Below are 64,781 nucleotides of genomic sequence, written 5' to 3' on the forward strand. Positions count from 1 at the left end.
CAGAGGACCCAGGTTCGGTTCCCAGCACCCACATGGGCTCACAACCACCTGTGACTCCAGTTCTGGGGACCCGACGCCCTCACGTAGACATGAATGCAGGTAAAACATCAGTGTGCATAAAATAAAGGCAAATTCATTTAAGAAAAGGTGCCGGGTGATGGTGGCGCACACCTTTAATCCCAGCACTCAAGAGGCAGAGGCAGGCAGATCTCTGAACTCGAGGTTATCCTGGTCTATGGAGTGAGTTCCAGGGCAGTCAGGGCCACACAGAGAAACCCTGTGGGGGAGCGGGGGAGGAAAGGGAAGAAAGGGGAGCCATGTATACACACAACAATAAAAGTGAGGGGCTGGAGAGATGGCTCAGTGGTTAAGAGCCCTGGTTGCTCTTCCAGAGGACCTGGGTTCACTTTCCAGCACCCACATGGCAGCTCACAACTATCACTCCAGTTCCAGGTCATCTGACACCCTCACACTACGGCACATAAAGAAAATAAATAAATAAAATTATTGACAGGGTCTGATGGCACATGTCTGTCACTGGGCGTTCAGGATGCCCAGGTTGAGCCTCTGCACCTGTGAACTGCATGGCTTACTTTGACCTCCCTGGGCCACCAGGAGCCCATTGTCTGGACTGTGAACACCTGAGGTGGGGTTGGGCCCGACAGAGAGTTTCGGAGAGTGATCTCCCCACACCCGCAGTCAGCTAGTAAATGGGGACTTTGACCCTCCGGCCCCTTATCTCAAGGCCGAGATCAGTGTCCCTGGCCAGGGACAACCCCACACCCCAGAGAGTACCTGGCTTTTGAGTTCTTGGTGTCTTTTACTAACATGCCAAACACAGTGATTGAGCCCTGACTGTGTCGTCTCTCTGGAAGGAGAAAACACTTCCCAGGTCTGTGAGTTAGTCCCTCCATGCTTAGGGAACTGGCTCCACTCCAGCCAGGCAGCATAGGTTGGTACTTGGTATACTCGGCAGACCTAATGCTTATACCTCACCTGGCAGTTAGCAGGGTGATGCTAATGCCGGGTCGACAGAATGCTCTATAATGTCTGGTACATACAGGCAATGCATCTACATCAGTCCCTAGTAGAAGTAGGTGCTGTGCCAATGTCTGGTATACAGCAGGCACAGCATCCATGCTTCGCATACGTTGGATATTGAAAAACACTCAGCTCATGTACTGTCTTTTTTTGTGTGTTTGTTTGTTTTTTTCGAGGCAGGGTTTCTATGTAGCTTTGGAGCCTGTTCCGGAACTAGCTCTTTTAGACCAGGCTGGCCTCGAACTCACAGAGATCTGTCTGCCTCTGCCTCCCGAGTGCTGGGATTAAAATTGTGCGCCACCACCGCCCAGCCGGGCATGCATTTCTGACCGGCACACAGTAGGCCTGCTTAAGAGTGGGCGGGCGAGCCAGGCCGGCGCATTTCCGCACATCCTCAGGCAGCGATGGCCGCCGCGGGCGCTCAAGCCGGTTTCGAACTTCGATCTCTGTTCCCGGCCCCGCGCTCGGGACAGGAGCCGAGCACGGCCGAGCCGCACCTCCCCGAGCCGAGAGGAGCCGAGCGCAGCCGAGCGGGGCCTTTCTAGAGGATCCTCGTAAAGCCCCTTCCCGAGAGGAACCGAGCTCGGCTGACCAGTCTTCCCCATTCCCACAATCCTCGGCGCTCGCGCCCAGCGGCCGAGCGCTCCTCTCCTTCCTACGTCGGCGCAACAGCACGCGCGCCTGCGCCGCACCGTCCAGACCCCGCCCCCGAGCGGCGAGGCCCCGCCCCCGGCCGGTTCTCCAGCCCCGTCCCTGCGGCGCGCGCGCACGCCCGCGCAGCCGTGCGGCCCCTCCCATTGGCCGCGCCGCCTGCCCGTCGCGGGGCCCGTGGCAGCCCTTCAGGTCGTCGGGCGCCGGCGCTCGGTGGCGGCGGCTGCGGGTGGCGGCGGTGGCGGCTGCGCTGCGCGGCGCGGACGGCGGACGCACCTCTGGGGCCGGGCCGGGCCTTGAGGGACCGGGACGAGGCAGGGCCGGGCCGGCGGCGGCCGGGGGACCGCGACGATGACTCTGGAGTCCATGATGGCGTGTTGCCTGAGCGACGAGGTGAAGGAGTCGAAGCGCATCAACGCGGAGATCGAGAAGCAACTGCGGCGGGACAAACGCGATGCCCGGCGCGAGCTCAAGCTGCTGCTGCTCGGTGAGCCGCGTCCCCGTGCCGTGGGACCTCTGTCACGGGGGCCGGGTGGGCGATCGGGGCATCCGGGCCCTGCCGGGGGTCCCCGCGCGTGCAGGGCGCCCGAGCCCGCCGGGGTCTTAGTCTCGGGCGACCCTGCAGCGCCAGCAGAGCTAGGTGACAGCCCCACGCGACCACCCTCCCCCCTCCCGTCCCCCCCCCCCCGCCGACCCCGGCCCGCTGCTCAAGGCCGGCCGGGCCACCCCGGGTGTCCCCGGAGCAACTGGTCAGCGCTGCCCCGCAGCGGTCAGCCCTTCCGGGATTGCTGCACCCTGCGCTGTGCAGGTGGCCTGGGCCTGCGGTGGCCAGTCTCCGCCGTGCAGTCCCCGGGGCTCAGCCTGTGCGACCCTTTGTGGCCAGCCTGCCTGTTGCTCAGACTTAAGATTCCTTCGGGGTCAGCCTCCTGCCTCTGATATCCCAGGAGGCAGGTTTCTTCATCTCCTGGCCACGTCGGTCCTCAGCACACTTGGGGACTTGCTTTCTCTCTCTCCTGAGAATTTTTGCCAGGAGCTGGCCTCTGGCCCTGCTGCACCGGTCTGCTCTCCCCTCTCCCCACATATCCTCAGGGTGAACGCTGTAGGCTGCCCTGCCCTCATGACACCCCTTGGGCTTCCAGATTCCCCAGGATAGTTCCTACTTGGTTGCACCCTCTTCTCTGCCTCCAAGGACTAGACACCCCAAAAGTCCTGCTTTGCTCTAGGCTGGTTCCTTTCATGGCTACTCCCCTGCCTCCCTCCCTGTTCTGTAGATCTCTGAATTCCTCCACATTGGAGCTGGGTGCAGGAGAGTGGATGGCTCTCCTTTGGGCTTCTGTTCACCTGAACCTCGTCGATTGTCCCAACAGTCAGCCTTGCAGCCTCCCTGCCCGTCCCTCTAGGGTCCAGTCTTGTCCACCCCAGAGAAGCTCAGTGAGTGTCTCCTGCTCACTGGGGTTCTGACTCCTCAAGGCCCACCTGTTGCTGGGAGCCAGGGAGCCCAGGTCCAGCTGTCCCCTTGTTGTTACCCCAAATAAGAGCCCCAAATGAGGGCAAGGTGGCCTGGGCCCTGTTGAGGTTTACAAAACAGACAGACTGGGGAGCCCCACCACCCCTCCCAGCTCCTTGGTGAGCCGAGCCTCAGTCTAGGAACTGAGGCCCAGGGCAAGAGGTCGCCTTGGAGAAGCTGAGGAAGGGACTGCCTTAGACTAGGAGGATGGGAGCAGGGGACTGGCATTCTTACATGGGAGAGGACAGGTAGGGGCACTGTCTTCTGTTGCTGTGGCCTGTGTGCTGTAGAGTAGAGGAGCCTCAGTTACTTCCCCCAGCATGTTGGAATTCCCTCAAAGCTGCCTTCCAGGAAGGGAGGGGTAAGGAGAGGACAAGCCCAGGGCGAACAACAGTGGCCCCATGGTAGCCATTTGGGGTTACAGTGTAGCTCTAGCTAACCTCTGCAGAGGGTCAACTTTCTCTTGGGGACAGTAAGCTGCTTCATAAGGATGACATCAGGTGACCGAGCCCAGTGGTGTGTCATCCCAGCTCTGTCCCTTCCCCAGCGCTGGCCTTGAAGTCCCCTCAGATTCAGGGGTGCTCCCTGGTCCTGCGCTCTGGCCTGGCTGAACTGGCTGGCAGCTGAGGGGCTCCGCGTTGACCTGCACGTGGTACAATCTGTCCATCCTATAAACTTGTTCTTGGTGCCCCCTGTGCCCTCACACTCTTTCCACAGAAGCGTCTGGGGCTGCTTCACAGAGACGGAGTAGAAGAGGGACAGTGTTCTTGAGTAGGACACGCCTGAGCATTTGGCATTGCTCAGTGCCTTGCTGGGAGGGCTTCCCAGAGGAGGTGGCCTTGACCTTGGCTCTGGGAGCTCAGAAAAGTGACCATCCTAACAGCCTTTGGTCCCAGCAATTGGAGGGGTTTCTGTGAGCAGGGCGGGGAGTCTGCCTTGGAACCTGCTCTACTCTCCTGCATGCATCGTGCTCATGACACTGTCTGCAGGGGGACCTGTGGCTCCAGAGCAGGCAGGATCCCCACCCCTGTACTGGATTCTGGCCTTAACCCCCAGGCTTGAAGCCGCCGCCCTCACACTGACCGTGCACCTGTGGGAACAGTCTGGGAATGGGTTTTGTTCACTGGTGTGTCCCGTCACACCCTGCCGGTTCACATGTGGCCTGGGGAGATTGTTCAGCCAGGCAGAGAGGTTCAGCCCAGTGTCCCGTCTTGTTCTTGCGGTGGGCGTCCTGGGCGCTGCAGGGTAGTGAGACGCATCCCTATGCATCACTCAGTGTCCCCAAGCTTAGAACCCCTGCTCAGTCACGCATGGTCGTGTCTGGTGTAAAATAACAACTTGCAAAACTGACTGGTGACCAGAACAAGTTCTCAGAAGTGAAGCCACACAGGGCTGACTGTGCACACCTCCCATTGCGGGGTGCCACACTCCCAGCTTTTCCTGTGACACTCCAGGTGGTTCTTGTGGTGACCAGTGATGCACACGGGACTAACCAGAGAGGCCCTTCTAGCAAGCAAGGTGTCCATTTCCACTCATGTTGCCACTGTTCTGAAGTCCCCATGGTCCTCAGACTCTGCTGAGCCTTGGGGCCTCTGCCTCCCTGTGTGACTCCAGGCTGGGACAGAGCAGTCCTGCCACTGGGGAGCCAGCCACCCAGAGGTCTCACTTGGAAATCCCTGTCCCTGAGGCTGGGCAGGGTTGGGCCCAGCTTTCTAAATAAAGCAGGCGGTTGGCTCCCAGCTTCCTGTCCTGAGCCGCGGGCTGGGCGGCCAAAGGCCGGGGATCCGGCGGGGGTGGCCCAAGGGCTGGGCTGGCCTCCCGCCCTGGGAAGGAGGCCTCAGCTGGCTCCCTACTTGCTGCTCCTGTCCCAAGATCCTGGTGGCTTCAGGCCACTCCTCAGGAGGCCAGGATGTGCCGCCCCTCCCCCTGGGGTCCTTGAACTTATTCCCAGCAAGACACACAAGACACACTCCATCCCCTGCACCACACAGAGCAGATGTTGGGGCACAGGCCTGGGAGGTGAACTCCTAAGAGGAGTTCAAGGTCCTCTTAGGTTACATAGGGAGTTTGAGACTAGCCTGAGCTGCATGAGACCCTGTCTCCAGAAGCGGGGACAGGTTGTATCTCTAAGGTGTCCCCACTTTGTGATGAGACCTATCCTGAGTCAGAGGTGACGGGGCAATGGTGGCCCCCTCAGCCCTGTGCCAACAGTTCCCTAAGACGTCTGCAGCGGCCTGTGCTGTGGCCCGCTGCCTGTGGGAAGCACAGCTTGCCTCTCTACTCGGGCCACCTGCTCCAGCTAGGACCACAGCACTGATGGCCCTTCTGGGGACAGGCTGTGGCCCTGGGAGCATGGTGAATGCAGAGCAAGGTAGCTCAGCCCTTGGACCAGTTGTTCACTCTGTCACCCACTGACTGGTGTCTTCAGAGACTCTTTATGTCCCCAGGAGGAAGCCAGCCAGGGTGTCGTTGTAGCGACAGCAGGCTGGGGGTGTGTGCTGCTCTGCTGGAGACTTCTGGGTTCAGGTGTAGCTGCCCCCCACAATCACCGAGGCTCAGAGCAGAGTTGAGGTGTCTACAGGAGCTGGACTGCAATCTCCCTGGACCCCAGGCAGTGGCCTTTCATGGAAAAGGCCTAGTGTGTGCAGGTGCAGGGTGGGCTTCACTGTTCACTGTGTAGCATGTGTGCAGGTTTGTGCCTCAGTTTCCCTGGGGCTAGGCAGGTTGGGAGCTGGGGGCACCGCATCCAGCCACTGCTGATCACAGCTGTTTGTCATCGTTGGGACTTTTTTCCCTGTTTCCTTGGTTCCTCTATTAGAGACGCTCTCCCCAACTTGGGTGGCAGGGTCCCTGTGCCTGACTGTTCCCTGTGGGGCACCCCAGTCCCTGCAGGACACTGGATAGCGATTCCTGCTTCCACCCATTGTGCCTGGAGCTCCCCAGTGTGACAGCCACCCATGTCCTCAACGTGCTTCTGGGATGGGGTCCAGGAGCAGCACGATGTCCAGGTTACCACTGTTTCCATGCTGTGTCCTCTGCTTCGTACATGACACCCACACCCGTGGGCTTTGCTGTTCCTATGGAGTGGACCCCTTGGTCATTGGAACCACCTACTCAGGGTGCACAGGGGACACCCTGGGCAGTCCCCCCTCTGGTCCTTCAAGCTGCCCCATGTGGGAGTGTGCCTTGGTTGAGACCACTAGTTTTCTTTGGGTATCCTGGCCTCAGTTTCCTCTTCTATCAAGTGGGGAGCATTGTCCCTGCGTGGTAGGAAGTGCTGTGGGATTCAGTATGAGGCAGCGTGGCACTTACTGCAGTGTCCCCTGCACAGTTGTGTGTCGTTAGCGACTGCCTGGGGACCCAGGTACACCCACAGCAGTGTCTCCAGGATCTGCGGTGCTCAGAGTGCCAAGCTGCTAGGTGCAGGTTTTGTCTGCATTCTGCACACCCAGGCTGGTGCACTGCTGGCCCCATACCCACCTCTGTAGGGGACTGAGCACCCCGGCTTCTGGGTCACCACAAGGTCCGAGGGTGGCTGTGTGACAGGATGTGGTCACTCAGGGGAACACCGTGCTGTTGCATCATGGCCATCCTCAGAGGCTCCACACGGTCAGCGGTGGGCCCCTGCCTTGGGCCTGTCCACAGTTGACAGCTCTGAGCACTGGCCGTTCCACCGTCGCTGTGGCTGCTAGGGGCAGGGGCAGGGTCTGGACTTCCTGGTGTGTCCCCTCCCCTCAAGTAACGTTGTCACATAAGGATGTGACAGCTGGTGAACTGGGCAGTCCAACTCTGCCCCTTTGCCAGAGTACTGAAGTTTGAGCCCACAGGGTGTCCTGAAGGGCCATGTGGTGGGCACAGGGTCACTGGCTTGGCCCAGTTTGGAGACAGGAGACTGATGGGCATCATGAGGAATTTGCAGGGAAGCCCTGGAGGGGCTGGGGACCCAGCCCTGCCCGTGCATTCTTTGTGCCTAGCCCACATAAATAGGGTTTGATTTTCTGTCTCAGAGCCCAGGCTCTCCTCACACTCACTATGTAGCTGGTGGTGACCTTGAACTTCTGTTCTTCCCGCGTCCACCTAGGAGGAGCAAATGCTGGTGAGCTTGGTTTGTGGGTGCTGAGGATAGGACCTGGGGCCTCACGTGTGCCCGATAGTTACTCCACCACTCAGCTGTAGCCACAGCCCTGACCATTCTGTAGCCCAGGCTGGTTTCACGCTCCCAGCGCACAGTGCAGGTTTGCTGTTCCATGCATTCCCTCCAGAGGGGTAAAGCTGGGAGGCCATACCTTTAGACTCCTTGGGTGCAAGGCATGCCTTTGATCCCATCACTGAAGAGGCAGAGGCCTGCAGATCTGTGAGTTCTAGGCCAGCCTGGGCTACATAGTGAGACCCTGTCTGAAAAAAGAAAACCAAGTGAGGAAAGCCCTCCAACATGTGGTGAAGACAGCTGCTGTCAGCAAGTGTCCGCTGTGGTCGCCGGACCTGGTACTAGTGCCTGGGGACATGTGGAGGCCCAGGGCAGGGGGTATGCCCAAGAGTGGTGCCTGCAGGTTGTGGGGGTGCTCAGTCTGGGCTGCTGTGCAGTAGAGAACATGAGCCTTCACTATCGGCCACTGGTGTGGCCTATGACCCTCTGAGGCCATCGGTGCCCACACACTGGGGCCCATGGGAGACTTTGCCACCAGCCCAGAGATAAGATCGCAGCAACGAGTTCAGAGACTGGTGCATGTGGTCCGCGACTGTTGGTGGCGGCGTCACCCTTACAGCTGTGATTTTCACTACCCAGGGCACTGTCATGAGACAGGACTGGAACCAAGCCTTAAAGCCACAACATGCAGCTGTGTTCAGGCCTGTCTTGCAGTGACCGTGTGACATCAGGCCACTTAACTGTTCTGTGATTCAGTTCCCTCAAGTAGGTCTCAGTGATAGGTCCCGGCTGAGCCTGTGGGCGGGGCCTGAGCCTGTGGGTGCTGCTGTAGCTTGCATGGGGCTGCACTTCCTCACCTGACTCCAGGTTGACTCACTGGGTTACTGAGAGCCTCCATGGGGAGATGACAAACATGCGGCTCTGCATGTTCCAGCGTCACCCAGGATGTGAGGGGCATTCCTGCCTCCTCTTCCCACCTCAGTCTTTGGCGCCAACACCCAGCTGGCAGCCTCTGTGAGGTGACTCTGATGCTGAGACTGTGAACATATGTGAACACTGTGCCAGGGGATGGGTACCACAGCCAGTGTCTGCATGCTCCAACCCCATTCTCCCACCCTTCCACCCATCCATCCCTTCATCCTTCATCTGTCTGTCTGTCCCTGCCTTACAGCATCTTCTCCCTTCTCCTGCCTCTCTCCCAGGGTGCAGGCTCAGTCCCTCCATCTCTTCTCTTCCCACTGGAGAGGTCTGAGTGGCCTGTTTGAACAGGTCTGGCTGTGGCCAGCCTTTCTGGGCTCTGCTGGGTGCACGCTGTGTGGTCTGCCAGTTGCAGTCTATGTCCTGCTCTGTGGGTACCTTAGTCTTCAGATGGATACAGCAGACCTGGTGTCAGCAGGGGCAGCAGGATGCCTGGGGACCCCCAGTATCAAACCACCCCAGCACGAGCCGGCTGAGGACCACAGGCTGTATGAATTCAGTGGCTTTATCCTGGTGTTTTCTGGATGTGTGTAAAAAGTGCTGTTGTCTGTGGGCTCAGAGGTTGGAAGCAGAGATGAGCGGTGTCAGAACCCTCACTGACACCACATACAGCTTCCCCAGGGAAAGGCCAACCCGGCATTCCTCTGCCCTGGGCAGGAAGGCATGGGGAGCTGACTCTGAGCTAGGGGGAGGGGTACCACCCCCCAGGACTCCTTAATGCCACCCCTGTCCATGACCATGGACACTGGCTGTTGTGTGTGGTCCCAAGTATGACTTGAGTCTGCTGCATGGGGGATCCTGAGCCTGTACCCCGCTCTTGGATGTGGGGTGACAGGACATGACAGTGGTAAAGTTGGCTCCCAGAGACATTGCCACTAGTGAAGCCACACGCCCTGGTACTGGCCCCAGCTACGTCCTTGACCCTGGCACATGCTGTTACTTTGTAGCCAAGTCCACAGGGTGGGCTGAAGCTTGGACCCAGCCAGGCCTAGCTTGCTGTCCAGCAGCCTGAGCTCCTGCTGGACTTGGGTTATTGTGGTGGCCCTCTTTTGTCTGGGCCCATCATTACACCCCTGTGTTTCTGTGCAGAAAAAGTTGTAGTAATTTTTTCCACATGTGTGCAGTACCTATGGTGGACACAAGAGGGAGACAGATCCCAAGAGGTAGAGCTGAGAGTGGTGGGTGTTGGAAACCCAACCCAGGTCCTCCACAAGAACAGCAAGTTGTCTGTTGAGCCTTGGGGGGGTTTTTTTTGCTTTTTTTGGGGGGGGAGGATGGATTTCAAGACAGGGTTTCTCCATGTAGCCCTGGCTATCCTGAAACTCACACTGTAGACCAGGCTGGCCTCGAACTGACAGATCCTCCTGCCTCTGCCTCCCAAGTGCTGGGATTAAAGGCGTGCGCCACCACCCAGCCAGGCCTTGGGTCTTAATGTTTAGAATCGGCAACTCCAGAAGGGACAGAGTCTAAGGGGTTCCATGTAGTGGGAATACTCTGTCTTCCGCATGGTCTCTCGCAGCTTGCCCCCTTGCTTTCCCTCTGTTGAAGACTCTATCACTGGCTCAGTTTGTGGTAGGGACTTCATGCAGCCAGCCTGGGCTGCACTGCAGTTTTCCCTGCCCAAAAGCAGGAGTTCACATATCTGTGTGCGTGTGTGTGTGCGCGCTCGCTTGTGACAGTCTGGGAGTCTCTGCAGGGAATGCATGAACAAGTGGGCGTTCACTGTGTTCCTGGAGAGCTCTGCTGGACCGGTGCCAGCTGAGGCCATGATGCTGTCCAGACTGGCCTGGAACTCAGAGACCTTCTGTCTCTGCCTCCTGACCGCTGGGCTTAAAGGTGTGTGCCACCACCTCCCAAGTCCCTGATATGCTCTTGTGATCCTTTGATTAAGCCCAGTGTACTCGATAGCATCTGTGCCCTGGATGTGAGTGTCTTTCTCCCGCCATGTCCATCATTCGCTGTGGGCGGGGCAGGGCCTTTCTTTTGAGCCATTTGCCCTGCGCTGTTCCTGCCTGGGTGAGAACTCTCACACAGCTGCTGATGTACCAGCCTTCCTGATGCTGTGACCCTTTAAACACAGGTCCTCATGCTGTGAGGACCCCAACCATAAGATTACTTTGTTGCCATTTCATAATTGTAATTTTGCTACTGTCATTGATCGTTTGACCCTTAAAGGGGTCATGGCCCACAGGTTGAGAACCATTGGGCTGTGGGTTTGCAGAAACTCAGGACCTCACACAGGCCCTCTCCAACACCAGCCCCTCACTGGGGATTCTAGGCAGGGCTCCACCATGACCACTCCCCCAGCCCTCACTGGGAGGTTCTATGGGAGCTCTGTCTGCGAGCCACAGCCCTATGCCTATTTTACACCTCTAATTTATTGGCATGAGTGTGTGCTTCACTGCATGTGTGCCCCCACAGGCGCACGTGTGCATATGAATGTGGAGGCCAGAGGGTAGTGCCGAGTGTCTTCCTCATCCCTCCTGTACTTCACCAGAGGGTAGTGCCGAGTGTCTTCCTCCATCCCTCCTGTACTTCACCAGAGGGTAGTGCCGAGTGTCTTCCTCCATCCCTCCTGTACTTCACCAGAGGGTAGTGCCGAGTGTCTTCCTCCATCCCTCCTGTACTTCACCAGAGGGTAGTGCCGAGTGTCTTCCTCATCCCTCCTGTACTTCACCAGAGGGTAGTGCCGAGTGTCTTCCTCCATCCCTCCTGTACTTCACCAGAGGGTAGTGCCGAGTGTCTTCCTCCATCCCTCCTGTACTTCACCAGAGGGTAGTGCCGAGTGTCTTCCTCATCCCTCCTGTACTTCACCAGAGGGTAGTGCCGAGTGTCTTCCTCATCCCTCCTGTACTTCACCAGAGGGTAGTGCTGAGTGTCTTCCTCCATCCCTCCTGTACTTCACCAGAGGGTAGTGCCGAGTGTCTTCCTCCATCCCTCCTGTACTTCACCGAGCCAGCCCCACTTGAGCCCAGCCTAGTTTACCAGGGGCGCCTGCACTCCGAGCACTGAGGTTGTAGGTGGATGGAACACCCTCACCTCCAGGCGTCTTGTGGGTTTGGGCGCCCGGTATTGGTCCTCGTGCTGACACAGCTTCATTGTACCGGCACAGCTCTCTGCCTCCTGTTATCTTTCCCTTTCGCTTCCTTCCCATCCAGGACGTAATGCATGTGTCTGCCGTGACCTTTGCATGCACGCTCATACGTGTGCTGGCGCAGCTGTGCATACAGGTGTGAGTGTGTAAACATACACGTACACCACACATGCCAAAGAGTTGATAATATCCTGTCCTTCACACAGTGCAGCCCTGGCTGGCCTGGAGATGCTGTTGTTGATTTTGGGGGGTTGAGCTCTAGATGAAGCATCTGAGGAGCCATCATGGCTGCAGGCACCCCCACCAGAGGGCTGGGACAGCTGCAGCAGAAGTTCCTAACACTTGGGACCAGCATATGCGGCCTAGAGAGAACAGCTTCAGAGCAGCGGGGCAGGGAGCCACTGCCCACTCTGCAGCTGCACAGCAGCTGTCCCCAGGGCCTCTGCCTGAGGCCAGCAGCCTCCCTGGGGCCAGCCCTGGGCGTTTCCTGCAGGGGCCAAGCGTCCAGCACACCTTCAGGTGTGGGTGGGGTCCATGCTGAGATCAGGGTTGTGGTGACCAAGTGAGCACCCCTGGTGCTGACCATGTGTGAGCCTTGCTCGTTGGCTGCAGGGGGTCAGTGGAGATTAACACTGACCTCGGGGGACCTTCTGTCCTGGGGGCTGGTGGCGAGGCCCCAGGGCTGCTGGGCCATGGAAGGGCCCGGGGACGTGCTCCTGAGGGAGTGGGGAGTGCCTGGTGCTCTCAGGTGGGAGCATGACCCCTAGGGATTGGGAGAACATCTGGGGGGCAAGTGGGCAGGGCTTGGAACTTGCGAGCTTGCGGTGAGGAATGAATGCCATCTGCAGGCACTGGGGAGAGCGGGAAGAGCACCTTCATCAAGCAGATGCGCATCATCCACGGCGCCGGCTACTCGGAGGAGGACAAGCGTGGCTTCACCAAGCTGGTGTACCAGAACATCTTCACCGCCATGCAGGCCATGGTGCGCGCCATGGAGACGCTCAAGATCCTCTACAAGTATGAGCAGAACAAGGTGAGGGGTGGGGGCTGGTCAGGCTGTTATCCTACCTACCTGACTATCTGGAGACCGATGCCCTCTGGACTTCTTTTCCCCCCCAATTCAGGGTTTCTCTGTAGCCCTGGCTGTCCTGGAACTTACTCTGTAGACCAGACTGGCCGCAAACTCAGAGATCCGCCTGTCTCTGCCTCCTGAGCCACTGCCCGGCTTATTTTGTCTTGAAATTGGGTGGAGCCTGTTGGGTCTGAAGTCACACTGAGCCAGGCCCCCAACCCCGGTGCTTTAGAAACAAGGTCTTCCTTAGTAGTCTGGTCGGTCTGCAGCTTGCCATCCCTCTGCCTCTGTCTCTCAAGGGCCAGGTATTGTCGGAAGAACCTCGAGTCAGATCATGGGGACCTGCAGAGCCCCTGGCGTCTAGTTAGGGTCCTGTGGCTCGGGATATGTGGGGGCACCTTGGCTCTCAGCCTGCCCGACCCCAGTGTCTCTACAGCCTCTTGACTATGGTTGTCCAGGCTATCTAGGGCAGGGAGGGCACCGTAGCCCAGTGCTGTGGGTGAGCTCTCCTTTTTGGCTCTTTCCACAAACAGGGCGATGGGGGCAGGTTCTGGAAGCTTCCTACCCTACACAAGGGTCAGGGCAGTCACTGTCATGGTTGGGGTTCTTCCCACTTAAGGACAGGCAGATGGGCAGATGCTCCCCCCCCCCCAGGATTGAGTGAGGCCCAGGCGGCCTGGTAGGTGCTGTGTGAGCAGTGTATGATCCACCCACAGTCAGGCTCCTCTGGCCTGGGGCTGTGGAAGGGACCACCTCTTAGTAGCTCACAGAGGAGCTAGCCCCAGTCTGAAGTCCCCTTTCTGGACCTCCCAGGAGCAGGTGCAGGGTTTGGGCTGGATTCCTGTGGGTAGAGGCTCGTCTGGAGGACATGAAGCCCTGGGTTACATATGCATACACACGCACACACACCAATAACTCAGGTATACTCATCTGCCATTCTAGAGTGCCAGGATGAGTTCAAGGTCAGCCTGGATCACGTGACCTTGTTTCAGAAAACAAAGGCCTGCAGAAAGGGAAATGCAGATTCATCCTCGACTCCCCCAGTCCTTGCCTCCACCCACACAGTGGATCACAGCTTAGTTGGCATGGCCAGGAAACACGGGTGTGAGGCGCTCGCCCCGGTTGCTGCTGGGTTTGCTGGGTCTGTTGCCTCCAGGAGGCCTAAGCCTTGTGAACTCTAGCTGCAGCTCCCCTAACTGCTCTGCCAACTCTGCAGGCTCCCTGCTTGGCCAGGGCCCCCCAGAGTTCATGGCCTGCCCTCCCTCCGTCAGGCCAATGCACTCCTGATCCGGGAGGTGGATGTAGAGAAAGTCACCACCTTCGAGCACCAGTACGTGAACGCCATCAAGACGCTGTGGAGTGACCCTGGGGTCCAGGAGTGTTACGATCGCAGGCGGGAGTTCCAGCTGTCTGACTCGGCTAAGTAGTGAGTGGGGCTGGCATGCATGGCTAACCCAAGGCCCCAGAGGCCATAGGATGGGGGTGGCCTGTCCGTAGCCTCATTGCCCACAGGGTTGGCCAGCTCTGCACCGCCGTCTAGATCTGTGGGAGCACACAGTTGAAGGCTGGCCCAACCCCCTACTGATCCTCCTCACGCTCAGGCCTCTTAGCGGGTCCAGTAGACCACCCTCCTTGCAGCCTCTCCCCATTCCCTATAGCTTCACTGGGAGGAGGCTCGGCCCTGGCTGGCTGAGCATGTTTAGGGGCCGTCACAGCTCAGGAGAGTCACACGGGCTCCCAGGTCAGCAGTGAGTGTCACCAGCGGCTGTCCGACTGGCTTGCCTGTTCTAAGCCCAAAACCACTCTGACCCTGAGTTGAGCTTTATGAGATGTCCCCTGTGCTGTGGGCCCCGTTCCAGCTGTCCTGGGATCATTTTCTGTTTGGGACACTTGTGTCCCTAGGCCCATGGAGGCAGCATACCAGGCTGCTGGCCCCTCCAGTCCCCAGTTTGTGCCACACAGCACCAAGTCCCTGTCTCTTGTGGGTGTGGGATCTGCGCCACTGTCCGCAGCAGCTCCTGAGCACATACTCCTCCACTGCAGCTACTTGACGGACGTGGACCGCATCGCCACCGTGGGCTACTTGCCCACCCAACAGGATGTGCTGCGGGTGCGCGTGCCCACCACGGGCATCATCGAGTACCCGTTTGACCTGGAGAACATCATCTTCAGGTGACAGCCAGGGTTCCGTGAGGCATATGGGCTGGTGGGCATATGGAGAAGGCCCTGAGGCGGCCCCTGCTTGGAGAGCCTGGCAGGACCCCTCCCTGGGACCCCAGTGAGCCTGTGCACTCACAGACTCAGGAGGGCCACCGTCAGCAGGGTTCACAATGAGGCCAGGATGGGTTAGGTGACAGTTGCCCCAGTCATCTCCCTTGACCTACAGGCATGTTGTGCCATCTCTGCCTCTCCTACCTTTTTGTACAACCCCTGACGGTGCCATGACATCAGGGCAGAGATGTGTTCCCGTCTAAGGCCTTCCCAGGGCATGAATGCACCATGTCCTTCCTTCCCTGTGGCGGCCCCTCCTAGGCACATGCCCCCGCAGCCAGGTGTCCGTGTTAGACTGCCCCGGCCACTCCAATGGGGACTGCATGGCCAGCAACCTTGAGTCCTGGCCAGGTGTGGCTAGATAGGCAGCCCTGTGTTTCCCATCCCACCAGCAGGTAAAGTCCATGGGGTAGAGGCTGTCACCCTCCTTGAGTTAGGCCAGAGCCACCAGCACAAACGCAGGGAAAGGATGTCTGCCCCAGCTTGTGCAGGGCTATGTGGTTCTGAGCCATACAGAGGGGATTCAGGTCCGAAAGTTACCCAGGTTCTGGGTAAAAACTGCCCCATCTGTGTAAGGGACTTGAACATCTACAAGGACGCCTGCCTGGTCGTCCTTCAGGAACAGGCGTGGGCTGCAGGCAGCACCCAGGAGCTGAGTTGTCATGTGGTCTCCCTTTAGGATGGTGGACGTGGGCGGGCAGAGGTCAGAACGCAGGAAGTGGATCCATTGCTTCGAGAACGTGACGTCCATCATGTTCTTGGTGGCCCTGAGCGAGTATGACCAGGTCCTGGTGGAATCAGACAACGAGGTGACACTGGGGACACTCATGGGGGCCAGGAGGGGGCCAGGCATGGGTAGCTTGCTCACTGTGTGTGCGGCCCACAGAACCGCATGGAGGAGAGCAAGGCGCTGTTCCGTACCATCATCACTTACCCCTGGTTCCAGAACTCGTCCGTCATCCTCTTCCTCAACAAGAAGGACCTTCTAGAAGACAAGATCCTGCACTCCCACCTGGTCGACTACTTCCCCGAGTTTGACGGTGAGCACTGCCCCATGTCCCCACTGTCACCCCAAGGCCTGGCTGCCACTGACCTCAGCCCTTGCTCATTTCTCTGCAGGGCCGCAACGGGACGCACAAGCCGCACGCGAGTTCATCCTGAAGATGTTTGTGGACCTGAACCCCGACAGCGACAAGATCATCTACTCACACTTCACCTGTGCCACCGACACTGAGAACATCCGCTTCGTGTTTGCCGCTGTGAAGGACACCATCCTGCAGCTGAACCTGAAGGAGTACAACCTGGTGTGACCAGGGTGTGGCCACCACCAGGGCCAGCTCCCTCCGCATCCCGTGACCCAAACCACGGGCCAGGGCGCACTGGGGCTGGGGTCTCTTTTCCCTCTCACTTCCTGTCCCTGTCACCGATCCTCCAGGGCAGGGGTAGCCTCTTTCTGGCCTTGACTCCTTGTGGCTTGAGTTTTTTTTCCTAGGGAAAGAGAGAGAGAAACACATGATGAGTAGCAGTGGGCCCTCCCAAAGAGTCCCCTACGGCCACAAGGTGATCAAAGTCAGGGACACTGCAGCCCAAGCCCATGGTCCCGAGTTCGAGTCCTCCAGGAAGGCTGGAGGTTTGGGGACCACAGAGTCTCCCTTTTCTAAGTTATTGATATCCCATGTATACTCACAACCTGAACCATCTGCTCCCTAGACTCCAAGAAGTGGGGGTGGGCGGCCCTCGTGCCCACCCTGGGAAGTGCCTAACCGTTTTTTGTTTTGTTTTTATTTTTGAAGAAAAGAGAAATACTCTCCTGCACTCTGTCTTGGCAGGGCAGGTGACACACTGCAGGTCCCCTGCTCTGAGTGGCCATCACTTCTGTGTGCCCCGCTGCCTCAGACAGGGCCAGGCCTGCCGCAGAGCCTTCAGGGACATTGAGTCCCTGAGATCTGCTCCCCAATGGCCTGGCCAGCAAAGATCCTGGGGACCCCAAGGGGCTGTGTGTAGCTGGGCAGTGGAGGCGCTGGGCAGCTGGAGGCGCCTCCTGTGTGGCTCCGTGACAGTGGGATGCACAGGGGCCTCTTCCGAATATTCTCAGGTCCGTCCCCACACATGGGCAGTGGCCTTGCCCCACGCCTTGGTCCCCGGCCCCAGTCACTGCACCATGCCCGGTGCTTCCCAAGCCCAAGGGCCAGCATCCAGGAGGTGGTGGCCATGACCATGACACAGGCGGCCCCCTGTTGCTCATATACACTACAATGTCTGTCTGTCCGATTTCTTTACTTTTGCACGTGCATTCTGGGCTTGGATATCTGGCCATGCCTTTGTCCTGCCTGCCATGCTGGACTCCAGGCCCCAGAGTGTCCACGCAGACACACGCCAGTCTGGGCAGTTGTCCACAATTGCTGTTCCAGGCAGAAGGGAACAAGGGACCAGTGGACACGGCAGAGCCCCAGGATATGGACAGGTGGCTGTGACAAGCACCCACATTCCTGACCTCCAGCCCATGGATTCCCCACCTTCTCATGCTGGGCTCCTCTCCTGTCTCCAGCTGAGGGTCCAGTCTTGTGCCATCCCAACCACAACAGGGCTGTGTGGATGGCAGGGTCGTCCTGGCCACACAGCTCTTGGGAGGGCCCGGTCCCCAAAGAGTAGGGCATCTGATGCACAGCGGGACCCGCTGCACAGCGGAAGAGGACTTGGGACTGTACAGGTGTGTGAGGGCTGGGCCTCCCCAAGCAGCAAAGTGTTAGCCCTTCTCAGTGTGCCAAGTATGCCAGGGCCTTGGGGCTGTGCTACACAGGTCAGGATGGGGACCCAGCCTCCCCACATCCAACCTGGCCCTCGCCAAGGGACCCCGACTGCAGGGGACATGTTGACTTCTCTGTGTCTGCCCTGACGCGCTGGGAGTGGCTGCTGCGCCCTTGTATATTACTGCACAGCCCCGATTAGGAGAGCACTCAGAACACTGTTTACCCTCGTCCTTTGCGAAGCATGTTCCTCGTGAGTTAGGGGAGACTCGGGCACCCAACTCTGCACCAGGCTCCTGCAGGCCCTTGACCACCAGGGCTGGATGCCAGGGTGCCAGCAGCGGATCGGGGCCTTGACCCCATAACCCAGAAAGTCTCGCAGAAGTCACCTTTTCATATCTTTCTCTTGGATTCTGTTTTAAAGCGGAATAAATTTTGTTCCTAAACTCTGGCTCCTTCGGGGTTATTGTTAAAGGTAGGGGCTGGGGGTGGAGCAAGCCCATCCAGAAGGCACCTGTGGGTGTCACCCAGTATCTCATGGAGACTGAGCAGGAACAGAGAAAGTACCTGATGAGCCACTGCCAGGACCTCGCCAAGGAGGAAAGTCCACCAGGTCTCTGCTGCAGGGTGCTGGGCAAGCAATTGAGACAGGGTTTCCTGTGTGACAGCCCTGGCTGTCCTGGAACTTGCTGGGTAGACCAAGCTGGCCTTTAACTCGCTGAGATGCCTTTGCCTCCCAAGTGCTGGGATTGAAGGTGTGTACTGTCACCATTTCTTTTTTTTTTTTTTTTTAAAGAATTTATTTATTATGTATACAACATTCTGCCTTCATGTATGCCTGCAGGCCAGAAGAGGGCACCAGATCTCATTTCAGATGGTTGTGAGCCACCATGTGGTTGCTGGGAATTGAACTCAGGACCTCTGGAAGAGCACCCAGTGCTCTTGACCACTGAGCCATCTCTCCAGCCCCCCCTGTCACCATTTCTTAAAAAAGAAAAGAAAATGCCTTTGGGAGATGGCTGAGTGAGTAGGGTGCTTGCCACCCAAACAGGAGGATCCGAGTTCAATCCTGCCATGCTGGACTGGGCGTGGTAGGGTGCGTCTGGGGCAGACAGATCCCCGGAGCTTGCTGGCAGCCAGTCCATGAGCTGCAGTTCAGAGTGTCTGAAAAAGCAAGGTGGAAGCAATCAAGGAAGACAGTGGTGGCCTCTACAGGCACCTGGGAACACAAAGTTAGAGTGTTGAGTGGCATGAAGCTCATCCTTAACCCTGTGCAGCTGTCCCCAGCACCCTCCACAATTTCCCATCTCCCTGCACTAAGTTCTGTCCTCATCAGCACTCACATCCAAGCCCTGGCACCCGCCCTCCCCACTCCTGTCCCCGTGGGTGTCATGTCGTGTGTCTCACCGTCTGTACAGAATGACTTCTGGCTCTTGGCCACTGTGAGTCGGCTAACAGGCACCTTTTGCTGTTTCCCGCTGCAGCGTCTATGCCCTGTCACAGTCCCACCAACTGTGCCAGAAGGTCCCAGGCTCCTCTCCCACTCAGGCGACCTCAGGGTCCTGTGTGCCCCGCAGAGCCATTCCAATGATGACACAGTTTTCACTGGGGTGGTGGTGGATCCGGGAGGAGTGTGAGATGGGTTAGGGGTTAGGGTTACACCAGGCATTCAGAAAAAATTTCCTTTTTACTTATGGAGTGTCTTAGGGTCACAATTGCTGCAATAAAACACCATGACCAAAAAGCTAGCTGGGGAGGAAAGGGTTTATTTGGCTTAAACTTCCACATCACTGTTCATCAAAGGAAACCAGGACAGACACTCAAGCAGGGCAGGAACCTGGAGGCAGGAACTGATGTGGAGGCCAAGGAGGGTGCTGCTCACTGGCTTGCTCCCCATGGCTTCCTCAGTCTGCTTTCTGTAGAACCCAGGACCGCAGCCCAGTGAAAGGAAACACTGACAGTGGGCTGGTCCTCTCTACAGCTGGATCTCACGGAGGCCGTTCCTTCACTGAGGTTCTTTCCTCTTATGACTCCAGCTTGTGTGAAGTTGACGCGAAGTTACCCAGGTCTGTGCCATGGGACACTGGTGGAGGTCAAAGGACAGTGTGCAAGTGGTTCTGGGAACTGAACCAACGTCTTCAGGTTTAGTGGCAATCTCCTTTGTTGGCTGAAATTTTCATTTATTTATTTGTTTTTTGGAGCCTGTCCTGGAACTCACTCTGTAGACCAGGCTGGCCTCGAACTCACAGAGATCCGCCTGCCTCTGCCTCCCGAGTGCTGGGATTAAAGGTGTGTGCCACCACCGCCCTGCTGGACTAAACTCTCTTGCTGGCCCCAGGAAAGATTTTTCTGAGAAGGTGGCTGTAGTGCCTGACTGAGAAATGCCCCTGTGAGCTCAGGTACCTGGCCAGTGCTAGTCCGAGAGACCTTTAGAAGGTACGGCCTGGGAGGTGAGGGGGGCTTGCTCTGTTTTCCTAGTGTGTGATGAATGTGACCAGTCAGCTTCTGGCCCTAGCCACCTGCTGTCCTGTCACCCCCACCATGATGGACTTGAACCTTCTGGAACCATAAGTCAAATGAAATAAACTTTCACCCATAAATTGCTTTTGGTCACACTGTTTATCATAGCCACAGAGAAGTCAGGACGTTGTGGTACATGAGTAGGTCCCCGGAGAAAAGTGGTCCCAGTGAGGATGGGGCCTGTGTAGAGGCCCCGGGGCAGGGGACGCAGCATGCAAAGGCCCTGGGGTGGGAAATGTGACCGTGCAAAGGCCCCGGGGCCGGGGACGCAGCGTGCAAAGGCCCCAGGGCAGGGGACACAGCGTGCAGAGGCCTCAGGGCGGCCGGCGGGGGGGGGCAGAGCGTGCAAAGGCCCCCGGGGTGGGGGATGTGGCCCTGCAAAGGCCCGAAAACAGTGTGGAGTTTAGCATGCTGGAGCATGAATGCCTGTGTGGCTGGAGCAGAGGGAGGAGCACCGGGCCTGCCCGCCTGTGGGACTCCGGGTGACTGCTGCGGGGGGCCATGGGCATAGCTGCCAGGGCCAGGTGGGGACCGGATGGAGGTGAGATTGGATGAGGTGGCCACGGAGGAGAAAGCATGCTTGCTTGTCCACGTCGGCAGGACAGGTGCCTGGAATTCCTCGAGCGTCCAGCAGATGTCGCCAGACGACGTCCGCAACCATGCGGCAGCCAAGGAAGACCTTCCCGAGTTCGAGTGCAGCTGCACGGCCGGACGTAGTTCAGGGACACAGGGAGGGACGTCTGGAGAGGACTTCTGCTCAGCACCAGTCGTGCTGCCGGTCGAGGGTGGAGGGAGCGGCCCTGAGCGCTGACTGCTCTTCCAGAGGACCGGGGTTCAATCCCAGCACCCGTACCTGTGACTCCCATTCCAGGGGACCCAACGCCCTCTTCTGATCTTGCAGCGAAGCGTCCACGCATACCAAAGAGACTTGTGATCAACTTTCTTTCTCCAGACAGGGTTTTGTAGTGTAGCTTCGGAGCCTGTCCTGGAACTTGCTCCGTAGACCAGGCTGGCCTCGAACTCACAGAGATCCCCCTGCCTTTGCCTCCCAAGTGCTGGGATTAAAGACGTGCACCTACCAGGCCCTATTCATTCATTCATTCATTCATTTATTTATTTATTTATGGGAAAATGTCAGACTTCGAGATAGCTCAGAGGGTAAAGGAGTTTGTGGCCTGAGTCTGATCCTGGGAAGGAGAGAAGCTGCTCTCACAAGCTGTCCTGGGACCTCCACACCTGTGTCCTGGCATATAAAATCACACACAGCAAGTAAACAAATGTAATTTTTAAATTTAAGAAAAAAGCCTATTACTTCAGAAAGAAACAAAGAATACACCCACGTTGATATCTACAGTGTTTTCACAGAGGTACCAGGGAACTGACTGACTACAGTTTGTCAGCTGATCCCACAAAAATCTGAGACAGGCTCTTGCTGTGTAGCACAGGCTGGCCCGGAAGTCGCAGGATCCACCTGCAGGAACCTCCACAGAGGGTGACAGTGGGAGCCACAGAAGGTATTGGAGTGTCCTGAGGACCCGGTGTCTAGTCCCCAAAGGGCCAGGCAGGGGACTGTCTCTCTGGTCTCTGCAAGACCAGGCTCTTTCTGACACCCCCCTCACGTTCCTCCACCCCCACCCCCAGAGCAAGTCCCAGCCGTCAGTGGGCAGGACAGCTCCCACTGGCCTCAGTGACCCAGCCCAGCCCTATCAAACTTCCCATCTGCCACAGTTTGACTCAACAGTCAACCGAAAGTCAGCCAGTGTGGGGGCAGGCATGGGGCAGGCGTGGGCCTGTCAACCGCCTGCCGCAGACCTGGGGTGTTCCTGTGTGTTCTGGGGGTGTCACACACCTCTCTGAACCTCACCAATGCTTCAATAGCGGCAACTCAAGGATCTCCGTGGCTGCGGATTGGGTGTGTGTCCGAATCAGAATGGTCTAGAAGTTTTAGTTCCAGGAGTCTGGAGTCTGAGGGACCCAGTCCAGGGACTCAACTCTGTCTGTTAATGTCACCTTCACCGTGACCCTCTCCTGAAACCCTGCTTAAAGCCACCCCCCAGCCCTTCAATCTCTCCACTTCACTTTTGTCCTAGAATTTATCATGTCTGTGACACCCTGAGAGTTTTATTATTTTGTTTGGTTTTGGTTTTAGGTGGAAGGTCAAAGGGCACCCTGCAGAATCCGTTCTCCCCTCCCATGGACTGAGCCCCAGGGGTGACTCAGGTCAGGCTGGGGGTGCAAGCTCCCTCACCCCCTGAAACATCTTGCTGTCACCCCCAAGTTTACAAAAGTGTTCTGTTTTGTCCCATGTGGAGCAAAATGAAAGCCTTTCTGGTAAACAGTAGGTGCTCCATAGATGCGAACATCAGCCCCTCTCTCACTCATTCATCTCCCCAGGACCCAAGGGGCAGGCATGAACTATTCTGTCTCTCCCTCTCTTCCGGGACAAGCCTTGCCTTCATTCGGTGCCTCAGTTTCTTTAACTATAAAAATGGTGTGTGTGTGTGAGCCGCAGCCCAGGCAGACACGGAAACACAAAACTTCCCTCGGCCTCAGGTTCCGAAATCAGCCCTGAGCAATAGCTGTGCCCTCTGGTCGCTTCCTACTGGGGCCCAGAGGAGGGGGCCGGCTGGGGCCAGCAGCGTCAGAGGCCCGGGGCGGAGGGGGGGGGCGAGGCCACCCTCCTTGGGAAGGAGGAAGGAGGCCTGGGCTCTGCGGGCGACGGCCACCCCTCCCTCTGCATCCGCCAGAGCCTCTGCCACCGACCTGTCGGGCGGGAAGGGCCAGGTCTGGGCAGGTTGGAGGGGGCGGGAGCCGGCACCCAGGTCCCCGCCCTGCTCCCTGCACCCAGGCCTCTCGCAGGCCTTGCCGGGGCTCCCACAGGCCCTAGGCAAAGACATCGGGGGTCCCTGGAGTGACTCCCACGTCCACTCCACCCTCTGCGGCTGTGTGGGCCCCGAGGGGCAATGTCACCTGGTGGCTGGTGAGTGGCTCGCCATGGCCCGGTCCCTGACCCGGGGCTGCTGTCCCTGGTGTCTGACTGACGAGGAGAAGACAGCTGCCAGAATCGACCAAGAGATCAACAAGATTTTGTTGGAACAGAAAAAACAGGAACGCGGGGAACTGAAACTCCTGCTGCTGGGTGAGTGAGGGAGGCACAGGGGATGAGGGAGGCTCGGCACCGCGGGCAGGGCTTGCTCGCCAGCTCTCTATCAGACCCGTTTTCTAGATGGAAAGAGCAAGGCGCCAAAGCTGAGCGGCACTGGGCTGTGGGGAGGTGGCCCCGGTAGGCGCTGCTCCCGCGTGTGTCAAAGGAAGGGAATGAAGGTGAGCTGCAGGCAAGCCTGGCCTAGGGAGGGGCCAGCCTCTTTCTCCAGCTGCCTGAGCCAGGGCTCCAAGGTGCCTATCAACAGGTTATGGCCACCGAGGGCTTGGTTCTGGGCTGATGAGTATCGGTGACTGACGGGGTGGTTCATTCATTCATTCACTAACTGTCCAAAAGGCTTTGCTAAGGCAGGAGGATTGTGAATTAGGGGTCAGCCTGGGCCGAGTGCGACACAGTCTCAGAAATCAATAAAAACAGGGAGGGGCGGAGCAGGGCCTGGGGCTCAACTCACAGCTCAGTCCCCGAGCCTTGGGGAGACCCTGGTTTCCATCCCTGGGCCACAGGAGTCAGCTGTGGGACATGCACATCTGCCGCCCAGCTCTCAGGAGGTGGGGGCGAGAGGACCGGGAGAGCGATAGAGGAGTTTGAGGCTAGCCTGGGCTGCATGATACCCTGCTTTGAAAAATAAAAAAGCCAGACATGGTGGTACACAACTGTGATCCTGGCACTTGGTTGGCTGAAACACCAAGACAGCCATGAGTTCAAAGCCACCCTGAGCTAAATAACGAGACACAGTCTAAATAATAATAATATCATCAGCGAAGAACAAGACAATATCCATAGCAGATGAAACAATCTGTTCCCATGAGTGCCGCTGAGTTCCCGTTTCTAAAAGGGAATTCTCCTTCCTTTAAGTAATGCCGGTGGTCACCAAGCACACTACAGCACTTCAGCCCTCAGACAGGAGCCCCTGCAGCTCCCCTCATCAGGTTCCACGCAGGCTTTGCTTCCTGGCTCCACACAGAGAATGACCTTTGGCTCTTGGCTTACACCACTTGGTCATCCTGACACCCTGTCTCATCTTTAAATGTACCGACACTTTGCTAAGGATCCATCTGAGCCCAGAAGGCTCTGAATAAAAAGATGTGGTTTCTTGAGGAAGGTGAGAGGGCTCAGAAGGGAGAGGGGCTTGGTGAAACCTGTGTTCAAAGTCTGGACTACACAGACGGAGGAGAAAAGAGACTCCTCCAAATAGACCCCTGATTTCCACAATCCATGACACAACTCTCCCCATTACGTGCCTGAAACGTCTTAGGAATGTATTCTGTATTGCACTGTTCAGGGGTGGAGCCCCGCCTAGAATCCCCAGTGAGGGGCTGGGGGCGTGGTCAGGGTGGAGCCCCGCCTAGAATTCCCCAATAAGGACTGGGGTGCATTTTTTGGGGGAGCACTTGGATCCTTTCCTCCAGTACTGGAAAGGGAGACGGAGAACATTAAGAACACCACTTTGCCTGATCCGTTCTTCCTGAGTCAGGGTTTGCATTGTTGTTGACTGAATCTGCCTCGTATTAGTCGCTTCTCTTTCTTGGTCTCCCTTGATCCAGCCTGTGGCTTGTCACTTCAGCAGTATTTCTGGGCTGTCTCAGCTTCACTGGTTCCACCGCGGGGCCTTTGCACTAGCTTCATGTGAGCTCTCAGGCTCTGGACCCTGGACAGTGTGTGGCCGGGTTCTCGGCTCCATGAGAGTCTGAACAACAGGCTTCTTAGACAGCCCTGCCACTCTCCTTCGTTCTTTTTTTTTTCATATTCTATCCATCTATTGCTGTGTAAACAAATAACTACAGTAGACATTAAATATTTTTGTAAGTGAAATATTTAAAAATATTCAAAAAGTAATTGTACTCATAGTAAACATATAAAGTTTTTTTTAAAATTTATTTATTAAGGATTTCTGCCTCCTCCCCGCAACCGCCTCCCATTTCCCTCCCCCTCCCCCGATCAAGTCACCCTCCCTCATCTGCTCGAAGAGCAATCAGGGTTCCCTGACCTGTGGGAAGGCCAAGGACCGCCCACCTCTATCCAGGTCTCCTAAGGTGAGCATCCAAACTGCCTAGGCTCCCACAAAGCCAGTACGTGCAGTAGGATCAAAAACCCACTGCGATTGTTCCTGAGTTCTCAGTAGTCCTCATTGTCCTCTATGTTCAGCTAGTCCGAATTTATCCCATGCTTTTTCAGACCCAGGCCAGCTGGCCTTGGTGAGTTCCCGATAGAACATCCCCATTGTCTCAGTGTGTGGGTGCACCCCTCGCGGATATGTATTCAACGTCCTCTACTAGTTTAACTGATTGTGTCTCTAACTACGCGGTAGACAACAAAAGAGTGGGGCCTGAGTCTGTCTTCCTCACTTCTGCGTTCCCAGTGCACATCACAGTGAGTCCACATACAGGTGGAGCTCAGTAAACACACAGCGAAGGATGGGTGGACGGGTGAATGGGTAGGTGGACGGTGGGTGGACAGTGGGTGGACAGGTGGGTGGGCATGTGGGTAGATGAGTCCATTTTCAAGACAGAATCCCCCTAGTCCTCCCCATCCTTTCCCTGACAGTTGGTTTTTTGTTGTTGTTGTTGTTGTTGTTTGGTTTGTTTTATTTTACTTTTTAATTTTTAAAAAAATATTTATTTATTTATATGGATACAGTATTGTGTCTGCCTGCAGGCCAGAAGAGGGCACCAGATCTCATTACAGATGGTTGTGAGCCACCATGTGGTTGCTGGGAACTGAACTCAGGACCTTTGGATGATGCTAAGGTGATGCTCTTAACCACTGAGCCATCTCTCCAGCCCCCCCCCCCTTTTTTTTTTTACTTTTTGAGACAGGGTTTCTCTGTGACTTTGGAGCCTCTCCTGGAACTAGCTCTTATAGACCAGGCTGGCCTCGAACTCACAGAGATCCGCCTGCCTCTGCCTCCCACGTGTTGGGATTAAAGGCGTGCACCAGACTGCCCTGACAGTCTGTTAAGGACACACTGCAACCTGTGTTCATTTCTTTGTATCCCTGGCTTCCTTCTCCCAGTGGTGGGTGAACCTAGAGATTTGTGACATGGTTTCAGAGATCTGTGCTGCAGATCTTCTCCATCCCATCTACTGGGTGGTTGCTTCTCAGTCCTGTTTGAAAACAGGAATTGAAGCCAAAAACATATGATTGCTTTCCTGGAGTGGGCAGGGATTTTGAGGAAGCTGGCTAGGGGTGGAGAGGGGCATGTCTGTGCCAAGAATGAGGCAGCTAGCATGTGACCAAGAACATAAAGTCAGAATTAAGGCAAGAAGTCACCTTTGCTGAGCAAGTTCAGAGAAGTGAAGCAACTTACCTGAAACCACACAGCCTACAGTCTCAGTCTTGTGGACCTCATGAGGTTCTGTCAAGGACTGAAGAACCTCGATTACAATGACGACTAAGGAGACAGGCATGGGGAGGGGTCTGCAGCTTCTCTGAGCCGTACCCCAAGGTGTAGCTGTGTTCCCCAGGAGTCCCATTTCCTAGGGTGTGAGTTGATGCTGGGTCTCCTGCCACCCACATTTGACACGACTACCCCCACATTGCTGTCCCCAGCCCAGTTCCACTTCCTCCTGCCAACTCCAGAAGAGCGCAGATACTTCCTATCTGGGTTGAGTAGTCTGGCCACAGCCACAACCCGCTATGGAGGACTCTGGAAAGAGATGAGCAGCCACAATCGTGCCCCAGAACCGCATCTGCCTCCTCGTGCTCAGAGCTTCAACAGTGACATGTCACCAGCCGCTCCTGAGCCCTGGTGTGGGGGACTCATGGGTGCTTCAGTCCCAGGATTCCCGCCCCCACTTCACCCCCGTCTCTGCCTCCCCAGCATTGGGGCTTCAGTTTTAGATCCTCAAGACTGAACAACAAACGATTCACCGAGAAAAGCACCCGGTCCTACTATTGTGATTATTGTGGCCACTGGGCAGCTCTGGCTGACCTGCAACTTAATCAAATCCCCTATATTTGAATCTAACTCCCAGACTGCTAGGAGTAAGAGTGTGCCCCACAAAGCTGGCCCTGCTCTGTTGTTTTAATTGATTTGTGTTTTTTGTTTTTGTTTTGGTTTTTCAAGACAGGGTTTCTCTGCGTAGCTTTGGAGCCTGTCCTGGAACTCACTCTGTAGCCCAGGCTGGCCTCAAACTCACAGAGATCCTCCTGCCTCATGACAAATAAAAAAAATAAATAGAGCAGATAGGGCAGGGGGCCGGGGAGACGGCTCAGAGGTTAGAGCACTGGCTGCTCCTGCAGAGGACCCAGGTTTGATCCCACCACCCACATGGTGACAACCCCGTCTCTCCAGCTCCAGAATTTCTGACTCCGACTCCTGGCTCCTTCAGGAATTGACCACACATGGTGCAAACAGACATGCAGATAAATACCCAGACATTAGAAACAAAACAACAGCAACACAAAAGTCCTCTTTTGGGAACCTATTTCCCAAACTGTGTTGCCTTGCCCAACCTAAATACAAAGAGAGGATCTTAGTCCCACCTCAGCTGGAACAGGCCTTGCTTTGTTGACACCCAGGGGAGGCCTGCCTCTTTCTGAAGAGAAACCGAGGAGGAGTGGATTGGGGAAGAGGAGAGATGGTGGGGAGGGAACCAGAGGAGACGAGGGAGAGGAGAGGAAACCATGGTCAGGATGTAAAATAAAAGAAAAAAAATAATTTTAAAAAAAGAAAGCAAGGTGGTGGTGCACGCCTTTAATCCCAGCACAAGGGAGGCAGCCTGGTCTACACAGCAAGTTCCAGGACAGGCTCCAAAGCTACAGAGAAACCCTGTCTAAAACACACACACACAAACAAAACCCAAAAAACGCAGGTCACTGAACTACAATACAGTGTGCAGGTATGGCCCATAACTCTTCTCTGCCCTTCAGACAGATGCAGGATATGAGGATTTAGGAGTGCCTAGGAGGTCACAGGTCATGTCTCCTGTCCTGTGCTCTCCCCCCGCCCCCAGCATCCCTGGTGGACGATGACACCATTTGGACTGTTGTGCTAGCGGGTTCAAGGCCCGGATGGAGGCTGTCACCCCTCTGATTCTTTGTATATTCTCGGGAATGGTGTAAACGCTGCTCACCTGTAACGACTGTGCAGACGTGCAGTCTCTCGGCTGGGATCTCAAGGGACTGACTGGGAGCAGAGAGCATGTTGTCATCACTGCTCTAGACGGGCACAGGGATCCAGGCCCATTATAGCACACGCTTGAGCGACGTTTGTGAGTTCTAGGCTAGTGTAGGAATTTAGTGAGACCCTCTGAAAAGTAAATTGGGCGTGAGTAGGAGGAGTAACTTTCACCTAGAACCCCCTCCAGTGTCCAGGCTGTATCCCAGGCAGCTAACACACAACTCCCTCCATCCCTCACAGCACTGCCCGTCTTCCCGCAAATACCATTAACAACAGATTTTCTTGACTCATCTGTCCAATAGACTGAACACCTTGGGAAACTTGAATCTTAGAGAGGAGCCATGTTTCTGCCCGAGTCGTCCACATGACCCTCAGATCTGCAGACAGAGGCACTGGCCACCTCCTCTTCCGCTGAGCCTCCTATCCTTAGCAGGTCTACACAGACCCAGTCACATTCGCCCCTCCCCAGCCACTTTCTTTTTTCTTAGTTGGTGTCTCGTGTAACCCAGGGTGGGCTTAAACTCACTGCATCGCAGAAGGTGGTCCTGAGCTCTCCTAGCCTGCCCCCATCTATGAGTGCTGGAACAATAGGCGTGGCCTCCGTGCCAGGTTTACGTGGTGTTGGGAATGGAACCCAGAGCCACATGCAGGGCAGGTGAGCCCTGGGCCTGCGGTGCCAGCCTTGTTCCTGTTTCTGTTCTTGTAACTTTTCCCACTTCCTCCTGCGTGAGCCCCTGACCCTCATCCTGGGGAGTCTCTTGCAGTTGGTCCCCACTTCCCTTCCTTGGAAAAGCTGTGGACAATGTTCAGGGGATGGACAGGTGACAAGTTGGGGCCAACCTCTTGGTTCCGACTCCCCCAGCGGTTTGGGCCCTTTTGTAGATAAGAAGATGAGCACCTCCTCGGAGGCTCACTGAGACAGCAGGGAGGTGAGATCTGTGTCTAGACACCAAAGGGAAGATTTTAATATAATCGTTATGGACCAATCAGGAGAGCCATGGCTTTACCTGTGACTGCCCTGACCCCGGCCACATGTTTTCTGTTCACTCACTGAAGTTTATCTTCCTTCTGGACATGGTGGTGCATGCCTATCACCCCAGCGCTTGCAGAGCTGAGTGAGGCAGGAGGATTGTGATCACCAGAACTGGCTACCCAGAGTGCACATGCTCTCTCTCTGTCTCACTCTCTGTCTCTGTCTCTGTCTCTCTCTCTCTCTCTCTCTGTCTCTCTCTGTCTCTCTCTCTGTCTCTCTCTTTCACACACACACACACGCACGCATGCACACACACACACACACACACACACACACACACACACACACACACGGTGCTGTAGAGATGACTCAGCAGTTACCAGCACTGACTGCTCTTGCAGAAGACCCAGGTTGAAGTCCCAGCATCCACTTCTCACTTAGTGGCTCACAACTGTCTGCAACTCCAATTCCCGGGGTCCTAATGCCCTCCTGGAATACTGCAGGCATTGCACACACTTGGTGCACAGACACACATGCAGGGAACACACCCATACACATAAAATAAAATAAATAAATCTGAAAGGGGCGCACGCCTTTGATCCCAGCACTCTGGAGGCAGAGGCAGGCAGATCTCTGTGAGTTCAAGGCCAGTCTGGTCTACAGAGCGAGTTTTAGGAGAGTCAGAGCAACACAAAAAAGCCCTGCCATGAAAAACCAAAACTAACTGAACAGAAAAGAATTGTTCTAAAATGTCGCTCTTCCTGAAATGGATGTAGCAAAAGCAGACTCTTATAAACACAGTTGAGTGATTCCACAGCCGCTGGACCTGGCTGAGGTTGGGTAGGGTGGAAGCCTCCCCCTCCCCTCCCCCCCTCCCCCCTCCCCCCTCCCTGCTGGCAGGATGCTTTATGAAGTCTGGTTATCTCTGCCCTTTCAGCACAAATGCGAATCTGTGGGCCGGGTTCTGATAAAACTTTATTGGTAGCCAGGAGTATGCTCACCTGAGTGAGTCACTGTGTTCCATCCAGTGCGGAACTCAGCCCAAACAACGCTGTGAATAGGGAGGTATGACGTGATATGTAGACCAGGCCGGCCTCGAACTCACAGAGGTCCGCCTGTCTCTGCCTCCTGAGTTCGGGATTGAAGGTGTGTGCCACCTCTGCTGGGCCCCAGCTTGCTTTTTGGTCATGGCGTCTATCACAATAGGAACCTGACTAGGACAGCAACACATTCTGCTTCATGCTGATGGTCAGCTTGGCTGGTGCGGAGTCACCTAGGAGACAAGCCAACCCCTAAGTGTAAGGACCGTGCCTGGGGGCGGGATGTTGTGTAGATGAGGGTAAACTGAGGGTGAAGACCCCACAGACTGGGGGTGTCACTGGGTGGGATGTAGGCAGGCACCTCCGCTCCTGCCACCACAGAGGCTTTGCCCGGTGTCTGAAGAGTAACTAAGAATAACTAAGACGCTGGTCCACACTGAGTAGCTTCCGGCGGCATGAGCACCGTGTGGGCGCCGTAGACTCCGTATGGACGCTGCAGGCTCCATGTAGGCACAGTGGACTCCGTGTGAGCTTCACGTGGGCGCGTGTGGGTGCCATGAACTCCATGTGGGCATCGTGTGGGTGCCACGAACTCCATGTGGGCACCGTGTGGGTACCATGGGAAGGCTGGATGCCGTGTGGGTGCCATAGGCGCTGTGGGCTCCGTGGGCCCTTACCTCTGAGCATGCTCGTTGTCCCCAGGACCTGGGGAGAGCGGGAAGAGCACCTTCATCAAGCAGATGCGCATCATCCATGGTGCCGGCTACTCAGAGGACGACCGCAGGGCCTTCCGGCCGCTCGTCTACCAGAACATCTTCGTCTCCATGCAGGCCATGATCGACGCCATGGACCGGCTACAGATCCCCTACAGCAGGCCTGACAGCAAGGTGAGCACAAAGACCCCGGGCTGTGGGACATTTTCAGAGACGGATGAAAAGAATTTCCTGACCTGGCATCCCAGGAACGTCCAAAGAACAGTTTGGTCATGTCAACCTTGATGCCGAAATGAGTTTACTAAGGCAGTTGATTTATTTGTTTTTTTGTTTTGTTTTGTTTTGATTTTTTTTTAGTATCTAGTTTTAATTATGTATCTGTGCATATGAGTGTGGTTCTCGCAGAGGCCAGAAGAGGGCGTTGGCTTTCTGGGCTGGAGTTAGTTATGAACTGCTCAGAGAGGTGCTGGGAACCAACAACACGAAGCTGCAGTTCCACCCCTGAATCTGATCTATTTGTTGGCTGGTGTAGAATGGCTGGGCACTTTGTGGCTTCACAATGTGTCAGCGACATCCCCATTTTTATTGATTTTTTAAAAAATTTTTTGTGCACCTGTGTGTGGGGTGGCCATATGTGTGTGCAGACATTGTGCAAGCCAGAGGGTGACCTCAGTGAGTCCTTCAGTTCCTCTCCACTTTCTTGATTTGGGAGGTAAGGGAGGAGATGTTGAGACCGCTTCTCTTTGTACCCTTGGTAGCTCTGTAGACCAGGCTGGCCTTGAACTCACAGAGCTCCCCCTGCCTCTGCCTCCCGGGTGCTGGGATTAAAGGTGAGCGCCGTTTCCCAGCTCGGTTCCGTTGTTTTTAATGGGTATATGTACAGGCCCTGTTGGAGGTTGGAGGCACTGGGGTCACCAGCACACGCTGCCAGGCCTGGCTTCTTCCACAGATTCTGGGATGGATTTCAGGTCATGTTTGTGCTGGGTCAACTCTCCAGACTCTTAGGCCGTGATGACATCACTTTCAGGGCTCCCTCTCCATGGCATGCTGGGGCTCTGGGGTCCCAGCTTCACCATGTGAATTCTGGGGGTACAGGGTACAGCTCACAGGCAGCTACAACCTTTCTGACAGGCCCTCGGGGAAAGAGCCATTTCTCACCATTCCTGTTCACCACCCAGGGTCGCCCACAAGCTCCCCAGCCCAATGACAGCCTCGTGACCATGACCTAAAATCCCCCCCCACACCGCCAGGTGGCAACATGAACAACTCCCTCCCTGTCCTAAGGTGCCAAGGACAGGGGCACCCAGCGTGAGAGTTCACTTGGGAACAGTTTCCTGGGTCACCTTACAGAGCATACTGAGGAGTTAAAGGGATTGTGGGGGCCCTCCTTCAACAGGCCCAAGAAAGCCTTACCCAGCAGGGATAGGGCCCCTCTCCTAGGTCCTCAGCCCCTAGACTTCAGTCTCTTCTAAACTTGGTCACAACTAAGACAGCGTTGCATACGCCAGGTGCCAGGGAGTGACTGGGGACTCAGGCGAGGGCTTGTGACCCTTTTCCCTCCACGGCGGGAGAAACAGTTCATAGGCCCAGCCCGGATGATCCCCTCACCCTGGAAGGTGGGGACTTGGGCCCTGCAGAGGAGGCACATGGGACTTTCCTTCAGGGCCCCTCTGCCCAACAGGAGAAAAAGGGCCTCGGCCCTTGTTCACACATCACAGACAAGACATCATGTCCACATGCACAGTGCAGGCAAATGCACATATCTGCGTGTGAATCCGTGAGTGTGAACACAGGCTCAAGTGTGCAGTGTGCATTGTGAGGGTGTGAACAAGCCAGTGTCTGGGGGAGCGAACAGAGGCTTCTGGGGCTTGAGAAGGGACAGTAGGGTCCAGCGGAGGGGGCTGGTGGTGCCTGCCTGCCTATCCTGGGGATCCATGCTTTTCTCTGTGCCTCGGCACAATGGCGACAATTGCAGTGTCTCACTTCACGGGGGTCCTGCTGTCCTCTGACTCCCCTGGCCCATCTTGGGTCAGACTAGTCCTTGGAGTAGCCCGGCGTGAGGCAGCAGAGCTCTGGGGTAGGCATTCCTGGAGGAGGGGCACTGGTGTAGGGACACGGAAGAACGGAAAGAACTTCAGTATTGCTGCCTCTCCTTGTGTGGGCCAGTGGACGAAGGGATGCCGGGCGTGAGGCTGCGTCACCGGCACGAAGGTGGAAAAGTGGGAGAGGGGATATGTTTTATGGGTTTGGGGCCTACAGCTGTCACAGGCTGCCCGAACCTCTCACCTGTCCCTCCACAGCAGCACGCCAACCTGGTGATGACCCAGGACCCCTACAAAGTGACTACTTTTGGGAAGCCATACGCAGTGGCCATGCAGTATCTGTGGCGCGATGCAGGCATCCGCACCTGCTACGAGCGCAGGCGTGAATTCCACCTGCTGGACTCTGCAATGTAGTGAGTCTGGGGCCTGTGGGCGGAGGGGTTGTGGGGTCAGAGAACTGGGAGGGGCCGTAGAGGATGTAGCTGCGGGGGAGGGGCCACGGGAGCATGGCGTGGGGTGTGGTCGCGGAAGGGACAGGCCAGGGAGGGAAGGGATCGGCGAGGGAATGCCCGGGCTTGGGGTAGAGTCTCAGGATGTGTAACCAGAGTGGGAAGGGGCCAGGGTGGGTGGGTCCACGGAGGGGAGAGATTAGAGAGGGGGTGAGTGGCAGCTGTCCGACTCCGCTCAGCACTCTGAACTTTCCAAGGAATGGCCAGCGCAGATGTCTGACCCCCAAGTAGGCTCCGTGTCCTCCCGAAGCCTTAGGGAGCATGTGACATCCAAGGTGTTAATGGAGGGAACCCCAGCTGAGGCTTTCAAGGGTCTCCTGCCCCAGCTGCGTCTTAGCGTCAGCTGCCTATGGCAAGGCTCTGTCTCACGGGTCTACCTCCACAGCTACCTGTCACGTCTGGAGCGCATCTCCGAGGACAGCTACATCCCGACCGCGCAGGACGTGCTGCGCAGTCGCATGCCCACCACAGGCATCAATGAGTATTGCTTCTCTGTGCAGAAAACCAAGTTGCGGTGAGCACCCAGCAGAGGCCTGGCTTTGGGGGTGGGGTCGTTGTGTGGGAGGAACAAAGAAGCTGGTGCCTTGAGGGATGAATGGATGGATAGATGGTTGGGTGGATGGTGGATGGATGGATGGATGGATGGATGGATGGGAGGGTGGGTGGATGGAAGTTCTGTGATTGCTGAGGGATGATGCCCAGTTTAGCAACACATGGGAACCAGAGCTAACTTGTGGTCTTTCTTTGAGGGATGATCCAGCTCTCTTAGTCTGGCATAAAAACTCACAAATGATCTGGTGGTTCCCAGTGACCTGGAGTGCAGTTTAGGGAACTGATATCAGAAGTTTGTTGCTATCTGTCTGCATGTCCCCAGTTGTGTGTCTGTCCGTGACTCTGTGTGTGAGAATGCATATGCGCATGTGTATGAGTGTGTGTGTGTTTCTGTGAGAATGTGTGTACGTATGTGTCTGTGTGTGTTTAGAGACAGGTCCTCTCTGTATTTTCAGGCTAGTCTCAAGCTCAGACCTCCTTCTGTTCTGCCTCCTCAGTGCAGGGGTATGCCACTTTTGAGGGACACTACTTATTCCGGAAAGGTGATTGTGGGTCTTTGAGACGTGTGACTGAAATTTCAGATTTGTAGGTGAAGGAACCCTCTCAATTCTAAGTGCTGAGCTGCCTCTGTTTCCCCCTGTGCTCTCCTTTCTCTGAGGACTCCGTTAGTGTCATAGTATGTCTGCCATCTACACTCTGAGTCAGATCCACATCAGTGACCCAGTTTCTGAGAAGCCACAGGAAGGGGTGACGGTCCCCGCTTCTGTTGTGGTTGTATAAGACAGGGTGTGCCCTCCTTGAGCTACCGAAGAGTCACAGCCATTCTGGAATCAGCAGAGGATACGGTGGCCCATTCTCCTACTGCGAAAACCGAGTCTGAGGAGGTGTGACCAGAGCCACAGCCTTCGGCCGGCGCCTGTGCTACAAGCAGAGTCCAGGTTCACAGACAGACAGTGTCATTCCTTGAACCCACAACTCAAGATTCTTCTGTCTCACACATTGCTAGTACCGATTAATCACATTTTTAATTATGTGTGCATCTGGAGGCCAGCAGGAATTCTGCGCATGAGTGCAGAACCCACAGAGGCCAAAAGGGGGCGCCACAGACTCCAGTTGTGAGCTGCCACTGCCCTGCGGGTGATGGGAAACAAACTCAGGTTCTCTGCAGGGACAGCCAGTGTGCTAACCACTGAGCCATCCCTCCTGCCGCCAAGTACCTGGTGTTGATCCTGTGTCATAGAGAACACACAGGTCGATTCCAAGGAAGAACCTTCTGCAATTTCCGTGTGTGTGTGTGTGTGTGTGTGTGTGTGTGTGTGTGTGTGTGCGCGCACATGCATGTGTGAGGCTAGAGGTCAGGGTCAGGTTTCTCCACTCATTCTCACCTTATCTTGGTAGACAGGGCCTCCCATAGAGCCTAAAGCTCAGCTTCTCATCCAGTCCCAGCATCCTCCTCTCTCAGCCTCCCTCCCCATTGGTGATTACAGATGCATGCTGGAAATCCAAAATCACACCCATTGCTTGCCTAACAAGTGTTTTAGCCATGGGGCTGACTCCCTAGGCCTGAGCTTTCTATTCTATCTATCTATATGGGGTGGACCTCATTCTGTAGTTCAGGCTGGCCTTAGACTCACTCTGTAGGCCACCCTCACACTTACAGCAATCCTCCTGCCTCAGCTTCATGAGCATAGAGTGACAGGCATACAGCAGGCCACACTGTCGTCTGTCCTGTGATCTGGTGAGAAGGGACTGGGTCACACGACCTTTTGATAGTGGGGTCTCTTTGTCTCTCTTTAGCATCGTGGATGTTGGTGGCCAGAAGTCAGAGCGTAAGAAATGGATCCACTGTTTTGAGAATGTCATAGCTCTCATCTACCTGGCCTCCTTGAGCGAGTATGACCAGTGCTTGGAGGAGAATGATCAGGAGGTGAGGGGAGCTGTCCTTACAGGCACGGTGTCTTTGGGGGTCAAGCCCCCCATTTGAGCGGGAAGCCCCACAGGAAGCCTGAGCAGGAGTCCCTTAACCCCCCACCTTTTGTGCTGGTGCATTGTGGGTCCTGGTCCCCAAAGCTATCTCAGCACACACAGGTCTCCCAACCTCTGCTGACCCTGCCAGAAGTACCCACTGCCACACCTATGCAAGGATGGGCAGCTGTGGCCAGATGGCATTATACCCTAAGTCACACGAGGCGACATAACCTCTGTGGGTCACTGTGGACCCCAGTCCTGTTGCTGGATGTTCCCTGTGTGGCTTGACATGGAAACCATCTTCTGGGAGAATGGTTCAATGTACCCCATTGTAAGGATGGCTTGATGTACCCCTCCCTCTGCCTTCCCCATCTCTCTCCTCTCTCTCTCTCTCTCTCTCTCTCTCTCTCTCTCTCTCTTTCTCCTCTCTCTCTCTCTCTCTCGCATGCACATACACACACGCACGCAGTCCTCCCGTCTCAGCCCCCTTAATGCTGAATTAATGGGCCTTGGCTTCTACAACAGCCACACAGGATATACCAAGGTCCTGTGGCCACTGTCATCAAGCAGAGCAGCTCAGGTGGCCTAAAATGCAGACATCCGGTTCTTATCTAGTTCTGGGAGAAGGGAGCATGAGATCATGGTGTGGAAAGGGCTGCCACCCTTCCAGACCCAGTTCCTCCCAGTGTCTGGTATCCTTGGCTCAGGAGCTCAGCCTCCTGTGTGCTTCCATTTTCAGACAGAGTTCCCTACGTGAGGACACCTGTCATTGAATTCAGTGGCTCTCTGGTGACATGTGGCTTCTTCCCCTTGGCCAATTGCACCCAAGAAGACCTTCTCGGGTGTTTTCACACGCTAGCGGCCCAATCAGATGTCACTTTGGGAAGGGTGCCCTCAACTCAGAATGTGAGGCAACAGGCTACTTAGGTCCAGCCCATTGCCCGGTGGGTGAGGGCGTCCTACCGGGGCCACCGCCTGCCTCTGTCCCCACAGAACCGCATGAAGGAGAGCCTGGCACTCTTCAGCACTATTCTAGAGCTGCCCTGGTTCAAGAGCACCTCGGTCATCCTCTTCCTCAATAAGACAGACATCTTGGAGGAGAAGATCCACACCTCGCACCTGGCCACATATTTTCCCAGCTTCCAGGGTGAGTTGTCCTAGAAGATGCTACACCCTTCACACACACCCCCAAGCAGCTCTTCGGGGAGACCCAAGGCTGGGCCCTTATCCGGAGTCACAAGAAGTTTCAAAGAGAAAAGGGACACAGGTTCCCAGCTAAGCTGCTTCTGGTAGTTCTTGAGCCTCAGTTTCTCCCTCTGTGGAATGGAGAGTCAGGTGACCCTTAGCAGACAAATGACAGGGGCTCCTTTTGTTTGTTTGTTTTTGTTTTGTTTTTCGAGACAGGGTTTCTCTGTAGCTTTGGAGCCTGTCCTGGAACTAGCTCTTGTAGACCAGGCTGGCCTCGAACTCACAGAGATCTGCCTGCCTCTGCCCCCCCCCCCAGTGCTGGGATTAAAGGTGTGCACCACCACCACCTGGCAAATGAGAGGTTTTATAAAAATCTATTTCTAAGGTGGGCAGTGATGGCACATGCCCTTAATCCCAGCACTCAGGAGGCAGAGGCAGGCGGATCTTTGTGAGTTTGAGGCCAGCCTGGAAAACAAGAAAAAAAAAAAGAACTATTTGTTTTCATGCAGATGGGGACATGGTAGTCAGTGACTTCACCCCCTCACTGGGGATTCTAGGCAAGGGCTGTACTGCTGATCCCCACCTCTGTCCTGTGCTATGGTTTTCATGTGGTCCGTCAACCCTCTTTCAGTAATATCCAATATGTTTCTTATTTGTGTAATTTTTCTTTTTTCTTTTTCTTTTGTTTCCTGAGACAAGGTTTCTCTCTGTAACCCTGGCTCTCCTCGAATTCAGAGATCTCCCTGCCTCTGCCTCTGGAGTGCTGGGACTACAGGCGTGTGCCACCACCGTCTTCATTAGGATGCATATTAATCAGATATACATGACGCACGTAAACAGTATTGGAAACTCACCTTCTACCTAGCAAGGCATGCCCAAAGCAGCGGGGTGGGAACTAGTGCTGACTACCCTCCCTCGGACCGTCCTGGAGGGATGGGTGTTTGGAGAGTAGGGATCTTAGAGCTGGAAGGATCTGCTTTGTTGGGAGAAACTGCCCAAGCGTCTGCCTTACTCAAGATATTCGGGCCAGGAATTTGGCTTTCTTTCTCTCTTTCTTTTTGGAGACAGGGACTCACTGTGTAGCTCTGGCTGGCCTTCGCCTCTATAGACCAGGCTGGTCTGTACCTCTGATGCCCACCTCTGCCTCCTGAGTGTTCACCACCCCACTCAGCCTAATGGTTAGAGATTTGGGAAGAGCTGAGCTAGGTAAATTTGTGTTCACTGCCTCATGGCTGGGATCAGAGAGCCCCCAAGGAGTCTTGGGCTGTGTGCACTGGGGAGTCAGCCTTCCCACCTCCACTCCCCTCCCCCTCACTGCCCACCTGATTCTGGGGTGGCCAGATGTTTGCTCAGGGGGAGGCTGTCTTTCTTGATCAAGCCCCAGGGATATCTATGTCACGTCACAGTTGATTGGCCAAGCCTACGTTCAAGAGAGAAAGCTGCTATACCTAACCCTAACTGTGGAGGGCGGTAGGAGGCAGTTCCTGCTGTCTGGAGTCTCAGGCTCCCTAGCTTCCTGTTCCCAGGGCCCTATACCAACAGAAGTGAGTTCCCTGCCAGCTTAGGAGACACGGGAGCTGAAATTGGCAAGCATGGAACACCCACTCTGAATCGAGTGGGTGCAATGCCGAGCAGATAAGGTTCTGGGGACCCATTACCTCAACCCTCTCTCAGTCATGGTCCAGGGGGCATCCATGCTTGACACCAGGTCAAAGGTCACTCAAATCCAACCTCGGTGAACTGTTGGGCCAGGATTTGACCACTGGCTCTGTCACTCCCGCATGCTGTCATATTCCTCAAGGTTGAGTGGCTGAGTGGGGGACAGACGTGAAATTCTGGTCACTCTCCAGCCCCTCCAGCCCCATCTTAACTGAGAAGTCCCAAGGCCGAGAGAGTCTGGAAGAACGCGGGTGATTTGGAGACTTTTCAGCATAGACCGTCTTAGTCACTGTTCTTTCTCTGTGAAGAGACACAATGACCATGGCAACTCTTATAAAGGAAGCATTGTATGGCTTGTTGACACTTCCGGAGAGTTTGTCCACGATCATGCCGGGAAACAGACAGGCATGATGCTGGAGCGGAAACCGAGAGCTTTACACCCCGATCTATAGGCAGCAGGTACAGAGTGAATGAGACTGAGGGGCTTCTGAACTCTCAAAACCAGTGACACACCTTCTCCAACTTGGTCACGCCTCCTACAAATGGCCACGCCTCCTCCAACGAGGACACGCCTCCTCCAAGGACACACCTCCTCCAAGGAAGACACGCCTCCTCCAACAAGGACACGCCTCCTCCAACAAAGGACAGTCTCATCCTCCTGGAACAGTTCCCCAGCTGGGACCGGTCTCATTCATACACCACACACAGATTCCTGAAACCTATTCACCGCTGGCATTTCTCTGGGCTTTGCTTTCTGTGACAATTTTTTCAGTTATTTGCTTAGACTGAAATAGCCTGAGGATTTAGCTCGATGGCAGGGTGCTTGTCTAGCAAGTGGAAGACCCCAGCAGGGCAGTGGTGGCGCACACCTTTAAACCCGAGGCAGGAGGATCTCTGAGTTCAAGGCCAGCCTGGTCTGCAGAACGAGCTCCAGGATAACCAGGGCTACACAGAGAAACCCTGTTTGTCAGGGGGAAACAGAGCATGGAAAACTGAGCCTGAAGAGACAGTTTCCTGGCTCAGCAGGTTATGGGCAAGCGTGAGGGCCCGAGTTCAAATCCCCAGCAACATAAATAGCTAGGTGCTGCGCAGAGATGGGAGGACCCGGGGGCTCCCGGGGCAGAAGGCCAAGGTCAATAGGTGAGCGCCAAGTTCGGGGAGACCCTGTCTCAGAAAAGAGCTACTGTGGAGGCGGCCTTCTGCCTCCGTCCCCATGGCCACATACACAGAGCTCGACACACAGTCACACTCGGCATCTTACCTGGTTGCTGGGCTTCGACCTCAGGCTCTCACGCTTGGCAGCAAGCAGTCTTCCCCACAGAGCCATCTCCTCTGCCCTGCAAGCCGGATTTGAACCCACGCTGCTTTTACCCGGAGTAGTCCCCCACCCGCACCATGTGACCCCTGAATTTCCCAGAGAAGACTGATTCTCAGGTCTCTGGACACTTGCCCAGCATGAGTGCAGGAGGCCCACCCCACCTTTGCCCTGCCTCAAGTCTCTTACAAATTACTCCTCATTCCCATTGGCTGGGATGGCAATGATGGCGCCTGTCCATCTTTGGCAGAGCTGGTCCTGCTCTCCTCCACCCCCCAGAGGGGTCACAGGTTCATCCCCCCCCCCCCCCAGCAGCGTACAAACCTGGCCTGAGGCTGCTTGCCCATCATCCCAGCACTGGGAAGGTCCCAGCCAAGGCCACTGAGTGACCTAGAGGCCACCCTGAGGCCTCATTGAGGGTTGGGGCCAGCCTGGGCCACATTGGGGGGGGGGGGTTCTAGGCTAGTCTGAGCCACATAGGAGGTTTGGGACCAGCCCGGGCCACATGGGGGTTCGGGGCCAGCCTGGGCCACACACAGGAGATGAACAGACCCCACTCCTCTCCGCAGGTCCCCCGCGTGATGCAGAAGCCGCCAAGCGCTTCATCATGGACATGTACGCGCGCGTGTACGCGGACTGCGCCGAGCCCCACGATGGCGGCAGAAAGGGGTCCCGTGCGCGACGTCTCTTTGCACACTTCACCTGCGCCACGGACACGCAGAGCGTCCGCAGCGTGTTCAAGGACGTGCGGGACTCAGTGCTGGCCCGGTACCTGGACGAGATCAACCTACTGTGACCAGCCCCGGGCCTCAGTTTACCACCCGGGATATCCCGCAGGGCGCGGTCGTGGTGGGGACAGGGCGCCCCCTGGCGGTCGCGAGGGAAACTGCGGGGCGAGGGCTCCCAGTGTCGCTGCTCCCCACGCGGGTCCGGGCCCCAAACGTCTGCAGTTCCTTCCCTCGCCCTCCTTCTAGTTATTAAGGAAGGACAGGAGTCGGGCCGTTAACCCTAGCACTCGGAAAGCGGAGGCAGGAGGATGGTTGCGAGTTCCAGGACCGCCAGGGCTACCTAGTAAAATACCCTGTGTCAAAACCAAACAAGACTAGACAGAACCAGTCTGGGGGCCAGTGACTTCCCAGGGTCCCTGTCCACATCCTCCCGTACGATCCTCGCCCTGGGGTAAGGGAGTGGGCGGGGGAAAAGCGGAAGTTCTGCTTGCTGTCTACCGACTTGTACTGAGGTAGGCGCCAGCCAAAGACCGTTATTCACAGCTGTGAGAAGCCCTCTGTCCCCAAACCCCAGCTCACGACACTACTCAACGCCACCGCACTCCAGGACCTCTGACGAAAGGGGAAACTGGGGTCCGAGATGCCTCAGCTGGAGAAGACGCTTGTGGCCAAGTCTGACAACCGGAGTTCGGTCCCCGACCCCGCTCGATGGACACAGGGGCGGAGGCGCAGAGCTGTCCCCCAGCCCCGCCGGCGTCCATGGTGGGGACACATCCACCCACACAAAGAAATAAATGTAATTAACAACAAAAGAGCGAGAAACGAGGAGTAGAGAAACACTGTCCCCAGCGGCGGCGGTCGGGAGGCTGAGGCAGGAGGACTGCAGCTTTCTTATCCTTGGCATCCCCAAGGTCCCTTCCGTGAGCCAGGCAGGGGACATCGTACCCAGACAACTTCAAATCTGGGCCAGGTAGATGGCTCTGTGGGTAAAGTGCTGAAGTGCGGAGACCACAGTTCAAATCCCCAGAATCCACCTAGGAGCCATGCACCGGGGAGCTGGGGACAGCGGGAGCTGGCAGCTCCGAATTCCGTGAGACACCCCGCCTCACGCAGGGTGGGGACGACCGAGGAAGGAGGAACCCAACCCCGGGTTACATCACCGCGATAGATGGGAATGTAGAACTGAGCCCCCTTCTCTGGCTCCCGACCAGCTTGGCTGTTCTCGGGGGTCCTGGGATTCCGGTCCCACGGAGACACATTACCGACTGAGTTCTCTCTGCAGCTCCCCGGCGCACACCCCGTTACACAGCTGCATTGTACTCCACTCTGGGACACGGCGTGGCTTTACCTGGGCGCAGGGGTGGGACCAGACACTGCTCTGCTTTGTGCACCTCAGAGAATTGCCTTCCACACAGGGGCCCAGAGCGCGGTCTCCAGGGCGAGTCCGGGACAAGAAGATGGCACCTACATAGCATGGACTCATCTTTGCGGGGCACCCCCAGAGCTGCCGTGGGGAACACGGGTTTGCAAGCTTGGGCTGCGTCGTAACATCAGAGGGATTGGTCAGCACTCTGCAGGGTGCTGTGCTCAGTCCTCCCGCGCACAGCACTTCAGGGCTGACTGACTTGAACTCACCGCCAAGAGGCCGGGTCAGAGGCGAGGCTGCCGCTTGGAACCGGGTCTCACCCAGGGCGAGCGTCAGCACGGTGGGGTGTGAGATGAGCCAGGCTCAAGGTCCGTCCTGGGATCAGGGCTGGGAGTTCGTGCGAAGAGGCCAGGCCATCGGGCAGGGTCTGGGCCTCACGTGGGTCACGGGTCAGAGGGAGAGCTGCACTCAGGTGGGATCGGGGCTCGGCGCAGGGAAGGGGCCCAGCCTGGGATCGGGCATAGGATCCTGGTCTGGCTCAGGGTTTGACCGAACCCCTATGATTGACACCCAGGCTAGGTCCCGCCCCTCCGCGGTCTTCCGCCCCGACCCTTTCCAGGGGACCCCGGCTGCGGTGATCCTCCGGGACGTGGGGTGTTGAAAGTGGGGTCTCTGCCCCCTCACCGCCCTTCCCTTCCCGGGACCCCCAGGACACCGGAAAGCCCCCCCACTCCTCCTTCTCCCTCCCGCCCCGTCCCTCCCCGCCCGTTCCCGGACCCTCTCCCCCCGCCCCCCCCCCCGCTTCTCCCTCCAGCCTCAGGCCTGCGGGGCTGAGGGCTAATGACACCCACTGGCCTTGGTCGCGGATCACAGCCACCCCAGTCCCTGCGGGGACCCCGTTTCTCCATCCCTCCCCTGCACCCGATGCGGTCTCCCGATGATTTAAACAACCAGATACAGCACAGCCGCCGCCAGCGGCCTCAGTTTCCCCTCCTAGCTCGGCGCTTCGGGGAGTTACAGGTGTTCGCACGCTGATTAGGCGCCTACTGTGTTTGGATGACATTTAATAAGCACTTGCTGTGTGTGGAAGGGTGACAAACGTTTTCTAAGTGTCCCTGCTACAGGCGACAAAATTTCACCAAGCACCAGGGTGTGGGTGACAATTTTTTTCCCCAATGGGTGACATTATTAAGCATCTGCTCTATATGGGTGGCCCATATTCTTCATTATTATTACTGTTTATTTGTTTGGCTTTTTAAAAAGATTTATTTATTTATTTATTTATTTATTTATTTATACAGTATTCTGTTTGTAAGCCAGAAGCGGGCACCAGACCTCATTACAGATGGTTGTGAGCCACCATGTGGTTGCTGGGAATTGAACTCAGAACCTCTGGCAGAGCAGTCAGTGCTCTTAACTGCTGAGCCATCTCTCCAGCCCTGGTTTTGTTTTTTCAAGACTGGTCTCGCTGTGTAGCCCTGGCTGTGCTGGAACTCACTCTGTAGACCAGGCTGGCCTGGAACTCACAGAGATCCACCTGCCTCTGCCTCCTGAGTGCCGGGATGCACATTTATTAAACACCTTCTGTGTATACACACCCGACACTGATTAGGCACCTGCTAGGTAAGAGGTCACTAAACATTAAGTAAGCGCCAGAAAATGGTTCCGTGGACAAAGGGGCTTTTGGCCAAGCTGCAAGGACCAGAGTTCGGTTCTGGGACCCAGAGGGTGGAAGGAGAGAACCCTCTCCTGTAAACTGCCCTCTGACCTCAGCCACCTCTCCCTGTGATGTGGCACCTGCACATCCTACATACCATAGAAAAAAAACCAAATAAATGTAAGAAAACTTTTTAGAAATTATGAAGCACCCTGTGGTGATAGCGCACACCTTTAATCCCAGCACTGAGGAGGCAGAGGCAGGAGGAGGTCTGTGAGTTCGAGGCCAGCCTGGTCTACAGAGTGAGTTCCAGGACAGGCTCCAAAGCTACAGAGAAACCCTGTCTCGAAAAACAAAACTAAACAACGGTCTGAAGACCCTGCTGGGCACGGTGGCACTTAATGTGTTTTGGTGGCATTTCCCTGGCTGCACACAGTAACAAGGCTCAGGATGGGCCATCTGTGTATGGCTGACATTTATTAAGCCCCTGCTTTATGCAAACATGCTGGGAGCAGCCGGTTCTTGGGACTGGGAAGGTGCCAGGTGGTACCCATTGTCCCACAGTGACGATCTCTCCTGCACAGCCTCCCATCCTTGGGACAGGAGGGGACACTGGGCAGGGGTGGGGGTGCCAGAGGGCTCATCCTAGCCACCCTCAACCGTTGCTCAGGATGCCCCTCCCTGCCCTGGCCTCACCCCCACCCACCCGGGGGCACCTTAAGCATAACAGGAAATTTCAAACAACAGGAAACCCAGGCCAGGCTGCGACTCCACCCTGCCCGGGGCCTCTCTGTCAGTCTGTCCCCCGGGGAGGCCATGAACATCAGCACCTGGTCCTGTCACCGGCTGGCGGCCAGCGGTCACAGCCTCCTCATCGTCCTGCATTACAACCACAGTGGGCGGCTGGCCGGCCGCGGGGGTCCCGAGGACGGTGGCGGGCTGGGGACGCTGCGGGGACCGTCGGTGGCGGCGGGCTGCCTGGTGGTGCTGGAGAACGCGGTGGTGCTGGCCGCCATCGCCACTCGCATGCGGTCTCGCCGCTGGGTGTACTACTGCCTGCTGAACATCACGCTGAGCGACCTGCTCACCGGCCTGGCCTACCTGGTCAACGTGCTGCTGTCGGGGACGCGCACCTTCCAGCTGTCCCCCGCGCACTGGTTCCTGCGGGAGGGCATCCTCTTCATGGCCCTGGCCGCGTCCACCTTCAGCTTGCTCTTCACGGCCGGCGAGCGCTTCGCCACCATGGTGCGTGTAGCCGAGAGCGGGGCCACCAAGACCAGCCGCGTGTACGGCTGCATCGGGCTGTGCTGGCTGCTGGCGGCCACGCTGGGCCTGCTGCCCCTCCTGGGCTGGAACTGCGTGTGTGCCTTCCCGCGCTGCTCCAGCCTGCTGCCCCTCTACTCCAAGGGCTACGTGCTCTTCTGCGTGGTGGTCTTCGCCCTCATCCTGGTGGCCATCCTGGGCCTCTACGGGGCTATCTTTAGGGTGGTCCGGGTCAACGGGAAGAAGTGCCCCCGGGCTCCGGCCCGCCGCAAGGCCCGCAGACTGCTCAACACGGTGCTGATGATCTTGGTGGCCTTCGTGGTGTGCTGGGGTCCCTTGTTCGGCTTGCTCCTGGCCGACATCTTCGGTTCCAACGTCTGGGCTCAGGAGTACCTGCGTGGCATGGATTGGATCCTCGCCCTGGCGGTGCTCAACTCCGCCATCAACCCCCTCATCTACTCCTTCCGCAGCCGCGAGGTGCAGCGCTCGGTGCTGGCCTTCCTCTGTTGTGGCTGTCTCTGGTTGGGCCTGCGGGGTCCTGGTGACTGCCTGACTCGGATCACCGAGGTCCAGTCCGGTGCGTCCACCACTGACAGTTCGCTGAGGACCAGAGACAGTTTTCGGGCTTCCAGGTCACACAGCTTCAGGATGCGCGAGCCGCTGTCTAGCATTTCCAGTGTCCGGAGCGTCTAGAGCATGGACGGGCCAGTTGCCAGGGCGAGCACAGCACAGGCCCTCCCGGGAGAGGTGAGAAGGGACTGGACACGATCCTGGCCTGATGATGACGGGGGAACATGCCAGCAGGTCCTGGGGTCTGTGCACGGAGCTGCCAGTGCTGAATGTTGGGCAGAGCAGAGTGGCTCGAGCCAGATCCAGTGGGTCTGGGCCTCAGTCTGGACTCACATTCACCAGGAGGTGAAGGGGACACACCATGTCCGAGTTCACCAACAGGACAGGTCACTGTGGCTCCTTCTTAGTCACACATGTGCGTGTTGGGGGAGGGTAGGGGTGGAAGGGGGAGGCTGCTGTAACGAGTCTCCTTGTCATTCCTAGTGGTGCTTTGGGGGTGTGCTGAGATGGGGGGCCTGCCCCGTTTGGGGCCCCGGAGACCACCTGTCAATCATCTCTCTCCACAATGACTTCCCCATTGGGATAGGCTCCCGCCCCCATGGTCTCCCACCATCAGGTCAGTTTCTCTGTTGTTGTGGGAAGAACTGACCCGCCCACCCCGGGTCTGGGGCAATATCTTGACCTGGTCCGGTAACCCCGTGGCCTCACCCTTCCGTTTCTGAACTATGGTGATGTGTGTGACAGGGGACCGCGGACCCACTGTTCAAAAGCGCAGCCTCAGCCATGCATGGCTGCCTAAGAGTTATTAAAATGAAGGAAACCTACACATTTGGTTTCTCAGCGTATTGTAACCGAGTCTCACCAGTGGTGACTCTAAGGACGACAGTGATTGTCACTCAGTTCGGGGCACACATCTGTTGACTTTTCTACACTTTTAACTCCAATGGGTTGTGATCTTGGTGCTTAGCATGGGGCTTGGTATACACTTGGCATCCATTTGTTGCAGAGCAATCACACGTTCTTCTAAGGCCAGCGCTTACCAAGTGCCTACTGAAGACCTGATTCAAACTCAGCTCACGCCAGTTCCCACACTGAATTCTTCCCCGTGTCTGCTGGTGGGTGGGTAGCAGTGTTTGGTCATTTGTTTCTTGTTTATTGTATTCCTAGAGGTGTGAGTGACAATTTTATTATTTTTTGACAAATAATTTTAATTCACACCTTAAATTACCCAAACCTTAAATTACCCTACCCTATGGGACTGGTCAAATCCCATAGCCTTATTTAGTACTCCAAAATTAAATTTGAATTTGCAATAGGAAAACCAAAACTTTTAGGTTCAATGTGTCCCAAATATGAATGGGAATAATAAAGACCTCCCCACCATCAGCGGGTTCCATTATTGTCATAGCTATCTCCCCACTGCCACTAAAGCCTGTGCCAATTTCCTGCCTTACCTAACCTTGCCACTTGCTACAAATTTTATTTATCTATTTATTTCTGTTTTGAGACAGGGTTTCTCTGTGTAGCTTTGGAGCCTGTCCTGGAACTTGCTTTGCAGACCAGGCTGGCCTCGAACTCACAGAGATCCATCTGTCCCTGCCTCCGGAGTGCTGGGATTAAAGGCATGCGCCATCAATGCCCGGCACGAATATATATAGAGAGAGACATCTTTTCATTCATTCACTTCAGAATGCAGACACCCACTGGATGTCTTGTGCTCTAGGAACTTACAAGACGAAGATCTGAGCACTCATTAAGTTTCACATCTGCTTTTTTTGCTCATTTTAACTCCATCCCCTTTCACAGAGACAGAGTGACACCAGTTCCCATCATCCCACGGCCCAGAAGAACAAGGCACCAGCCGGGCACTTTCTCATGCCCCCCCCTCCTTCCGGGTCGCAAGGTCACGTCCTGCACTTTCGGTTGATCGTCCTTCTTGTTAACGACTCCAAACACACGGCTTAAGCAAGCTTTACTGAAAATGACTTTTAATAGCTTTTTAAACTCTCGGTGTTTTGCCACTTTGAGCTTATGAGTTCAGAAGTTATGTCCGCCATACCTTCGTCCGGGGCGCGCCACAGCGGGACTACAACTCCCAGAGTGCTCCGCGCTCAATGACTACTACTGCGCCCTAGAAGCCTTAGCGCGAGTCTCAGTGTGCCTACAACTCCCAGGAATCCCCCGCGTGCGGGGGGGGTGGAGTCTATAACGCACATGAAAGACTACATTTCCCGGCAGGCGGTGCGGCACCCAGAGCCGTCCACAGCGCTGCCCAAAGGACCCTTGGACAGCCGCGGGCTGTCTGTGGCTCTGCCCGAAGGACCTCAGCGGCCGCCCATGCCGAGCTGAGTCCGCGAATCCTTGGCCGCTTCCCGTCGCCATCAACCACCGCCGCCGCTGCCTTTGCGGCCTGCCGCCTGCCGGAATGCTGGAGGAAGCGGGCGAGGTGCTGGAGAACGTGCTAAAGGCGTCGTGCCTGCCGCTCGGCTTCATCGTCTTCCTGCCCGCCGTGCTGCTGCTCGTGGCGCCGCCGCTGCCCGCCGCCGACGCCGCGCACGAGTTCACCGTGTACCGCATGCAGCAGTACGACCTGCAGGGCCAGCCGTACGGTGCGCGACCCCTGACCCCGTCCCCTGTCGTCGCCATCCCCCCACTGCCTCACCGCTCCCCCGTCACCGCGATCTCCCCCACTGTCATGCCGGGGATCCCCGACTGTTTCCCCGTCTCCCACTGTCATAGTGATCCCTTCCTGGCAACCCCACTCCTCCCTGTCCCTTCAGGCCCCTGCTGTCATACTGATTCCTGTCACCCGGATTCTCGCCTCTTCTTGATCTCCCGTCACCCTGATCCCTTCTCTGTCACTGGTTACCCCAGGCCTACTGTCCTGGGAGCCCCCGGGGCCTTGGTTCCTACAGCACCGCCCCTTGCCAGGGTTCCCCAGGTTCTCTGTCCTCACGCTGTGTCTTGGGTCTCTCAAAGCCTCCCTTTTGCTGCCTGTGGTATCTGACCTTCTAGAACCTTCTGGTCTTTAGTTCGCCTTCCAGCCTTGATGCTTAGTGTGTCCCTGAGCGTCAAGGCCGGGTCCCCCTTGTGTGTGCCAGCCTGGGTCCATGGCTCTCTATGCAAACCCTATTTCTATTACGTTATTTCTCTTTAAAGGAACGTTGCGTCTTGGGGGGGGTCATGTGGCTGCCCCTACTTGGGGATCCCGGAGTGGGTGGAGGCCAGTGCCTGCCCTGTGTCTTGCAGGGCTGAGAAGAGTAGTGTTCTGAAACAATGACTTGCCTTCCAGGGCACCATGGGGTCAAGGTCAACAGGACCAGAGTAGGTGGTTGGTCAGGTGTCCCAGGTGTTGAAGTTGCTTGTGACCTGACATTTTGTGAAGTGTCACCAGCAAAACTGTCTACAGTAGGGTACCTCTGAATGGCCACATGGAGCCAGTGGCTACCAAGCTGGGCAGCATAGCTCCTTGGCCTCTAGAGTCATTCCAGAGCATTCCAGGGTCCAGAGGGCAGTTCCTAGAGTACTTATGTCCATGCCCGGCTCACACACCCACAGCCTGCATCAGCTCCTTAGCTGAGCTGGAGTGTGAATGAACTTGTGTCCTCAGTGGACCGCACACCTAATGTGGTCGTCTTTCCTTGGCTGAATACGAACTGTGGGGCTCCTGCACCCTGTCTGCACCCCTGGGAGCCCACGATGAGATAACCAGCCAGAGCAGGTCTTGAGAAACCCTGCGTAAGTCCCTTGGGCTCCCCTCAGCCCCAAGCTGCTTTGCAGCCTCACTGACGCTCACCTTACCCAACTTCCCCTGGGGTCTTTGTTGAGAAATAAATGACACTGGCATGAGGGAGTTTCATGGTAGGGCGTGACCAGACCACCATCCCTCCTTCTGTGGACTCTGGCCTCCTTGGGACCTGCCTTCTTGTCAGTGTGGGGTTGGGACAGGACTTCCGTGTCTTGTCTGCCTCCCTAGTGGCTCGGTGACCCTGAGTTACATCTCCACAAGCCTGGAGCCAACTAATGAAGCTTGGCCTCCCCTGCACTTGTGGATAAAGTTTTATTGACACTCGGTCACTGACACCACTGAGCTGACAAGCCAGCCATGGGGAGGAGCCTGCCTTCCTGGCATCCCTGGGCCACCTGATGTCATTAGAGGGCTGAACTGCGGGGATGGGTCACAGGGGCATGGCCGTCCTTCTGTGGGGAGCACGGCGGGTTTTGGGGTCCTGGGGGCTGGTGCATGGGCAGCACTGCCCACTAGGGCTCCATGTCACCAGTGCTGCCCGGCTGCAGCTCCTGGCCTTCTTGGGGACACTGTAGGGACCTCGAGGAACAGCTGGCATCTGAACCACCCACCGACCGGGAGCAGGTTTTAACACCTTTAGAGGGAGAGGTGTTATTTCTCCCTGTAATAGGATCCCCACAGTTGTGCGAGATCCGGGGGGGAGCAGGGTGTCTGGGGTCCCTGGCCGGCTCTGCCCTCTCCCCGCCCCCATACTGTGCATTCCTGGACAGGGAGAGCAGGGCCCAGCTGGGCCAGGGCCTGTAGGTCCCACAGGGTGTCAACTTGTGACTGCAAGTCCCCATCACCCCATGTTTCGGGTCAGTCACACGTGAACTGTCCTTGACCCGGCCAGTGCATCCCTTTGACACTTGGGCCTTGGTGTAATGTGGGTGTCGGCGTCCAGGTGACCGCCCTAGATGCCCCACCAGGATCAAGTACCCTCTTCACTGAGCTGTGACCCATGACCTGTGTAGTCATTCACTGCCCCCTTCTGGCCATGTGCGTCCAGGGTGCCGCCTGCCGTCACCCTGGTGGGTAGCAGTTGAGCGTTTATGAAGCATCTGATTTGTATTACTCCACCCAGTCGGGATGTAAGTGGGTCCCAGGACCTAGGGGGCTCTGGTTCCTGACCTGAGGTCCATGGCCATTCGCCTCTGGCCTATGCAGTACAGACCCCTAAGGGCCCAGCTGGCCCTTCCCTGACTGTGGCAGGTGTCCCATGCCTGTCTCCTAAGAGCCACACCCCACAGCCTGTGTGCTGGTTGTGGAGGCCCCACATGGTGTCCATGCACTGGGAGGCCTGCAGCTGTGACCCCGTGTCCCCTACAGGTACACGGAATGCAGTGCTCAACACGGAGGCACGCACAGTGGACGCAGACGTGCTGAGCCGCCGCTGTGTGCTTATGCGGCTTCTGGACTTTTCCTATGAGCACTACCAGAAGGCCTTGCGACAATCAGCGGGCGCTGTGGTCATCATCCTCCCCCGGGCCATGGCCGCTGTGCCCCAGGATGTTGTCCGGGTGAGCCTGTACCACTATCCCACGCTTGCTCCTCAGGTTGCATCTGGAGTGTGTCTTTGGGCCGCTTGCTTTGCCCTTCTGCATCTGAAGGTTTCTTGTCCCTGAGGACACTCGGCTGTGTACTCTGCCATTAAGAACGGGCTGAGGTGGGGGAGCCACTCCAGGGGTGGCAAGGTCTCCTGAGTGCATGTACTCCAGGGGTAGCCCTGTCTCCTGAGTGCATACACTCCAGGGGTGGCCCTGTCTCCTGAGTGCATACACTCCAGGGGTGGCCAGGTCTCCTGAGTGCATACACTCCAGGGGTGGCCCTGTCTCCTGAGTGCATACACTCCAGGGGTGGCCCTGTCTCCTGAGTGCATACACTCCAGGGGTGGCCCTGTCTCCTGAGTGCATACACTCCAGGGGTGGCCCTGTCTCCTGAGTGCATATACTCCAGGGGTGGCCCTGTCTCCTGAGTGCATGTCCTCCCCACAGCAATTCATGGAGATTGAGCCCGAGATGCTGGCCATGGAGACCGTGGTCCCTGTGTATTTTGCCGTGGAGGATGAGGCCCTGCTGTCCATCTATGAGCAGACCCAGGCTGCCTCTGCCTCTCAGGGCTCTGCCTCTGCCGCTGAAGGTGAGCCAGGCTACCAGAGGGTGTGATGTGTTTCCGTGGCGGCTGGGACTGTCTTGGGCCTCTGTGTTCGCAGTATCCACCCCAGCTGTGGGCCCAAGTGACTCGTCCCTTCTGTCCCCAGTGCTGCTGCACACGGCCACGGCCAACGGTTTCCAGATGGTGACCAGCGGAGCCCAGAGCCAGGCGGTGAGCGACTGGCTGATCACCAGCGTAGAGGTGAGTGCCCTGACTCTCAGGTCCAGGCATGCCTCTGCCTCTCCGGCACGCCAGGGGTGGTGGAGACCCAGGAACTCGCCCAGCACCACAGAAATCAGGCCTGGTAGCACCACCTGGGAGACTGAGGCATCCACGGCTGCATAGTGAGTTTGATGCTGGCCTGGTATACAGGAGACCCCTCTTTAATAAAAGAACCCCCCTATTTAGAATTCTGGGTTGGGGGCACAGAACTTGGGACGGTGGTGGGTCGGGCTGCAGGACAGACTGCGGGAGCACCTGCAACGTCCCCACTGCTGCTGTCATGGGATGAGCAGGCTGTGAAGGCCTCAAGATTTGGGCAGGGACAGCCTCGCGGTACGCCCCCATCCTGGGCCAAATGGTTTGTGCTCTTGTCCATTAGTGAGCCAGCATGGCCTGTGCCTGCCCTGAGGGAAAAGGCTCACAGCATACCAGGGTGACCCTTGGGAAGCACCCGGAACCATCGCTCCATCGTCTCTCCACAGGGACGGCTGACAGGGCTGGGAGGTGAGGACCTCCCCACCATTGTCATTGTGGCTCACTACGACGCCTTTGGCGTGGCCCCGGTAAGTACCTGGTGTGCAGTCCAAGAAGGGACAGAGACACCTCAGGCAAGCAAGGCAGGGGCTGCCAGCTGTTCCAGGCACCAACATGTTGGGTGATGCAGTGTGGGACTCTGAATGTCTGACCCATGGTGACCTCAGCAGCCGCATTTAATTGGGGCTCGCATACAGTCGTCCATCATGGTGGCCAGCAGGTGTGTCGCTGGAAGAGTAACTGAGCCTGGGCTGGGCTTTCCACACCTCACAGCCCACCCTCAGTGACACACTTCCTTCCCCAAGGACCACTCCTTGTTCCTCTCAAGTAGTGCCAAAGACATATGACCCTCTGGGGGCCGTTCTTATGCAAGCCACCACACTGGGCTCCAGTGCCACCAGGTCCCCAGCCTCCAAGGGCAGACCGGCCCAAGCGCCCCTGACTTCCCTTTGTTGGTCATGGGCTCTCTGAGAGCTCTGGCTGTCCTGAACTGAGAGATCCCCCTTCCCCAGCCTCCTGGGCTGCGGTTAAAGGGGTGGCCACCACATTCCTCCCCTTGGGTGTTCACGTCTCCCTTCTACCTGGTTGTGCCCCACGTCAGGCTTGGCACCTCATGGACGGGCCTGGCCTGCAGGAGGCGTAACCAACAGGTCCTCTGCCCACAGTGGCTGTCGCTGGGCGCCGATTCAAACGGCAGTGGCATCTCCGTGCTGCTGGAGCTGGCTCGTCTCTTCTCACGCCTCTACACATACAAGCGCACACATGCAGCGTGAGTGCCAGCCATGGGGGCGGTCCTCAGGTGACCCCACTATACATCCCACACCAGATGCTGCCATTCCCAGAAGGGCTGGACCTGTCCAGGAATGACTGCAGCCAATCTCGGCTCTGTACCAGGATGTTCCTGGGTGGGGCTCTGTCGGAATCCATGCCCACACTGTGACAGCCACGTGTGTCCTGAGGTGCCGCGCAGGGTTGGCTGCAGGGCTGGTCACGTGAGAGCCGCTTTGACATTTGTGAGCTGGGCACACAGGGTGGCCCTGAGAGTGGCAGCCAGTGTGCCAGTTCTCAGTCTCCTCGGTCACAGGGCAGCTTCAGTCAATACATGGGGGTTGCCTCGTCCCTTCCTTACCGCCACGAGGCAGCTGTGTTTTTGCTCACCCCAGGCCCTCATGGCCTGCACCAGTCCTGACTGGTTTGACAGCCCTATGTGACAGTGGCCAGTCAGTAGTATGGGCCAGGAACAACCTGGGCTCAGTGACTGCCCTGTGTATCATCACTGGGCAGCTTGGCTGTGGTTCCCAAGCAGGTGAGGGTGTGGGGCACCTGTGTGGCTCAGGGTCCTTCTAGTCAAGGTGGGCAGCTGGCCACTGGCATCTGGGAACGTGGGGGTCTGGGGATGGAGTGCTAGTCCGGGCTCCTTGACGTGAGTGTCCTCAGTGGCCTCCCTCTGCAACATTCGGGACACATATGACTCCTATTTGGGGATTCCCTGGGGTGGTGTAGGGTGTGTCACCTGGTGGTAGGTCTGGAGGTTTCCATGTGCCCAGTCAGGGACCTGTGACCTGACCACGTCCCGTGACACCCACACTCGCAGGTACAACCTCCTCTTCTTCGCATCAGGAGGAGGCAAGTTCAACTACCAGGGCACCAAGCGATGGCTGGAGGACAGCCTGGACCACACAGGTGAGTGGGGCCTGGGTGGGTGGGCCGCTGGGCAGGGCCCAGCGGGGCCGAGTCTGGGTTGGGGGGGCCTCACGCCCCTGACACATGCCTGTCCTGCAGACTCCAGCCTTCTGCAGGATAATGTAGCCTTTGTGCTCTGTCTGGACACCGTGGGCCGCGGCAGCCACCTGCGCCTGCACGTGTCTAAGCCACCTCGGGAGGGGACGCTACAGCATGCCTTCCTGCGTGAGCTGGAGACAGTGGCCACGCACCAGTTCCCTGACGTCAGCTTCTCCATGGTGCATAAGAAGATCAACCTGGCGGACGACGTGCTGGCCTGGGAGCATGAGCGCTTTGCCATCCGCAGGCTGCCTGCCTTCACACTGTCGCACCTGGAGAGCCACCGTGCGGGGCCACGCAGCAGCATCATGGACGTGAGGTGAGTGGGCGCCCGGGAGACAAGCCACTTTCCAGGTCTTTCCTGGGACCTTCCATGGGGCGCTCTTTGGTGGGACACCTAGAATCTTCCGCGGAAGGGAGGGATGGTGGCATCTTGTATAATGCCTTCTGTGGGGGCTAGATCCTAGGCTCTTCTCTGGGGCTTCCTTCTAGAACCTTCTGTGGGGGGCACCTTTTATCCCCTTCCAAGAAGAAAACTTCTGGGCTGGGGCAAGAGCTGCTGCTCATGAGGGGGAAAAGAGCCATCTTCTGGAACTTTCCATGGGCTGGCCACAGCTGTGTGACCACGTGGGAGCAGAGTGGGTGCTTGTCCAGGGCGAGGGTGGGGCTGGGAGTTAGGAGCGGTCTGGGAGGGCAGCAGCTGGTCACACACCTGGAGCCGCTCAGGCTGGCTGATGGGTTGAAGGAAGGTCACTTGTCCACCCCCTCGCGAGCCTTGAGGTGACCATTCCCTGCAGGACGTCCTGGATCCTGCAGGTGCTGCACTGTCCCCACACCATGCCTCAGCTCTCCCACCACACTGGGCCGTGGCTGCCTTGCGGGGTGTCCGTGGTCAGACACACTCCTTACCTGGTCCCTGTGGCTAGCCACCCCAGAGCCCAGGCACCAGGGACAGCACGCCCTATCTGAAGATCCTATCCCTCTGTTCTCAAGGGCTCGGGTGGACTCCAAGACGCTAACGCGGAACACGCGGATCATTGCTGAGGCCCTGACACGGGTTATCTACAACCTGACGGAGAAGGTAAGCCGTCTGGTCCTGGCCCTGGCCTGGTGCACACAGCCCTTCTGGGCTGCCTCACCCTGTCCCTTCCCTCTGCAGGGGACTCCCCCGGACATGCCAGTGTTCACGGAGCAGATGGTAAAGTGTGGGCATGGGGTGGGACCCTGGGGACCACTGCTGTGACCCCTGCGTGACCCCAGCCTGCACCTGGCCCTTGCAGGTCCAGCAGGAGCAGCTGGACTCAGTGATGGACTGGCTCACCAACCAGCCGCGGGCCGCGCAGCTGCTGGACAAGGACGGGACGTTCCTGAGTACACTGGAGCACTTTCTGAGCCGCTACCTGAAGGACGTGCGGCAGCACCACGTGAAGGCTGACAAGCGGTGAGCAGCAGACGCAGTCCCTGTGGCCTTACCTTGTCCTCAGCGAGAGGGGGACAGGCCAAGAGACAGCGTAGACACCAGGCCTGGGTTGCATCCTTCCCTAGAAAGATTTCCCAGGCAGGGAAGTTTCTAGTCATTTTCTCAACTATTTAAAAAATATCTTTAAGCCAGGCGGTAGTGGCGCACACCTTTAACCCTAGCATTCGGGAGGCAGAGGCAGGAGGATCTCTGTGAGTTTGAGGCCAGCCTGGGCTACAGAGTGAGTTCCAGGATAGCCAGGGCTACACAGTGAGACCCTGTCTCAAACAATAACAAAAAACACATGCAAAAATATTTTTTGCTTTCTGAATTGAGCTGTTGATATGTAGTCTGGGCAAGCCTCAAACCCGTCATGCTCCTGCAGCAGTCTCCCAGGGGGGCCTCTGAGATGGAGCCTCAGCCAGGGAGAAGCACTGAGTAGGGCTGTTTCTTGGCAGGGACCCTGAGTTTGTCTTCTACGATCAGCTTAAGCAGGTGATGAATGCCTACAGGTGAGTGGTGGGCTGGAGCAAAGGGACCGCAGTCTGTTGGGGTGACCATTCTGCATCCTTGACCCCACGGACTGTCCTTCAGGGTCAAACCAGCCATCTTTGACCTGCTGCTGGCTGTGTGCATCGGGGCATACCTTGGCATGGCATACACAGCTGTCCAGGTGAGCTGCTGTGCAGGGAACCTGGGGGGCAAGGTGGCTCTCTGGTGTCCCTGTCCCCTAATGTGCTGTGTCCCCTACAGCACTTCCACGTGCTCTACAAGACTGTGCAGAGACTGCTGCTCAAAGCCAAGGCCCAGTGACGACATCTGTGGACAGGCGGCCCAGGAGGGACCGGCCCATGCATGGGCACCCATGCAGCTAGACTGAACCAGAGTTCACTAGGATGCAGGGACTTCTCCCCGTCTCCTTGAACTTCCTTGGTGGAGAACCCCACCCACCTGCAGATGAGCCCAATGGGACAGATGGCCCCCTGGGCCACATGCACTCAAGGGCCATACGCTTGGCTGGGTCCCAGCAGCCTGCTCCCCACCCCCTTCTGTGGCCCATCAGAGGTGCCCAGGACCAGGCCACCTCTCCTGGCGCTGACTAGCACCCGCCTATGGCTCCCTGTTGTTCCCAGCCTACCTTTCCCTCTGCCTGTTGCCACCTCAGCCACCCCTGGACCCACCTGGTTCTCCAGCTGGGCCTGAGCCACCCCGTCCAGGTGCTGGGGACAGGGCAGGAGACGGCCCCAGGTGGCAGCCTGCAGCCCTGAGGTCTCTCCACCTTCCCTCTTCCCCTTCAGTTTCCCTGCCTGTGATGAATTCTGGGGACCCAGCCCCTCTCACAGTGTGGGATGAAACAGCCAGGCCCAGCACACCCTAGGTGTCCCTGCCAACAGGAGGGAGAGGGGAGGAGTCAGCGCTGGCAATTGACCTCAGGGACGCCATGGGCAGTCGATTCGATAGCAATATGACCCGGGAGATGTTGGGCCGGGAGGGGCAGCTGGGGCCAGCGCCTGGCATCCCTCCAGCACCTGTGGAGGCTTGGCCCACCCAGACCCTCTTCCTGGCAGCAGCAGTGGCTGCAACCCCGGTGGCATTCGTGTCATAGGGCAAGAGGGGCCAGCCCCCACCCCTCCCCCATGGACTGCTGGGGTCCAGCCCTCTTCACTCTCGTCCCAGCGGCTGGTTACGGGTCTGAGGCCGGTGCCACCCCTCACTGGCAAAGATACAAGGTGCATGTGCCACCTCCCTCTGCTCAGGCAGGGCTGGGCTGGCGGCTGGCCTGCAGTTGGTGGGTTAGAAAATAAAAGCCATATTGAAGGACCATGCCTGTGGGTGCCCCTGCCTTCAGGAACCTGAGTTCCCACTGGGCTCATGGGAGCATCAGCCCGCCCAGTGCCCTGCTGGCCACTGTAGCCCCTTCCTTCCCACCCTGACAACTGCTCCCTGGCACTGGAAAAGTTCTCAGAGGATGAGGACTGGGGACATGTCACATGGAGCAGGGGCTGTCACTGCCAATTCTGCCCATCACTCAAGTCCGTGTCTTGTAGTCAGTCAACAAACCCCAGCTCAGCTGCTGCTGTGAGGCTGGGGGGAATGGACAGCTGCTCGTATCTGGACGTTGAGGGAAACAGACCCAGGTTGGCTGCAGAGGCACAGACCAGCAGACTGCGGGGGTCTGGGTTCAGGCAGAGGGCATGGCTTGTGCCAAAGCCCTGGGGCTGGTGCGATGGAGCGGCTTAGCGCTGTGGTCCTGAGCCCAAGAGGGGAAGGGGACGCTATGACACCCTGACCACTGAATTGGGAGGCCCCTGGGGCTGAGCAGTTGTGAATCTGCACTGAGATCTGGCTTTCTGCCTCTTCAGGGTCATGGACTCCAGGGGCCTCCGCTTGCGAGTGTCCCTGGATGTGCATGTGTGCTTGCTGGGGGGTGACCGCCACAGGCCTCTTTCTCCTTCCCTGCGGGTCCTGGGGATGGAACTCAGGTTGTCGGGAATGGCAGCAAGGACCTTACCCACTGGGCCCTCTTGCCAGTCCTCCACCTTATCTTTTGTTTGCCCCCCCCCCCCCCGAGACAGGTCTCTCTGTGGCTTTGGAGCCTGTCCTGGAACTAGCTCTTGTAGACCAGGCTGGTCTCAAACTCACACAGATCTGCCTGCCTCTGCCTCCCGAGTGCTGGGATTAAAGACGTGCGCCACTGCCACCCGGCCCTCCACCTTATCTTTTGACTTGGCCTCTGACCCCTGAGCCAGGCCCTTGTTTTGGCCTCTACAACTCTGGGGTTCCATGTGCCTGCCATGTCAACTGTTTATGTGGGTGCTGGGGATCCAAACTCGGGTCATTGTGGCAGGCACCAGCTCCCCAACATCTGCTTCTGAGGAAGTGTGTCATTGCAGTCTCTGGCATCGTGGCAATCCTCCTGCCTCAGCTTTCTAAGACAGGTCTGCACCACCACCTGTTTACAGCTGCTTTTAGATAGTGACAGTCTGGGCAAGGTGGGGGAAGTAGGATCAGTTCTGGGTCATCCTTGGCTACACAGTAAATTTGGGACCAGCCTGGGCTACATTAGACCTTGCTTCAAAAACTATAGCAAAGAGGTTGTCAGTCACTGCTGTTGTGGCATCCACAGATGCCTATACTGTGCCAGGCAGGTGGGTGCTGGTGATACCATCAGTTTCAACCAGGTTGGGACTGGTGACGCGGGTGCTGGTGTTTGTTCCTCCCCTGAGCCCTGGGAGGAGAAGCCCCTCCCATACCCTCAAGGCTCTGAGTCCACGTCCCTGCTGCTGGAGACTCTGCTCTCAGGGAACCCCTGCTGTTGTAATGGGTGAGGGGCTCCCAGGGCCAAGTGTATGTGGGTCAGGTGCTCAGCACCCCAGAGAACGGGTCAGCCCTGGACCTAGGCAGCTGAGGTGAGTTCCAGAACAGCCCACACCTGAGCAGATACAAAGGCCAGGGCAAGGTGATAGGACCCCCCCCACACACACACCCTGTTTTTCTGATTGCCTGTCTCCCCTGGACCAGCAGCCACAGTCTCCCGCCACATAGCTGTGGTGACATCACCTGCGGGGGATTGGGGTTCCCAAACACTTGCTATTTTAGGGCTGACATGGTGCTGGGCCGAGGGGAGCCATGCCAGCTGGCCTGCCTCCTGCCGGCTCCTATCCATGTGTTTTGGGGACTGAGGTGGCTCAAGTTCGTTACTCCGGGGCTGATGCTGAGGCAGGTGGATGACAGCTGTGGGGCAGATGGCAGAACCCTCCCTCCTGCCCGGCAGCATCCCCAGCTCCCTGGAGGCCTGGTTCCCCCCCCCACACACACACACACTTTGATACTATTTAACAGTTCTTGCAACTCGGAGCTCCACAGGGACTCCTGGCATCCTTCTCTGGTCTCCATGGAAACAGCTCATCTGAGAACCAGCCTCAGCATCTCCCAGCCTCGCCTACCTCGGAGAGGTGACCCATGACCCCAAGGCCTCGCCCCTCCAGCCCTGTCGAGTATGATGGTAGCGGTTCTCCATGACTGTGACGCCAAGTCCCCAAGGAGCCAGTCCCATATCGCTAGTGTCCATAGCAGATGAGGAAGTGGAGGCAAGACTGCCTGCACCGTGGGGATGACGAGTCTGGGCTTCCAGAGCTACTGTGTGACCTTGCACAAGGGATCAACTGCTCTGAGCCTCCGTTCTGTTCTTTAAAACAAATTATAGGGGCTGGACAGACAGCTCAGTGGTTAGCGTGCCAGCTGCCCCTGCAGAGGACCCAGGTTCGGTTCCCAGCACCCACAACCACACACACGTGCACAACCATGCAGGTGACTCTCCTGCACATAGGTAAATCCTTTAACAAAAACAAATTATAGCCAGACGGTGGTGGCGCACACCTTTAATCCCAGCACTGAGGAGACGTATCTCTGTGAATTCGAGATCAGCCTGGGCTACAGAGTGAGTTCCAGGACAGCCAGGGCTACACAGAGAAACCCTGTCTTGTAGCACGAATAATAAAAACCTGGAGTCTGTTAGTGGGAAAACCAGAAAAGCAAAGCAGCCAAGCCACTAGAGAAGTCTTACATCTACCAAGGCTGGGTGACCAGAAGCTAAGCAGACAGCCTCTCTCCTCCCATTTTGCCTTCTCTCTGGTGCTGGGATTAAAGGTGCAGGCCACCACCACCTGGATCTGTTTCTGCACTGATCTTATGTAGCCCAGGGTGGCCTTGAACTCACAGAGCTCCGTCTGCCTCTGTCTCCTAGATCCTGGGATTAAAGGTGTGTGTCACCATTGCCTGACCTCTACTGGCTTTAGCTTTGCCTCTGGTATTCAGGCAAGATTTATTTATCAAAATGCAAATAATATACCACTACACTGTCTCAAAATAAAAAAAATTAGAGGAATAAGATTTGTCTATTTAATTATTTTATTTATTTGAAACACTGTCTCATGTGGCCTAGGCTAGCCTTCAATTCTCTATTTGGCCAAGGATAACCTTGAACCCCTAATCCTCTTGCCTCTATCTCCTCTGGAGAAAAACAAACCAAACTCATCAACACAGAGGATATTTTATTGCGATAGTTAAAATGAACACATGGAAAATGTGCAATGGCTAAAATAGCACCCATCTGTTTTTGAGATAGGTCTCTAACATAGCCCAGCTGCCCTGGAACTCGCTCTGTAGCCTAGGCTGGCCTCGAACTCACAGAGATCCCCCTGCCTCTGCCTCCCGAGTGCTGGGATTAAAGGCAGGGCCACCACTGTTTGGCAACTATCATTTTAAGGATACACAACATGGGCACAGGTGTCTGTGGCGCTAGGAACATCAATTTAAAATAAAAATATGAGCTGAACGGACATGGTGGTGCAGGCCTGTCATCCCAGGACTCAAGAACCGAGGCAAGGGAATTGCTTGCAAGGGCCAACCTAAGCATCCACTTCTTTCCTGGAATGGCCTCTCTGCTTCTCTGCCCTCCTCCGCTGTCATCCCCTGACCCTCTTTGAACCTTTGTGTCCATGTCACTGGCTAGCTCTCATTATTCACCTGCTGTTTGCAGGGCCACCTTCCCCATCCGTTGCTGCTCGTCTTGTCTTGACAAGGCTCTTAACATGTAGCCCAGGCTAACCGGGAACGCCAGATCCTACTGCCTCAGTCTCCCCAGTATACCTGGCTGCGGGACTGATCTCATGGCTGTTGGTCACGGACACTTTAAGGATTTCAAGACCAGCGCGGGGAGACATGTCAGTCTTTCAAATGTGCAATTCCAGCCTGCAGCTCCCTCCTACCCTTCACCCTTCACTCCCTTTTACCCCCGCACCTCCAAGACCTCTGGGCCTCAGTTTCCCTACAGCGGGCCCCGCCCGTCCCCTGCAGTTCTCGCGGCAGCCGCGGGGGGCGCTGTGGCGCAGCCGCTCGCAGGCGGGGCCGCTGACCGAGCGACGCGGCTGCACCGCAGCTCCTGCCCGGGCCTGGCCGGTGGGCGGCAGCGGGCCCGAGCGCCCCGGGGCGCGGCCCGAAGGCATGAAGGACCTGGATGCCATCAAGCTTTTCGTGGGCCAGATCCCGCGCCACCTGCACGAACAGGACCTCAAGCCACTGTTCGAGCAGTTCGGCCGCATCTACGAGCTGACGGTGCTCAAGGATCCGCACACCGGTGTGCACAAAGGTGGGCACCCTCGCCCCGCACCTGCCCCTGCACCCCTGCACCCGTCCCTGTGCCCCTGCACTCTGCCTCCTGCATTTCTGAGGCCCTTTCTGTTTCCCTCTTTCTACACCTGCACCCCCCTCTTAGCCCCCTCACCCCTCCCAAGCACCTGAACCCTCTGGATCCCTCCCCCACACCTCTCCTTCTGTACCCCAGCATCCCATCACCCCTTTCTCTTCCCCTGCACTCTCCTCCGTCCTAGGGGTGCCGTTCTCGATCCAGCTGCCCCCTCCCGTCCTCCGCCCCCTAGCCCTCCCTCCTCCCCATTCCCTCCTCCTCCATCACTCTCCGTCATCTCCCTCCATCTCCCTCCTCTCCCCGGGCATCTTCCTCTCTCTCCCCCTCTCCCTCCCATTTCCACACACACCCCCATCCAACCCTGTGCCAGAAGCTCCGTGGACCCCCCCCCCGCCTCCCGGTCCCCCACCCCTATCCAGTCGCTCTGGGTCTCTCTGGCCGGGACAGGAACTTCCCACTTCGGACCCGGATTCCTGCTCACAAAGCCGGGACAGCTCAGCAGCAGCCGGACACATGTCCAGAACCTCGGGCTGAGCGGTAACTAAAAAGACACGGGGGCGCGAGGAGGTTGAGGCTGCAGCCCAGGAGATGTAGGGACTCAGGCGGCTCTCCCTGGGTGGTGCCATCTTTCTGATCTGCGCCCACCCTGGGCTCAAGTGGAACCTGGTGGAATCAGAGCTAAGGCCGAGACAATGAACGTGAGGTCCGCCAGGCAGAGCCCAGATCCCGGGTGACGAGGACTCGCGTGGGTGGCGTCGCCGGCAGGTGGTTCAAGAACCTGGCTTCCACTCCCTTGGAGGCTTCTGGGAGGGGACAGGGTCGCCCCCACTCTGCTCTGGTGGCTTTGACCAGCTCTGAGGGCAGGTGTTGTGGGACCCAAGGTTAAGACCATGGTCTCCATCCTCAACTGGACGGGGCGGGGGGGGGGGCGGGGAGGAGGAAGGAGCTTAGCTCCCGGAGAGGCCTGTACCTACCTATGGAATGAATGACTGGACAAGTGGCTGCATGGACCAGCGACTGAGCGGTGAAGGAATAGTCCGGGGCTGCCAGCTGGGCCTGAGGCCGGTCTGCTTCCTGGGCAGGGAGGGAACCTCCACACCCCAGCGCTCTTCTCAACAACCTCATTGTGAGACTGGGGATTTAATTCCCATCAGTGACCCAGACCCCAGAGCTTAGGGTCTGATTTAAGTACTCATTTTTAGAAACTTTTGTTTGGAACCCAAAGGCTGCCTATGTGGCACCCCAATTAGGGCTTGGGGGACAGTGATGAAGTCTGGGTCTTGGGATAACACATGGGTGCTGGAGTAGGGGCCCCTCATCTTCGCTGGGAATTCCAGGCAGGAGACAGGGGGCAGCAAGGCCTGAGGACTGGAGTTATTTTCTTTCAGGGAAATGTGGGCATCTGGGAGTCTTGATATTTTGGGACATTGCTTGGGAGGTGGGAGTTTGGGTGGCAGAGGGTCCGAGGAGGGTTCAGTTGGCAGGGACTGGAGCACCGCTTACCAGGCCCCACCCGAGTGAGGAGGTGGGGATCCCACAGGTCAGGGTTTTTTATGTTTGAAGGCCAGGGACAGTGGCATACTCCTGTCAGCCAGAAACTTGGGATGCTCAGGCAGGAGGATCAGGAGTTCAAGATCATCCTCAGCTACATAGCAAGTTCAAGACTAGCCTGGATTACATGAGACCCTGACTCAAGAGAGGTGGATCTCTTTGCTCCTCTACTGTGTGAATGTCAGCCAGTGGCTGTCCCTTTCTGGGCTTCGGGATAATGGAGGCAGAATAAGTGGAACTGGGAATTCTTGCACACAGCCAAGAGCCTGGGACCTCCCCTAAATATTTCAATGGCTTTGTTTCTGGGTGCACTTTCAAGATAGCCCACAACAGGAGGGGTGGGATTCCAGGGAGGACTAGGTCCCTAAATGCTGCAGAGAGTCCCAGAGAGCAGGAGGAGATGGAGAGGGGGAGATAGGGGCACATAGACCCCGTGACCCTCCCTGGAAGCATCCAGCGTGGAAGGGCCTCCCTCAGCCAGGGTTCAAGGTAGAACCTGGGAGCTGACCTGGGGTCCTTCTGCCCCCAACCTCCGAGAGTGGACAGGTCAGCTTTGGGGTCTCTCTGGCCCTACTCACCATATGCATTTTCATGTTAATGATGGCATTTGCCTTAGAGTGGAGCACTCTGGGGGATGCTGGGGGGGAGGGGGCGGTTGGCCTGCTGTTACCATGGGAGCAGCAGTGGCTGTCGGTGGCAGGAGGAGGGGATGTGGATGTGACAAGCAGCCTTGGGGACACATGGTCTGGCACAGGTGTGGGAGGAGGCGTTGTCTCTAGGCCATAGCCAGGCGCTCTCTTGAGGCACTAGGACAGTTTCAAATGAGGCACCACCCAGCTGTGTGCCTCTGTTTCCCTTGCTGCCTAAGGTCTTGGAATCTCATATCTCAGAGGAAACCACTGGGAAAGGGTATAGGGTGGTGAGATTTTTAACAAACCCTGGGCGGAAGGCCTAGGCTCCTGTGTTCAGGCTAGAGGTATTTTCCAATGGGGAAAAGTGTTCTTGAGGCAGAGGTCCAGAGGTGCAAGGCCCTGGGAAATCTCAGGAAGGAGACTACTGTGTACTAGAGTGGTCAGGATTGCATCAGAGACAGGATGCAGGCTGGAGAGAAAGAACTGGATTTGCTAGGGGAAAATGCATGACGGTGGGTGGATGGATGGGTGGGTGGGTGGATGGATGGATGGATGGATGGATGGATGGATGGATGGATGTGTGGATGGATGGGTGG

The 64,781-nt window shown here is 56.9% G+C and overlaps 5 protein-coding genes across 15 annotated transcripts in view; all 5 read left to right on the forward strand.

The window, feature by feature from the left end:
- The first annotated feature begins 1,893 nt into the window (after positions 1–1,893).
- Positions 1,894–17,954, forward strand: Gna11 (G protein subunit alpha 11). Its single transcript, XM_075975312.1, has 7 exons — positions 1,894–2,179; positions 12,267–12,451; positions 13,762–13,916; positions 14,534–14,662; positions 15,441–15,570; positions 15,648–15,801; positions 15,881–17,954. Exons 1-7 carry the CDS (start codon positions 2,044–2,046, stop codon positions 16,069–16,071), a joined length of 1,080 nt encoding a protein of 359 aa, XP_075831427.1. The 5' UTR covers positions 1,894–2,043; the 3' UTR covers positions 16,072–17,954.
- Positions 17,955–22,716: 4,762 nt separating this feature from the next.
- Gna15 (G protein subunit alpha 15) lies at positions 22,717–41,802 on the forward strand. Of its 2 annotated transcripts, none has more exons than XM_075975314.1 (7): positions 22,717–23,167; positions 31,029–31,213; positions 33,340–33,494; positions 33,976–34,104; positions 35,940–36,069; positions 37,104–37,257; positions 40,842–41,802. In XM_075975314.1, the coding sequence occupies exons 1-7, from the start codon at positions 23,023–23,025 to the stop codon at positions 41,066–41,068; spliced, it is 1,125 nt and encodes a 374-aa protein (XP_075831429.1). In that variant the 5' UTR covers positions 22,717–23,022; the 3' UTR covers positions 41,069–41,802. The 2 variants fall into 2 exon arrangements, with proteins under 2 accessions (XP_075831429.1, XP_075831428.1); XM_075975313.1 differs by having other exon boundaries at positions 22,927–23,167; positions 33,343–33,494; positions 40,842–41,152.
- A 2,929-nt stretch (positions 41,803–44,731) lies between these two features.
- Positions 44,732–47,750, forward strand: S1pr4 (sphingosine-1-phosphate receptor 4). Its single transcript, XM_075975317.1, has 2 exons — positions 44,732–46,033; positions 47,663–47,750. The coding sequence occupies exon 1, from the start codon at positions 44,840–44,842 to the stop codon at positions 45,977–45,979; it is 1,140 nt and encodes a 379-aa protein (XP_075831432.1). The 5' UTR covers positions 44,732–44,839; the 3' UTR covers positions 45,980–46,033; positions 47,663–47,750.
- Positions 47,751–48,116: 366 nt separating this feature from the next.
- Positions 48,117–57,618, forward strand: Ncln (nicalin). The gene is made up of 14 exons (XM_075975316.1): positions 48,117–48,465; positions 50,973–51,163; positions 51,638–51,782; positions 51,904–51,998; positions 52,502–52,582; positions 53,219–53,322; positions 54,148–54,236; positions 54,336–54,654; positions 55,329–55,416; positions 55,495–55,533; positions 55,616–55,776; positions 56,253–56,306; positions 56,389–56,467; positions 56,548–57,618. Exons 1-14 carry the CDS (start codon positions 48,282–48,284, stop codon positions 56,605–56,607), a joined length of 1,689 nt encoding a protein of 562 aa, XP_075831431.1. The 5' UTR covers positions 48,117–48,281; the 3' UTR covers positions 56,608–57,618.
- Positions 57,619–61,689: 4,071 nt separating this feature from the next.
- The window catches only part of Celf5 (CUGBP Elav-like family member 5), a 29,121-nt gene continuing 26,029 nt past the window's right edge, over positions 61,690–64,781 (forward strand). For 6 of the 10 annotated variants that reach the window (XM_075975318.1, XM_075975321.1, XM_075975320.1 and 3 more), the window contains exon 1: positions 61,690–61,945. In XM_075975318.1, the coding sequence (XP_075831433.1) occupies positions 61,801–61,945 (145 nt within the window). In that variant the 5' untranslated portion in view covers positions 61,690–61,800. Of the gene's footprint in view, positions 61,946–62,185; positions 62,540–64,781 lie in introns of those variants that run through there. The other 4 variants (XM_075975322.1, XM_075975324.1, XM_075975329.1 and 1 more) reach the window with 3 other exon arrangements.

Source organism: Microtus pennsylvanicus, chromosome 6 (genome assembly GCF_037038515.1).
Source record: "Microtus pennsylvanicus isolate mMicPen1 chromosome 6, mMicPen1.hap1, whole genome shotgun sequence".
Taxonomy (NCBI): domain Eukaryota; kingdom Metazoa; phylum Chordata; class Mammalia; order Rodentia; family Cricetidae; genus Microtus; species Microtus pennsylvanicus.

Bases quoted from the DNA above. Each gene is read 5' to 3' on its own strand.
- Gna11 (XM_075975312.1), top strand. From the start codon at position 2,044: ATGACTCTGGAGTCCATGATGGCGTGTTGCCTGAGCGACGAGGTGAAG. The intron at 2,180-12,266 runs GTGAGCCGCGTC...TGCCATCTGCAG, and splicing joins GCTCAAGCTGCTGCTGCTCG to GCACTGGGGAGAGCGGGAAG. The intron at 12,452-13,761 runs GTGAGGGGTGGG...TCCCTCCGTCAG, and splicing joins ACAAGTATGAGCAGAACAAG to GCCAATGCACTCCTGATCCG.
- Gna15 (XM_075975314.1), top strand. From the start codon at position 23,023: ATGGCCCGGTCCCTGACCCGGGGCTGCTGTCCCTGGTGTCTGACTGAC. The intron at 34,105-35,939 runs GTGAGCACCCAG...GTCTCTCTTTAG, and splicing joins GTGCAGAAAACCAAGTTGCG to CATCGTGGATGTTGGTGGCC. The intron at 37,258-40,841 runs GTGAGTTGTCCT...TCCTCTCCGCAG, and splicing joins ATATTTTCCCAGCTTCCAGG to GTCCCCCGCGTGATGCAGAA.
- S1pr4 (XM_075975317.1), top strand. From the start codon at position 44,840: ATGAACATCAGCACCTGGTCCTGTCACCGGCTGGCGGCCAGCGGTCAC.
- Ncln (XM_075975316.1), top strand. From the start codon at position 48,282: ATGCTGGAGGAAGCGGGCGAGGTGCTGGAGAACGTGCTAAAGGCGTCG. The intron at 48,466-50,972 runs GTGCGCGACCCC...TGTCCCCTACAG, and splicing joins CCTGCAGGGCCAGCCGTACG to GTACACGGAATGCAGTGCTC. The intron at 52,583-53,218 runs GTAAGTACCTGG...CTCTGCCCACAG, and splicing joins ACGCCTTTGGCGTGGCCCCG to TGGCTGTCGCTGGGCGCCGA.